This window comes from Nomascus leucogenys, chromosome 10, assembly GCF_006542625.1.
Source record: "Nomascus leucogenys isolate Asia chromosome 10, Asia_NLE_v1, whole genome shotgun sequence".
NCBI classification, from domain to species: Eukaryota; Metazoa; Chordata; class Mammalia; order Primates; family Hylobatidae; genus Nomascus; species Nomascus leucogenys.
In genome coordinates, this window is record NC_044390.1 from 74,899,253 (window position 1) to 74,971,341 (window position 72,089).

General features: G+C 43.5%; 2 protein-coding genes across 3 annotated transcripts; one reads left to right on the forward strand and one right to left on the reverse strand.

The window, feature by feature from the left end:
- Positions 1 to 3,810: 3,810 nt before the first annotated feature.
- Positions 3,811 to 32,156, reverse strand: PRDM4 (PR/SET domain 4). Of its 2 annotated transcripts, none has more exons than XM_030821316.1 (12): positions 32,042 to 32,156; positions 31,404 to 31,670; positions 27,710 to 27,843; positions 24,879 to 25,064; positions 22,188 to 22,982; positions 17,199 to 17,348; positions 15,456 to 15,574; positions 14,104 to 14,189; positions 13,110 to 13,237; positions 11,824 to 12,138; positions 10,244 to 10,412; positions 3,811 to 5,435 (listed from the first exon to the last, which is right to left on the reverse strand). In XM_030821316.1, exons 2-12 carry the CDS (start codon positions 31,412 to 31,414, stop codon positions 5,123 to 5,125), a joined length of 2,406 nt encoding a protein of 801 aa, XP_030677176.1. In that variant the 5' UTR covers positions 31,415 to 31,670; positions 32,042 to 32,156; the 3' UTR covers positions 3,811 to 5,122. The 2 variants fall into 2 exon arrangements, with proteins under 2 accessions (XP_030677176.1, XP_030677175.1); XM_030821315.1 differs by having other exon boundaries at positions 31,868 to 32,068.
- Positions 32,157 to 45,797: 13,641 nt separating this feature from the next.
- Positions 45,798 to 48,050, forward strand: ASCL4 (achaete-scute family bHLH transcription factor 4). The gene has a single exon (XM_030821936.1). The coding sequence runs from the start codon at positions 46,629 to 46,631 to the stop codon at positions 47,148 to 47,150; it is 522 nt and encodes a 173-aa protein (XP_030677796.1). The 5' UTR covers positions 45,798 to 46,628; the 3' UTR covers positions 47,151 to 48,050.
- The last annotated feature ends 24,039 nt before the right edge of the window (positions 48,051 to 72,089 follow it).

Below are 72,089 nucleotides of genomic sequence, written 5' to 3' on the forward strand. Positions count from 1 at the left end.
ACATTCTGTGGCCTCAGTAAAACAAGGATATTAAAACCTACCCTACAAGGTTATTGTGAAGTTAAAGGACTTAACATATAATAAACTTAAGTAAGTTACTCGAGTTCTGTTCCCTTCTTTCGAATGGTTACTTCTCAGCTTAAAATTGAATTTCCTGGTCACAAGCCATTGCTTCTCCTTAAATACACACCTCTCCAGCCCTTAAAGTCTAACATGTTCCTTTCCCAAAGAAAACAAACAATGCTGGATGAATAGACCATCCTGCTTTTCTCTTGCTATGAAACATACTATTTGCCCACTGGCACAGTGGGAATTTTAGATGCAAAGTAGCCTGGCTCCCTTTCTTTTTGCTACAGCACATCTGGGTCAGGCATCTTGAATAAGTCCCTTAACAGAATATTATGTCATCTCATATGCTTTTGAATAATTCACTTGTCATAACTGAGTGGTAGTTGGCTCTAATCAACTAAGAGCAATGACCCACAAAGGTGTTCCTTGCTTATAAAAAATAGATTTCACAACCCCAGTGCAAATATGCAACTAAGTGTAAGCAGCAGTGTGATGCATCCTGAAATGAGGTGTCAGAACAACAGCAGCGTCTAAATAATGTTTCATGTAGATTAACATGGAAGAGAGCCCTGGAAGAGAAATATAGGCATTTTTAAAAAGTGCTCCCAGGCAGCAAATCACTGAATATGAAATGCAACAAACTGTATTTTTTTTTTTTTTTTTTTTTTGAGATAGAGCCTCGCTCTGTTGCCCAGGCTGGAGTGCGGTGTCACAATCTTGGCTCACTGCAACCTCCACCTGCTGGGTTCAAGTGATTCTCCTGCCTCAGCCTCCTGAGTAGCTGGAATTTACAGGCACCCACCACCATGCCCAGCTAATTTTTGTATTTTTAGTAGAGACGGGTTTTTACCATGTTGGCCAAGCTGGTCTGGAACTCCTGACTTCAGGTGATCCACCTGCCTCCCAAAGTGCTGGGATTACAGGTGTGAAAAGTGTAATTTTTCTGAACTTCATTTTCAACATCTAGACAATTGAGGGTAAAGCCTACTTTTATAATGCCCAATGAGGAGTAAAACAGTAAACTAAAATGTACTACCTACCACTAGAAAGCATATTTGCAAGCAAATTTGTCACAAGGGCCTGGGCAGTGCTAGCTAAGAGGGGCCAGAAGTTGTGTCTATTGACCAATTAACAGATCATTCAAGAAGTAAAATTTCCCAAAGTAAGTGACTTTCACCTTAGGTGATTTTTCTTTCCCAAATCTGGCCCTAAACTGAACTTGATGCTTGCCCAACCCCAAAGCCCATGCCCAGCCTGAGCCTCAGCAAGTATGTAGCAGCATAAGATGTGCTGCAGGGTAAGGAGGCAGGTGCAGGGGGCAGAAAACACAAAGAACAAAGCATGCTCTCCATGTGCTCCCTAACTTGTAGATACAAATATGCGTTGTCTAAATGGAATAGTTTAGGGTTTATGTGATTTCCTTTAAAGACTTGTAGCCTGGGCCAGGCACAGTGGCGCATGCCTGTAATCCCAGCACTTTGGAAGGCCGAGGCGGGCAGATCACCTGTATCCAAAGGCAGGAGCAGGGCCCTAGTCATTTTTCTGTTCCCCCTACAATGCCTTAAAGTGTACCAGGACTTAATAAATGGTTTTTGAAAAGAACATTCTCCTTGTCTGAGGACTACACAGGCCTGAGTGCCTAATGATCCTCAATGTGCATATACAAGAAAAGCTAAGGAGCAAAAAAGCTGTTAAGGAGTGGTTTCATCCCTTTCAGTAGTAGGGAAATTTGCTGGTGGCAATATACACCACTAGAAATGGTGCCTGCCTTTATATTGCTCATGCTAACCTGTAAAGCTGGGGTTAAACTGAAGTCACTATACTGGAAGCTGCTCCTCTTTAAGCAATCATTATCAAGAGCGTGTACCTGGTTAGACTGTGTAGTTTGCCAGGGCTGCCACAACAAATTGCCATGGACTGGGTAGACTAAACAGAAATGTATCGTCTCCCAGTTCTGGAGGCTGGAAGTCTGAGATCAAAGCAATGGCAGGACCGTTCAGAGGGCTGTGAGGGAAGGACCTGTTCCAGGCCTCTTTCCTTGGGCTTGGAGATGTCTTCTCCCTGTCTCCACATCATCTTCCCTCTGTATAAGGCTTTGTCCAAATTTTCTTTTTCTAAGAACACCAGTCACATTGGGTTAGGTCCTAACTTAAGGACTTCATTTTAACTTAATTCCTTCTTTAAAAACCGTATCTCCAACTACAGTCACATTTTAAGATTACTGGAGGTTAGGACTTCATCATATGAATCTGGTGGTGTTGGCAGGAGGCAGTGTGTTCACCCGTAACAGACCATAATCACTTGTGTATATGGAGATATGTCATTCCTTAGTGTGTGCCTCCAAGTTTGGTGATCAGATCATCATGTTTACATACTTGATGAGGGGCTGACAGCTTCTGGCATGTTTATGCTTCTTGGGACACAGGTAAAGGAGTGTTTACTAGAAAGCAGGGACACAGGTCAAGCGTGAAAAGGCTGATGAAGACTCTAGTTCCTGTTACCTCTTTGCCCTCTGAGAATCTCAGCACAACAAAAATGCCAGGATTATGAGCAACTCACCTTTTTGAGAAGGAAATGCCAAGCATACAGTGAGCTACAAGAATACTCTGAACTAGTTTATAGGCTTTGGCCTTGAAAACTCAAATTATTCCAGTTTTATATTACTAAAATCAGGGCTTCTTGGGTATTCTATACGTCAATTTTTTTAGTGTAGAAACCTATGTTAAAATGAAACATGTAGACTAATGGGAAACTAAAGAATATCAGCTACTGTTTTACTCTATGTTGAGCACTGTGGGAGCCACTGACATGTATGAACTTAACATCTAAATAGTATAATGAAGTGGCACTCTTAATACTCTACAGTTAAGGGAAGAGGCATAGAGAGCTTACATAACTTGGCCAAGGTTACAAACCTTCATCACACAGCAAAGCCCACACTAGAGAACATTCTGCAGGGCTCCAGAGCCTACATACACATCCTGCCTCTCACCATGACCATTTACGTAACAGCAGCAAGGCCACCCAAAATGGGCAGAAAGGGCTGAAAACATTCGTGTCAAAGGGCACTTACTCATTTATTCATATTGTGAAAATGACTTAGAATTTAAAATTAAGATGTAAAAAAATGGAGACAGTTGTAAATACTAAATACTAACAGCTATATTTTCAATAAAAAGGTTTCCAAGCTTCCTCTGCTGTTTGTGTTCCTGTGACACTAGGCGTAACTATCTTGGGCATCATTTCAGTCTTGGGAATGAAGGAAATTAACCCAGTGTGTGCTACTGAGATAAAGGAAGAAAGGGAGCTTAGAGTCGCAGTACCGGTGGTTTCCTGGGAATGAGGTAGCCTGCTAGCTGGATGCCTTTGGCAAAAGGCTGTTTGAAGCTGCCCTAGGAACCAGAGCTGCCCTGAGGGAGGCATCACGACCCAGTGTCAGCAGCCACCCCTAACCATCCACAACACATCCCCCAACCCTCCACTGCAGACCTGCCACATTTCTCCAAGGAGGTAACAGAGTAAAGGCATACCTTAGGCAGGAAGAGGGCAGAAGAGGGTTGGAAGCACAGGAAGCAGTTTGTCTAAGCACTAACAGCAGAAACAATAAGAATATGATCTCGAAAGCTGAAATACTCTAGAAATGCTCTCTCCTTCTAACCTCAGAAAGATTCAAATTGTACTTGACTTTCCCTAGAAGATTCACTCATCTCCTTCCTCCATAAAACAAGACTACCAGAGGAATCCTGTATTTTAAAAAAGTTTAATTTTAATCCTTCCTAGAGGAATACAGATTTGAATGAAATACATTCATTCCATAAATATATTAGCAGCAAAACCTTCCAACCAGAGTCCTCTACTCCAGTCCAGAGGTTGTGCCTTGAGCAGGAGAGCATGTTCCATCAACCCTGTCAACTTAAGGGGGGGTCTGCTTCTGAAAAACGCTGGATGTGCATGGGTGACTTAACTAAGCTGGGACCCTGAAAACAGGCCCATGTGGTCACCATTTAGCCTTCTTTACCTTCCAAAAATCCTTTGGCATCTTCCATGCTTCTCTGATGAGGTTCCTCAGCACTGAGACAACTGGGAAGACCTAACTTTGCACATGCATTGAATAATTTGTTATTTTGAGTTGGCAATGTTTTAACACTTTTCATAAGGTAAATGAAATATAAAAGATTATTCCCTTCCTTCCCTTCCTCAGGTGAGTCCACATGTACTCGTCAGGAGACAATCCAGCAGGCATTATCTGGGCTCTCTGTATCTCCAGGCCCCCTTTGTCTGAATGGCTGGAAGTTTACTGGAGAGAGAGCCATGTCTAAACCTACAAAGATCTCCATGTCACAATAACCAGGTGACTTGCTCAGGCTTCCATCAAAGCTAATTTCTTGGGCAGAGGCCAGGCATCTCTCCTCTTGTTCTCTCCATCATTGACTACTGACTGACTGCCGTGCCCTCCAGGCACCTGCCGAAACTTTGGAAAGCAAGATCTACCCTAAACTCCCAAGTGGCCAGGAGCAGTTAAGGCAGGTCCTGCTTTAAACTTACTGGCTGCCAAGTAGCACACTTATGCCACTGTGTCCCAATCCATTCTGTGGTGAGTATAAGTCACAAGAGTCTGCATAAAACACAATCAGCAATAAGGATGGCTATGGGGCAAGGACCAAGTTTAGAATGTTACCAAGTCACAGGACCAGCAGGAAAATGGAATAATGGAAGAATGTGAAATAAATCTGATTTGTTTGAGCAGAAGGCAGCTTTGATTCAGGCATAAATGCATCTCCCAGATTATCATGTAAATAAAGACCTCAGAAGCTCACACTTCTCTCCTAGTCCACCACTTAAAATAGGACACATGCTCAGTTTTCCCAATCTGTTTTAAAGTGTTTTCATTAGGATACTCTTCTGTAAGTGCTTTATTCATTCCCAGTCTGTTTTGATTATTGGCTGAAAATAAATCAGGAACCATTTTATATAAAAACCATTATAGCAGATAACTCGTTATGTGTATTTTTCCATTTGCATTTTCATCCAAAATAGCTTGTTTCTTTTCCTTTTATTTATGTGCAGAAAGAGACTCATCCGCTGAATACACAGCACTGTTAATCCTACAGTCTTCTGTCCCCACAGAGTCTGCTAGATCTTCCTCTTCTGAGTCATCCTCTTCTTCCTCCTCTGGTGCTGATGAACTGGAGGTGGGCCCTTTGCAGGTTTTCAGGTGGCGGGTGAGATGGTATTTGGTTAGATAAGCCTTTGTACATTTTTCACAGACATAATCCCGTTTTCCTTCATGAGAATTGAGATGCTTCTTTAAGTGATTTGTTCTCAAGAACAGCTTATCACACTTGGGACACTTGATCTGGCGTTCTCTAAGAGGAACACAAGAAAACACATTTGATTTGGGGTTACAAATAACAACTGAGGCAACACTTATTCTTCATAGCCGCAGGCCTTTGTCAGAGCAGCTCTATCCTTCTGAATCAGGCTTTTGCATGGGCGATATACAGAAGACTCATAAAACGTGTACAGTTTAAAACAGTGGTAGGCTGATTTTGCCTGTTTTAGAATACAATGTAAATTCTCGAATTCTATGTAAATTCTATAGATATTTCTTTTGTCTTGCTGCATTCTCTCAGTATGATGCTTATAAAATTCATTCAAGCTGCTGTATCAGTTGTTTGTTCCCTTCCACTGCTGTATACTATTTACAAATATACAAATATACCACAACTTATCTATGGTACTGGATTTGTCTCTAGCTAATGAATATTTTGGTGGTTTCCAGTTTTTTATTATCACGAGCAAGAGTGCTATGAACGTTTTTATATTGTTATTATTATTTTTTAGAGACAGGGTCCCACTATGTTGCCCAGGCTGGAGTGCAATGGCTATTCACAGGTGTGATCATCATGCACTACAGCCTTGAACTTCTGGGCTCAAGTGATCTGTCCGCCTCAGCCTCCCAAGTACCTGGGACTATAGATGCATGCCACTGCACCTGGCATTTGAACATTTTTATACTTGTACGGTGCTCTCCAATACATGTTTCTCTAGGGCATATACCCAAGAACTATATAGCTAAATCAAAGGATATGCACATCTTCAACTTTACAAGATAATGACAAACGGTTTTCCAACGTAGTTGTTTCAATATACACATCCATCATTGACGGTTCTGGTTGTCCCATATTCTCAACTGGAAGACTCAAATTTGAAAATGTCTGCCAATGAGCCAGTACGTAATGGTATCTCATTACACTGTTATTTGTGTTCCCTGGATGCCACTTTTATGGAATTGCCATTTTTCTGTGCTTTTCTTAGACTAGTGGTTCTCAAGTAGGGGTGACTGCCTCTATGGGGGCATTTGGCAATGTCTGGAGGCCTTTCTGATTGTTATACTGGGGAGGGGTGGTATAATTAGTATCTAGCAGGAAAAGGGCAAGGATGCTGCTAACCATTCTACAATGCACAGGGCAGCCCCACAACAAAAAATTAACTCGGTCAAAATGTCAATAATGTCAAGGTTTGAGTAACCCTGGCCTAGACATTTCAGAGCTGAAAAGAACCTTAGAGATCACACAGACCAGGAATTTTTTAACTTTTTTTTGAGTAGCTGAACTCCATGTCTTTATGAAAGCCCAAAATGAAACAGTTAAAGCAAGTTATTAATAAAATCCTGGAAGGAGTGAGAGGGTGCACTCAGGCGTTCTGAAGCCTGGCTTCCTTAGCATTTCTCCCATCCTCTTCTAGCAACAGATGGCACTGAAGAATTCTTGGAATTCCCTGGAGCAGTTTTAAAACCACCAATCTAATCCAACCTCTTAATTCTGCAGATGGGAAACATCATGTGCATAAAAACTACTAAGCAACTTGCCCAAGGCCACAACAAAACCCTTATCAAGTGTCTGACTTTTCATCTTCTAGTCTTACGGTTTTTAGATGTTTATTCAACACATATTTACTGTGTCTAATTATGCCAGGCACTGTTCTAGATGCTAGGGCTATAGGATGTGGGTAAACTAAGTCCCTGCTTTCCTGAAGCTTACATTCTAAGTGGACAGATTATAGCATAAACAAATGTGTAACATGATATCAGATAGCAATAAAGACTATGAAAACACATAAAGCCAGGTAAAAGTGAAGGGGTCCCTATTTTAGATAAGATAGTCAAGGAAGGCCCTCCTGAGGAGATAACATTTGAGCAGAAACCTGAATGGAGGGAAGAAGACATGCAGGAATCTGGAGGGAGAAGTTTCTAAGGCAGAGGCCCTAAGACTGGATGTGCTTAGTATGCTCAAGGAGTAGCAAGGGGAGGGTCAGAGTGGCCAAAGCAGAATATGAAAAGTAATAAAAGGTGAACGGGAGAGGTAGCCAAGTACTATTACATCATAAAGGGCCTTCTGACTGTTGCAAAAAGCTTTTAACGTAAATACGATGGAAAGCCACCAGAGATGTACGAATGAAGACAGGCACAATCTGACTTATATTTGAAATGGATTGCTCTGGCACTGTGGACAGAAAACTGTGTATACGTGTGTTCATCTGTGTTGCGGAGTAGATGAGGAGAAATAGCAAGTAGTAGCAGGGAGATCAACTGGGAGGCTACTGAAGCCATCCATAGAAGAAAAGCTGGTGGTCTGGGAAAGGTGATAGTTGAATGAAGGAAGGAAGGAAAAACTGAGTTGAGAATTACTTCAAGGTGTTTGGCTTGACCATTGAGGTGAATAATGGTGGTGCCATTTAATGAGCTGCTCAGCACTGGAGGAAATCAAATTCGTGGGGTAATATTGGGTTGAGTTTTGGACACATTAAAGTTGCCTAGTGAACATCCAGCATCAGAGCTGCTGATGGTGAGGTGTATGAGGGTGGAGACATAAATCATAAGATGGTATCTAAAGCCATGAGACACAATGACCTGGGGAGTAAACATCACTGCTCTTCCACTCACTTCCTCTTTCTTACAGGAAGGGCAAAGCCAGGTTCTGTCACAACTCTTCCACTCTCGGGGGACACTAAGGGGGAACTCCTCTTGCATTTGGCATTAGGGCTGTAGCTGTTTTTTTTTTAAGTAGATAAATAAAAAGACTGCTAACACCACTATATCCACTTTGAAATGCCCCAAAGTAAAAATACAAGCATCTGAAAATTTTACCAACGATCTCCATAGGAAGCCTAAAGCCTCATTCAAAACCATTTTGAGGGAACAGTGCTTCTTATATGAATGACTTATACCAGCTTTGACAGTCCAAAACCTTCTTTCTATCCCATGAAAGTTTGGAAAGAGGCTTACCATATTTTCTCATCCTGAAAAGGAGTCCAGATCCACATTTGTTAAGCAAAAGTAAAATGAAAGGATAGAGGCTGATACCGACTTGATTCAAGCAAAACTTTTCCTCAAACTGTAATTGTGTGATCTTTAAGAAACAATATATCCACTTGCCAGAGACACTGTGGAAATCAGTCTTGCATGTGGATGAAGTCAGCAGTCCTTAACCCCGGCTGGGCACAAGAATCACTTGGGGAGCTTTTTAAAATACCAAGGCCAGAGCTCTAACACTGACCAATTAAATTAGAATTCCCCTAAGTGGGGTCCTAGCACCAATTGTTGTTTTTCACATTTTCCAGGCAATTATAATGGGCAGTCTTCTGGACAAATATTTGTCCCCCCTCACCCCAAATTCACATGTCGAGGCCCTAACACCCAGTGTGAGGTGGAGCCTTTGGAAGGCAATTAGGGTTAGATGAGGTCATGAGGGTGGGGCCTCCATGATGTAGGATTAGTGTCCTTATGAGAAGAGATTGGAGCTCTCATATTCTTTCTCTTTCATTCTCTCAACAGAAATGTATTTTCTCACAGTCCTGGAGGCTGGAGTCAGAGATCAGGGTGCCAGCCTGGCTGGGTTCTGGTGGGGGCCCTCTTCCAGGCTTGCTCATGACTGCCTTCTCTCACTGTGTCTCTCCCCTGTTGATTGAGCCACAAAATATGTGGTATTTTATTATCGCAACCTGAGCTGCCTAGACAGGATGTTAGACTAGACGATCCGGGGATCTCTTTTGGCTCCAATATTGCACAATTCAATGTAATATTTGATAATTTCTGTCTAATTTTGTAAAATTTCACACTAGCAATGAAACTAAAGAAGTCTTTGTTTTAGAATGTCCTTCTGAGAGTTAGGAATGTAGATCCAGGCTCCTTGGCTGTTTAGCATCTCAGGCTGCATTGTGATGAGGAAGCAGACAGAAGAACTGCTATCAAAGCCAAGTGTTTATCCAAATTCTACATTAAGAATATAACGTTTTCAGTGAAGATAAGATTTCTAAAGAGAATCTCCATAACATAAGCTGAAAACGTTTTCTTCCTCTTCTAACACTTGTTAAAAGCTAAGGACAACAAAATCCATCACTTCCTTCTATGACCACTGTGACTAATGCAGTCTAGACATTTAATTACACTTGGATTCATGCAATAAATTCCTGATTCGTCTTCTAATATTTAGGCTTCCCCACCCACAATCATCCTCTGTTCAGCTGCCTGAATAATCTTTGTATTAACAGAATGGGTATGTCACTATGAGAGTCCTTTCCTTAAAATCCTATAGTGCTTGCACAACAATGTGAATATAACTAACACTATGGAACTGGGCACTTACAGACGGTTAAGACGATAATTTCTTTTTTTTTTACTGCAATTCAGACACACACACCCCAACAGAACAGTTCCAAAATGGCAGGGGCTGGCAGATCCTTCAGTGTCTCGCCATTATTTCTAGAATGAAATTGAATTTTCTTAATAGGACCAAAGGCTCTTCATAGTGTGGCTGCTGACCCTTACTCTTCTCACTCCATCACTCTCTTACATGCACACTATCGTCTAACTATAAGCAACCACTTGTAGTCCATAGTCCTTTTTGTCTCTAGGTTTTTGTAGATGTGAAAAAAGAGTACATGTTAAAAGTAAGAAAAAGAAAGCCAACAACTGAAATCTTCCAGGATAACACCAAAAAGAGTGTTCCAACCTTGGCTTGGCTACATGGAACACAGAAGGCATCTACCATGGTACCAAGGCAGGAAACAGATGATGAGCCAGGACTTCCCAGCCCTTCAATCAGCAGGCGGGCTGCAGCCACACAAAGGCTCACCACCTGAGGAACAACATCTTGGCTGCAGGGTAACTTACTGAGTGTGGATGAGCACATGCTGCTTGAGGTCCTGCCTCCGCATAAACAACTTGTCACAGTAATCACACTTAAGATTCTTCTCCCCAGTGTGGATAACCATGTGGGACTCCAGGTGAGCCTTCTGGGTGAAAGACTTGTCACACAAGGTACACCTGTAGTTCTTCTGACCTGCAATCAGCCCAAAGTATTACACCATGAAGAAAACAACTGCTGGCATCCCCAAGACACACAGGCATACATATGTGCATGCAGCAGAGGCAGGAATGAAACAGAGCTGACTGATAAGCGGCACTTTACTTTCTAGGGTTGTCTATGCAAGACCACTCAGAGCCCCTGAGTTTATATTCTGCAACTAAAGCTAGTAAATTAATTTGATCTCCTTTAGGATCTCTGCCCTAAATATGTATTTTTAAAAAATGTATAGGTGATACATAAAACTTGAAAAAAAATGACTTATAAGCCTAATGCCCTAACACAAACATTAAGCAAAAAAAAAAAAAAAACAAAAACAAAACAAAACAAAAAAACTCATGAATTCTAGGATTTGTCTATAGGGAAACATATTTTCACAAGATAGATTTTATAGTTTTGTATCTTTTTAAAACATATAATATTGCCTCAAAACCAGGGATGAAACAAAATCCTTCCAAGAATGCAAAAATAAGATTCCTCTAAGTCAGGGGTCAGCAAACCTTCTCTTAAAGGATAGATAGAATTTTAGGCTTTGTGGGCCATAAGGTCTCTGTTGCAAAAGGATGAGGAAGAAACTTTTGAAGATTTGGAGAAAAGATGATCCAAACAAGGAAGCTAAAACCATCAGTTATTTTGTAGTATTTATTTTAAAAAGTTAGTGGCCAGGCACGGTGGCTCAGGCCTATAATCCTAGCATTTTGGGAGGCTGAGGTAGGCAGACTGCTTGAGCCCAGGAGTTCAAGACCAGCCTTGGCAACATGGCAAAACCCCATCTATATTAAAAATACAAAAATTAGTCAGGTGTGGTGGCGCACGTCTGCAGTCCATGCTACTCAGGAGGCTGAGATGGGAGGATCACCTGAGTCCTGGAGGCAGAAGTTGTAGTGAACCAAGATGGTGTCATGGTACTCCAGCCTGGGCAACAGAGTGAGGCCCTATCTCAAAAAAATTTTTTTTCTTAAAAAGTACTAAAAGAAAGGTGTTGGTTTGCATGGGATTTAGAAAATGGAAGCTCAAAAAATAAATTGTGGCAATATTTATTGAGCAATAATGTTAAAGGAGAGAAACTGGCTCTGGCTGGTGACTAGGGGGTAAGCGCTAATGAGAGGCTCAGACTCAGATGCTTCTTAAGACCAAACACACTGATCAACTTCCTGATTATTAAGTGCATTTTCCCAGGCACCTTCCAACTATGGTGGGGAGACCTGGAAAGCAGAACATCCTAATAATTGGAAGTGACAGCCTCCAAGGAATCCCAGTTAAACCACGAAGGTTTCTTTCTCTGACATCAAATCTCAACTCCACCTACAATCCCTCTACAAAGCCTTTACTACCGCATTTTCTAATTGTTGCAAAAATTCCATTCTGATGGGCCAACACAACTTACCTGTATGTATCTTGAGGTGGGTCCGCAGGTTGCTGGGATCACTAAAAGCCTTGCTACAGAAATCACACTTGTGGGGCTTCATACCCATGTGACCCATAAAGTGGACATGAAGTTTGGAAGGAGAGATAAAAGCTTGGGGACACATTGAGCACTTCCACTTCCTTTCTTTGCTGTGACTTGGCCCATGGCTGCCACTATGTCCCTGGGTAGGAAGATGGTTATGGATGTGGCTGGTCAGATGGGCTTTGAACTCTGTGTAAGAATTGCACTCCTTGCCACAGTTACAGAGATGCACATCCGGGTGTTCAGGAACACCTTTTAAAAAAAAATTACTCATTATCTCCCAATACTTGAATCTTAAAACTTGTTCTTGATATTAACAATCATCGCTTACAGTTTTCCTTTCTCCCCAAATTTCCAATTTGCCCACTTCCTATAAAACTAAAATGTCTTATTCAGTGCTTTATCCCCAGCATCTAAAATAATGTACTAAGGGCCAGGCACAGTGGCTCAGGCCTGCAATCTTAGCGCTTTGAGAGCCCAAAGTGGGATGATCACTTGAGGCCAGGAGTTTAAGATCAGCCTGGGCAACACAGCAAGATCCCATCTCCATAAAAAAAACTTAAAAATCATTGGCTGGGCATGGTGATGTACACCCATAGTCCTAGCTAATCAGGAGGCTGAGGCAGGAAGACTACTTGAGCCCAGGAGTTGAAGGTTATAGTTGGCTATGACTGCACCACTACACTCCAGCCTGCCAGAGTGAGACCTTATCTCTAAATACAAACATACATACATAAAATAGTGTACCAGGCACAAAGAAAGCACTTGGTAAATACTGGATTATAAGGCCTCTTTTATAAGCAAAATATTTAGGTTTTATAGCATACCCAAACTCTTAAACATCAGCTGTCATCATGAAACAACACAGCAAAGAGAAAGCCTATGCAGGTTAAATCAAACCAAGGGACTTCGCTGTCCTTCGTGAATTTATATCTCAATGGTGCTAGCTCGAAAAGTAGCCTTAGGAACTTCAATGCCCCAAACCAAAGTCCTACCATAAAAGACCATATCATATGAATTATTGCTTGGTCAATAACATTCAGCTTGTGAAGAACCTCACAGATTTTAACACCTCAAATACAGAAGTAATAGTTTGCATTCATACAAACAAAGGTATATGATTTGCTTCAGCTAACATGTAAATCATTACCAAAACTTTAATCCTGGTCTTTGGTATTTTTACTATGCCAGATTCATTATAAGCACATCTTATATTAACTTACCAATCTGCTGAGCATAATCTCGGCTATAATAAAAAAGCAGTTCATTTTCAGGAGGGATATCTTGTGAAGTGCAGAAAAAGATTTTTCCATCATGAGGATAAGCCACCAAATTCTGCTCTTCCCGGTTCCTGAGTTATCACATTTAATAGATCAAGCACATTAATTTTGAAATGCATACTAAGCACAACATTCCCCCATTGCAAAATCCTATATGAAAGCTTAGGCAGAACTATTTACTATTTCCTCCGGAATGTGTTTGTAATTTCCCGTCCTATCTATGAGAAGGCAGTTGTAGAGAAACAGAATTCTTACTTCAACATATTAGCTGATGACCTTTTGTAGTCAAAAACACTAGAGTCTGTTACTGGAAGCAAACAAGGTAAATAAAATGAAGTCTTTAAAAAACAGTATGACAAAGACATAGAGATAGCTAGCTAAACAAGAATCAACTCCAGTAACTCAGGGGTGGACTAACAGCCAATGTAAAGAAAAGACACCCACTTGCAAATTCAGTGGTAACTATATTGTTCCTTGGTAAGTGTTTTTTTTTTTTTTTTTTTTTTTTTTTTTGAGACAGAATCTCACTTTGTCACCCAGACTGGATTGCAACAGCACCACAGCTTGAACACCACTGATCACAGCTTGAACTCTTCAGCTCAAATGATCCTCCCACCTCAGCCTCCCAAGAGCTGGGACTACACACATATACCACAACACCCAGCTAATTTGAAAAAAACTTTTTTAGAGATGAGGATCTTGCTATGTTTCCCAGGAGGCTGGTCTCGAACTCCTGGCCTCAAGAGGTTCTTCCACCTCAGCCACCCCAAGTGCTGGGATTAAAGGTGTGAGCCACCATGCCTGGCTGCCTTGGGCTTTACGTATGTCCAGGTGTTGGTGTAATTTGGATTCTTAACTCTTCCCTCTTTTATGCAAAGCTTCCTATTGAAAAACATCTAAATGGTAACTATTTTTTCTCATCCAAGACTACTCATACCTGGCTTTGCGCACAAACATCATCCAATTACATTCGTTTTCATCAGTTGTAATGATGCAGAATTCTAGGACACCACTGTGGTATATCTGCCAACAGAAAGCAAGCACACATGTCAAATGCACTGACATGCAATAAAGTACTACATTACACTTAGGCCAGCAATCACCTCATTTACTCATTTGCAGTAGGTCCCAGCTTTCTTAGTGTGAAAATATATTCCTACCTTCTCCAACATGCTATCATTTCAACATTCTCCCTATTTCCAGCAATATAGTAAAGACCATCAGAGACCTACAGTTAGTGCTCAGTGAAGAGACTGACTTTGTTTTTGATTATTCAACCTTTGCCTGGAAAAGACAAAAAACCAGTCTACCTGTCCACCTGTCTTCATCACCTATCACACAGTAGGCACTGAATGACTGAATGTCCATTAAGGGCAGAGGATCATTCCTTCTCATGATTTTCCCACTTGGACCTAGCATTCCAAATTTAAAGTTCCCAATGACAGTGGTACCTTACCTTTCCAAAGATCACAAGACCCATTTTCCCCTTACTTCAATTTTGCAAGCATCATTCCCAATAGATATCTATGTGAAAATCTTGCATTTCTAACCCCTCTCATTAGAAAACTAGAAAAATAGGCCAGGTGCGGTGGCTCACGCCTGTAATCCCGGCACTTTGGGAGGCTGAGGCGGGCGGATCACTTGAGGTCAGGAGTTCAAGACCAGTCTGGCCAACATGGGGAAACCCTGTCTCCACAAAAATACAAAAATTAGCTGGGCATGATGGCAAGTGCCTGTAAACTCAGCTACTTGGGAGGCTGAGGTAGGAGAGTCACTTGAGCCCAGGAGGCAGAGGTGGCAGTAAGCCAAGATTGCACCATAACACTCCAGCCTGGCCAACAGAGCAAGACTCCATCTCAAGAAAAAAAAAAAAAAGAAAACTAGAAAAATAATCTTAGCTTCTTATTCCAGAATTATTTCCTAAGATAAATATTTGAGGAATGTTTTAATTACAAAGTAAGACTTTTATCATATAAACAAACTCCATGGCCTCAGCTGTCACAAGTAATTCAAATGCATTAAATGGTTAAAATAATTGGGTTAACTCACAAAACAGAGACAAAAACAGTTTGTCCTCTATTTCCAGTAGCTGGTGTTTTGCTGTATGTTATAACTTGGCTACCAAGAATGATGAATGTAACATTTTAAAAAAATGTACATGAAATAAATGACTGACCAGTGAATGGCACTGTATCAGTTCTGGCTGATTTTGACTTTATCATAACTTTTTAACTACCTCTTACTAAGAAAAACAGCCAAAAGCCACAGAAAAGTTTCATCAGGACTGACCTTCCAGATATGGTTAACTGCCTTGTCTGTCCATTCCGCTACTTCCATGGAGTGACTCTGCTGGCCAATTAGAGGTCCAAAGCAAGTCCGCACAGGAATGGTTTCTCCAGTCCATACACCTATCAGTGGAAGGACACCAACTACACAATCAATGATTTAAACAGCAGGATACAGAAGAAAGAGGTGCTTCACCCATGCAAAGAATCTTATTTTCAGTGAACTTAACCAATATGTAGGCTGGGCGTGGTGGCTCACGCCTGTAATCCCAGCACTTTGGGAGGCCAAGGTGGGCAGATCACCTGAGGTCAGGAGTCCAAGATCAGCTTGGCCAACAGGGTGAAACCCTGTCTCTACTAAAAATACAAAAATTAGCTGGGCGTGGTGGTGCACACCTGTAGTCCCAGCTACTTGGGAGGCTGAGGCAGAAGAATTGCTTGAACCCAGGAGGTGGAGGTTGCAGTGAGCAGAGATAGGGCCAATGCATTCCAGCCTGGGTGACAAAGCGAGACTCCGTCTCAAAAAAAATAAATAAATAAAAAATAAATAAAAAAAACAATATGCTAGCATTCCTCAGAGGTGACTAAGCCTTGTGGGTCCTAGCCTGTAAATATATAAAATGTAATGAACAGATAACATAGGGCTCACAATAAATGCTGAGTAAGAAGAAATATCAGAAATTCCTGAACCTAGTTTTATCCAAAGGGAATCTTATCATGTCTCTCCAAATACATTATTTTGGAGTTACATATAAAAAAGTTTGTAGCTCACACATATAATGAGCCAACACTCTGGGAGGCCAAGGCAGGACTGCTTGAGGCCAGGAGTTTGAAACCAGCCTCGGCAACATAGTGAGATGCTGTCTCTACAAAAAAAAATTTTTTTTTAAATTAGCTGGGCATGATTGCACATGCCTGTAGTCCCAGCTACTTGGAAGGCGGAGGCAGGAAGACTGCTTGAGCCCAGAAGGTCAAGACTGCACTTGAGTTACTGCATTCCATATGTTGGGCCAGCACACTCCAGCCTGGGCAACAGAGTGAGACCCAGTCTCTTAAAAATAAATAAATAAAAAAAAACAGAAAATATTATTCTATTGTAAAAATATAAAGCAATTACTATAGAAATAAATCAAACTTCTAAAATCTTTTGTGCTTAAAGCACTGCTCTATTTTACCTAAACTGTTTGATGCTTTCAAATGACTCACACCCAAACTGCAGCTAAAAGAATAATGAACCTAATTTTATATTTCCAAAGAAATGTCACAGTAACTCAGAAGCCATGCTAAATTCAAATATGGGTAAGTAAAGTCTGGCAATCTACATTCTTTATTCCTTTCTTCTAAGAAGCATTATACGATTTACAAACATTTGATCTAAATTTGTGTCATAAGGTGAATTTTCCATGTTTCTATAAAAGAAACTAAGTTTTAAGAAATGTGTTTTTAGAATAATTGCTAGTGGATGAGACAGCTGAGAATACAAGTCAAATCTTCAAAGACTCAGTCTAGGATTTTTTGCTTTACTCAATACTGGTTCTAACAAAGGAGAGGTTTCCCAATAAAGTTTTTGACTTGATTTATTGCTGTCATCAGTGGACAAGACTAATATTCCATAAAGGCATAAATCTTAAGCCATAAATTGACTTTTGGTCCAAATCATTACTAAATTATACACATCCACTTTTACAACTCTACCCTACAAAGGAAGAAGAGATGTAATAGTGTTTTACAGTTCCAAGGTTCTTACCAACTTCTGCTCCCACAATTGACTGACGGAGAACAAGCTGCTTTGGGAGAGAAAGCCTTGCTCTGCTCTCTATTGGAGTGTCAGGAACAAAAGTCACCGGTCCATGTTCGGGACAGTCTGAGGGATAGGCGCGGTCACACAGAGTACACCCTACAGATGACAAATTTGAGCAATACAAATGGGTTTAGTTCAAGCAGGCTAAATTACCACCAGGGTTTTTTTTTTGTTTGTTTGTTTTTGAGACGAAGTCTTGCTCTGCACCCAGGCTGGAGTGCAATGGCGCGATTTTGGCTCACTGCAACCTCTGCCTCCCGGGTATAAGCAGTTCTCCTGTGTGCCACCATACCCAGCTAATTTTTGTATTTTTAATAGAGACAAGGTTTCCTCATGTTGGCCAGGCTCATCTGGAACTCCTGACCTCAGATGATGCACCCGCCTCAGCCTCCCAAAGTGCTGGGATTACAGGTGTAAACCACCATGCCCAGCCCCAGGTTTTAATTTAAATGCTAATTACTAAAATGTATCCAGTAAGAAGCATGGTTCTAAGAGAGATATTCTGATCAAAGACTCACTTCCTTACACTAACATATATATCTACTCTTACATCACTCTTCAGACTTCAATAAGATCTGATTTTTTTTCTTTTGATCCAACAGGACAAGTTTCCTATTCAGCGCATAAGAGAAACACTGATGAAAAAATTGGCTGGGTATGGTGGTTCACGCCTGTAAACCCAGCAGTTTGGGAGGCTGAGGCTGGAGGATCACTTGAGTCCAGGAGTTCAAGACCAGCCTGGGGTAACACAGTGAGATCCTGTTTAAAAAAAAGTAGAAATAATAATAAAAGAAAAATATAGCACCATATTACTTCAACAATCAAGAACATTATCCCTTACATTAAGTAGTACATTTAGGTATGATGCCCTAAAGTCCAAAAGATTCCAATTCTGAACTGTAACAGGAAACTGAGTTGAAATGCTGTTAGTTATGCAGAGCCAAAATATGGCCACGGTGGTACAGCTGGCTCTGACCCCAGTGACCTACGCTATGAACATAGGACACTGGGGTCAGAGCCAGCTGCACCACTGTACTCTTTTGCTTCACTATAAACAAGATGGTCAACCAAGTTTTGATGACACATTCTTAAGACAAAAACAATTTGCAGCCTGCTCTTTGAAAGGGCAGAAGAATTGCATTCTTGCAGACATTATTCGCTTAAAATTCTTAATTTCTTATTTTTCATATGGTCTTTCTTTCTGCATTGACAGAGGGGATGCTGCTTTTATATATTGTTCTCTATTCTTACTACAACTTCACTTTCACAAGCTTATGAGTGTCCTCCTCCATAAATCTTCTGCTCTATTCTTTATACTTTCCACTCTGCTAAGGAACAGTATTTACGATACTATTATGCAATAATAACGTTCAAACTCCAAAATCATTCACAATAATAGTTGGAATACATAAACCTTAGAACCACAGTCATCTATCTGTATTCTTTTCTTTTTTTTTTTTTTTAAGACGGGGTCCTGATCTGTCACCAAGGCTGGAGTGCAGTGACGTTCGTGCTTTAGCCTCCTGGGTAGCTGGGACCACAGGCATGCACCACCACGTCTGGCTGATTTTTTAATACTTTTAGTAGAGACAGGGTTTCGCCATGTTGCCTAGGCTGGTCTCGAACGCATGAGACCAGGTAGCAACATGGCAAATCGTCTCTACCAAAAATACAAAAAATCAGCCAGGCATGGTGGCGAGCACTTGTAGTCCCAGCTACTGGGGAGGCTAAGGTGGAAGGATGGCTTGAACCCGGGAGGTGGAGGTTGCAGTGAGGCTGAGATTGCGCTACTGCACACCAGCCTGGGTGACAGAGCCAGACTCTGTCTCAAAAACAAAAATAAATAAATAAATGAAAATAAAAAATTAACTGTTAGCAAAAATGTGGAGAAATTAGAACCCTCATCCACTGCTGCTAGGACGGTAACATGGTACAGCCACTTTGGAAAGCAGTTCCTCAAAAAGTTAAACATACAGCAACTCTACTCCTAAATATCCAAGAACATATGTTCATACAAAAACTTGTACATGAGAGTTCATGGCAGCATTATTCATAGTAGCCAAAAAGCAGAAACAACCCAAATGTCCCTCAACTGATAAACGGATAAACAAAATGTGGTATATCCATATTACAGATTATTCAGCTCTAAAAAGAAATGAAGTACAAATACATGCTACAACATGGATAAGACACAACAGTATTATGCGAGGAGAAAGAAACTAGATCCAGAAGGCCAAATATCGCATGATTCCATTTATATGAAATATCCGGAAAAGGCAAATCCATAGAGACAGAAAGTAGATTAGTGGTTGCTGAGAATAGGCGGAAGGAGGGAATGGGAAGTGACTAACGGTTATGAAGTTTCTTTACAGGGTGACTAAAATGTTTTGGAAGGAGACAGTGGTGGTGGTTGCACAGCCTTGTAAATATACCAAAAAAACCACTAAATTGCACATTTAAAATGTATAAATTTTATCTCATTATAACCCACACACACTTAGAAGAGGTTCCATTTGCCCTCTTAAGAAAAAAAATCAATAGGCCACCTCTTAACTTCTGCTAAATTAATGAGCCTTATATTCATTACATTCTTCGATTAAAACATTTTAAAATTCTAAATTTGAGACTTTAAAAGGTTAAAACTAGTCTCCCCATGGCCTGGATTTTGTGGCACTGAATGGTTCTGGGTTTCCTCCTACTTTTGGGGCTCCCATTGAGTCTATTTGGAAGCTCCTCTTCTGCTATATCTTGACATCCCTAGCCCTCTTCTCATTCCACACTCTTACTAGATGATTTCATTCCACTTCTACAGCCACAAATAACATCTTAATGTTGATGATTCTTAAATATTTCCAGACAGATCTCTCTCAGCTCCACACACAACTTTTCATTAGACATCTCTACTAGGTGTCTTACAAACCCTGAAATCAACATGTCTAAAACTTGACTCGTCACTCCTCCCAAAATAATAAAAATCAAAATCGTATTCTCCTCTGCCTTTCACTACTACCCTACCTACTTAGTTTCTGTTTGCTTTTTTTTCCGGAGACAAGGTCTCACTATGTTGCCCAGGCTGATCTTGAACTCCTGGTCTCAAATGATCTTTCTGCCTCAGCCTCCCAAAGTGCTGGGATTACAGGCGTGAGCCAACACATGGCCTTCTCTACTTACCGAGTTTCTATCTACCTAGTTTCAGAAGCCAGAAACCAGGGTTTTCTCCTTAATCCTTCCCTCCTCCAACTTTATCCAATCAATAAGCTCAACTGGGTTCTCTGCAAATGTCCTCCACTCTTCTGCATCCTAATTACCTCTACTCTAGATTGGAGAATCATCACCTTTCCCATAAATTATGATATCTTCCACACCTCCTTGCCTCTTAACAAATTTATTCTCACATTGCAGCAAAGCCCTACCCCAACCTTCACTCCCTAAAACTCTTGACCGGTCTTAAAAGAGCCTTGGTGTTCTGACTCCTACTTCTCTCTTACCACATGACCCCTCTCCTCACCCTCATTTTAGGCTTCAGCAATTCTGAAACACTCATGATTCTTTGGTTCTAGGCACTTACAGGTGCCAGCCTGTCTTCCTGACTCTCAACTGCCCACATCTTTCTTGTCCTTAAGGTCTGTGCTAACATGTATGTTACTTCTGTTGGTTAAATCTTCCTCGACCCTTCCATGGCCTGGCTAGTTGCTCCCCTTCAGGCTACTTTAGTACCATGCACTTCATCCCGTCTTCACACTTATTATTATACTGTAACAGTCTCCTATGCTTCCTACCAGACTGTAAGCTCCTTAAAGGTATGTACACATACTGCCTCTTGGTAGATCGTTCTATCCCTCGCATCTAGCAGAGGCTGCCACATAGTAAGCACTAAAGAGCCTGGCATGATGGCTCACACCTGTAATCCTAGGACTCTGGGAGGCTGAGGCAGGAAGACCGAGTCGAGTTCAAGACCAGCCAAGGCAACACAGTGAGACCCCCATCTCTACAAAAAAATTTAAAAATTAGCCAGGTGTGGTGGTACGCACTTGGGGTCCCAGTTACTCGGGAGGCTAAAGTGGGAGGATTGCTTGAGCCCAGGAGGTCAAGGCTGCAGTGAGCCGTGATCACACCACTGCACCCTAGCCTGGGCGACAGAGATATTGTTTTTTGTTGTTGTTGCCCAATAAGAAAAACTTTTACATGCCCAAGAATAATTTATATGCACTCTGAGCAAAGAAAAAAAATTGATTTATATCCCCCTACATTTTTCCAGAGGGTTATAAAAGTGACCTAATAATTTTCACAAGGCATGTCACAAACAACTTTACTAGAATTTACCCCTATAACTTTCTATTGTGAAACCTTGGGAAATACCTTAACTATTACTGGGCTAAACTTACCTTTTTAAAAAAAATATTGTATTATCGCTATGATTGTTTTTTAGAGACAGGGTCTCACTTTGTTGCCCAGGCTGGACTGCAGTACTATTCACAGGTGTGATCGTAGCATACTATAGCCTGAAGCTCCTGGACTCAAGTAACCCTCCTTCCTCAGCCTCCAGAATAGCTGGGACTATTCACAGGTGGCATCATAGCACGTTATAGCCTGAAACTCCTGGGCTCAAACAACCTCCTGCCTCTGCCTCCAGAATAGCTGGGACTACAGGCACACACTACCGCATGTGCTAGGCTTATCTGCAAAATACAAAAATGACTACTTCACATTTCATTTCTTCAGGAGGATGCTTTAAGAACCAACTAAATGTATGTATATCATTTGGCTTACTGGAAGAAAAGGCACCACATTAATATAAAGGACAATACCAAGGCAAAGAAAAGTTCCAAGGTCTAATTGCTTTCTATACTCCCTTAATGCCAAACTTTATGACTTGTTAGGGATGGTGGCCCTTTTTACAAGTATTTCCAAAAAAGAAAGGCTAAGCACACTCACAAATTGTAAACAAGGTTGCCATGTTTTCCTTGTTTGAATTGGAGTCTTCCATTTGCAGTGAAGGTGGTACAAAAGAAAGACTGTCTGAAGATACATCTACATGACCTGTCCCCATAGCAACCTCCTGGGTGATGGAGGAGACAGCCACAGGTTCTAGGCTGAGGCCAACTTCATGGAGGGAAACAGATTCTAGGGAAGCAAGGTTGTGTGAGGTAGAGAGTGCCACGCTGACAGAGTTGGTGCTCATGGCCACAGTGTGAATGGAGTCACTGAGGGCACTGTCAGACATGCCATTGACCCGACTTGCAATGTGGTCTGTCTCCATGACCACAGGGAGCTCCAGGCCATTCCCATGCATGGGTATCACACCACCATGTCCTACAGCGTCTGCTGCAAGGTTGTTGCTCACAGAATCCACAGACAGAGGTTCATGACTTCTGGAGCCATTTGGGATTTGGGAATGCTCGCCTGCAACACCGTCCATTGTAAGCTCCTCTGCCATTCCATCTGTCGAAATTGGGCTGGTAACCCTAGAAACGTTCTCCATAGTGATTGCTGTGTCCAAGGCCACCTCATGGCCATCACTGGGATGAAGACTTTGGGCACCATGTGTGTTCACAGAGCGAGAGTCTATTGAAACAATGCCTGGTTCTAATCCAACATTTCCATTGGACTGATAGGGATCTAGTGCTGAAGGGTTATTGGTGATAGATAATGCTGTATTACCATCAACATTTATAGAGTTGGGGTGGATGTACTGAGGAGGTGGTCTGTCAGCTAAATAAGATAAAATGCCTGAGAAAAGGAAAAGATGAGATATCAGAGACTTTTAGTACATTATTAAAGAATTCCAAGCACTAGACGCTATTTCCTTACAAATATAACTAAGTTCAAATAATCTCCTGCTTCTTTAATTTAATCGATACACATTATTTTATAAATAGCAACATACATATACCATAATTGAGTTTTTCCTGTAAAACTCAAAAATCCTTAAAAAGTTAACTATGTTCCTTTGAAGCTAACTGGGAATCACTAACGAAAACACTGCCTTTAATATACATACGGTTGCAATTCCTGAGTCCTAAGGCGTAAAATTTGCTTTACTAATTATTAAAAGGTAAAATGATTTAAAAACAGATCTTCCATGTGAAAAATAAAACTTAATTAAATATAATTTAATTAAACTATCATAACACAAACCAATACAAGTCACAGTTGTACCTGTTTTATTAAAACAAAAAAATTAACACTTGTGCTTGGGAGGATGTGGTGAAATTATATTACTAAACTGCCAGAGGGAATGTAGACTGCTAAAACTTCCTCGTGAAGTATATATATTAGGAGCCTCAAAAATGTCAATACTCTCTTGCACAAGAAATTCCACTTATGGTACTCTTCTCTAAATCCATTTTGTAAATATTATACATAAAGACGTTCATAAGAGCATTAGTTACAATGGTAATAAAAACTGGAAAAACCAAACTGTCCAACAATAAAGATAATAAACCATCAAATACCCATTCAGTAGAAAGTAATGCATCATTAAAAAGGATAATTATGAAAACCATGTAGCAGCAAAGGAAAACACCCATGTTAACAGCAGAGAAAAAGATACAGTGAAAAAAGTAGAGACAATTGTATAGAAAGTATGGTCTTGGGCAGGGCACAGTGGCTCATGCCTGTAATCCCGGCACTTTGGGATGCTGACGTGGGCAGATGGCTTCAGCGCAGGAGCTCGAGAGCAGCCTGGGCAACATGCCAAAACCCCGTCTCTTTTTTTAAAAAAGTTATTCATAAAAAAGAAAGGAAATACGGTATGGTCTCAAGGCAGGCATGTGCCTGTATTCCCAGCTACTCAAGAGTCTGAGGTGAGAGGATCACTTGAGTCCAGGAGTTCCAGTCCAGCCTGGGCAGCATAGTTGAGACTCTGTCTCCATTTAAAAAAAAAAAAAAAAAAAAAAAAAAAAAGAGAGCGAGCAAGAGAAGAAACCATGGTCTTAATTATGAAAATTGGTAAAAACCTATACACCAAAACAAATGGCAGGAAGGAAGTACACCAAAAATATGGATGATGGGACTGAGTGGTTCCTTCCCTTATTTGCTAAATTTTCTGCAATAAGTATATTATAATTATATATGATATATAATAAATATATAATATATATTACATATAATATACTTATTGCAGAAAATTACAATTATATATATTTATTATATACTAAATTATATATTTATATTATATATTTATAATATAAATATATAAATTATATATTATATTGTAATATAAATATTACAATATAAATATTACATATTATATATTATATATATAACAGAATAAAAATTCAATGAACTTTAAAAAACAATGACACTGTAGCAAGACACTGTAGTGCTTGACTGAAATTATAGCTGCAGAATTATAAACACCGAACGAAAGAGATACTGGAGGAGAAAGAAGAAAAATTATGTGCAATTAAGAAATTCAGCTTAGTCAAACTGTATTACTAATGTGTTATGTGCCACATTCTAAGAGGAAAAGTACATAAATATAAACAAAGATATTTTTCCTGCCTAGAGATTAATATCTAATAGTGACAAACAGAAAAAAGTGTTATTCATATTTTCAGGAACTAAGGTTAAAAGTTGGCGCCATTCTTTTTTTCTAACATCTCAAGTAACTGTAACACTTACCAGGTAGAATGGTTCTGAAATAACTGCTCTCCAGGTGAGGGTAAGGTGGTGGAGGTAGGGTGTAGTTTCTTTCAGGTAACCCACACATCACCCCTCGATCCCCAATACCCATTGGTAGCATTAAAGACAGAGCAGAAGGCAGAGAGCTCAGGGAGGGACCCAGGTTTGGAATTGCCACTGGGAGGCCTACAAAACAAAATTTTTTTTCTCAGTTAAAAGAAAATAGGTAATTAAAAATTCTCACTACAACCACTGGCTAAACTCTTAAAAAGGTTTTTACACATGGGCAAAAATCTCACCTAGTAGCCCTTTTCATCCTTAGACAGATGATGTGCAAATATCCACAAATAGGCCTAAAGAAAGTAATCTTAGTCCCAAAGATAGTTTTTAAGTTAGTTCTAAACTGGCAAGTTGATACTCCAATTGTCTGTATTGTGCTTAAATACCAAAATATTTAATTAATTAATTTATCAATTGATTTGAGACGGAGTCTTGCTTTGTTGCCCAGGCTGGAGTGCAGTGGTGTGATCTCGGCTCGCCGCAATCTCAGCCTCCTGGGTTCAAGCAATTCTCCTACCTCAGCCTCCTGAGTAGCTAGGATTACAGGCACACACCACCACATCCAGCTAATTTTTGTATTTTTGCTAGAGACAGGGTTTCACTATGTTGGCCAGGCTGGTCTCGAACTCTTGGCCTCAAGTGATCCGCCTACCTCAGCCTCCCAAAGTGCAGGGATTGCCACCATGCCCAGCCAAAATATTTAATTTAGAATTAAAAACCGAGTTTAAATACAACAAAACAAATTATATAGAGAAAAAAACAATGGAAACATAAAATGTTCATAGGAGTAGTCCCTAGGTAGTGACAGTATGAAATTTTTTTGGTATTTTTAAACTTTACCATTTTATATGGTGAGAATATTTCATTTCTACTTGGAAAATAACATAGTTTACATGTAAAACTGTACATGTACACTTTCAATCTTTTGTATATATGCTACACTTTGTGATTAATAAAAGCTTTAAACGTGAGATTATATCTACTTTGAGTTATATGTACTTGCAAAGTGAAGTGACTTTCACTGTGCCTAAGTATCATAATAAATACCCACCAACTTGGTCAGTGCTGATTTGCGTATTTTTGCCAGGGGCAATATATTTGAGACAAGGTTTTGCTATGCTGCCCAGGCTGGAGCATAGTAGCATGATCACGGCTCAGGCAGCCCCAGCTTTCCTGGCTCAAGCGGCCCTCCCTTCTCAGCCTCCTATGTAGCTCCTATGTAGCTAGGACTACGGGCATGTGCTACCATGCCTGGCTAATTTTTTTTTTTTTCTTTGTAGAGATGGGGTCTCCTTATGTTACCTAGGCTGATCTTGAACTCCTGGGCTCAAGTGATCCTCCTGCCTTGGCCTCTCGAAGTGCTGGGATTATAGGCGTGAGCCACTGTGTCTGGCTGGCAATATTTTTTAATAGGCTTTTCCACCTTAACAAGAGTGTCCACTAAAGGGAATGCCTACAAAACAATCAAATGGGTTAACCATTAATAATTTTTTAAAATTTCTTTTGTGGACACTTAAATAAATGTGAAGAGACCCTGCTGCATTTTATTAATTAAGCAAGTAATTCTCTTTAGACAACTATTTAAACAATATATAGATTTATTTACACTAACTCCTACTTTGACAAAGAACGTCCAATACATTACAATGTCATTGATCCTAAAGAACTGACAGCTTATCATTGTAATAATCAATAGAATATTTATTCCATTTATATTCCATTTCAATAGAATAAGAAAATGAAGCTAGGCAGAAAAAAGGTTTTAAAAGTACAGTGATGGCTGGCGCGGTGGCTCAGGCCTATAATCCCAGCACTTTGGGAGGCCGAGAAGGGTGGATCACCAGAGGGCAGGAGGTCGAGACCAGCCTGGCTAATATGGTGAAACCCCATTTCTACTAAAAATACAAAAAATTAGTTGAGTGTGGTGGCGTGTGCCTATAGTCCCAGCTACTCGGGATGCCGAGGCAGGAGAATTGCTTGAACCTGGGAGGCAGGCGGAGGATGCAGTGAGCCGAGATTGTGCCATTGCACTCCACCTTGGTCAACAAGAGCGAAACTCCGTCTAAAAAAACAGAAAATAAGTCAAGTGTAGGGGCGCGTGCCTATAATCCTAGCTACTCGGGAGGCTGAAGCAGGAGAATCACTTGAACCCAGGAGGCGGAGGTTGCAGTGAGCCGAGATGGTGCCCCTGCACTCTAGCCTGGATGACAGAGTGAGACTCCATTTCAAAAAAAAAGATAGGAAGAATGAATTTTTCCTATACTATTTTGCTGTGTATGGAGGCTCATGAGGCGTTCCATGTAAAAGCCCCAGGTAAAAGTACCACACTTCTTTCCACATTAATTCTAGACCTGGTACACTTGCCATTTAATTTCAAACCTGGTGGAATATAAAGCCCAATTCCCCATGCTCTCTGGGAATAATTATTAGAGTAATTTTAACTGACTCTCTTCTATTAACCCAGGGACAGGGTACTAAAGTGTGAACCAGATGAGTGGGCAACCCTAAATAAAATGCCAAGTTAATTACAGCTCTGGACAAAAAGCTACCAACTCAGAAGAGGACTATCAGAAAAATTGCTACTACTATACTCTACCTCTACAAAAACCTTATTTTCCATTACCTATCACATGTCGAACCACCATTCAGGCCTGCTTACCTTCTCCCTTCTACCTTCTACCCTTCAGGGGGCTCTGATCTCTTCTAGACTCCATTTAGAATTGATAACACAGTTAAGTGCTGAAATGCAGTAGGTGTCCCTTACCACTCACCTGGGGCAGGGATGGCACTGTGAGTGGGTGAGGCAGCCAATCCCAGGTGACTTCCTGAGACTGGCAAGGTATTGCTCACAGAGGATGAAGTCAGCTGCTCCATCCCCACTGGGCTCAGGTTCATTTCATTCATCCTAGAAAAGAGCACACACAACTAGTTATGCAAAAATTTACTCCAATGACTCTGTATTAAGATACTGAAGAAACTGAAACAGTGGGGATGGGGAAATGGGACTTGGCCAACTATTACTTCACTTTTACGCTCAACAATTCTCTTAGCTAGTGCCATATTCTTTCTACTGGTAAGAAAACTGAGATTGAGACATTAAAAAACTCAATTCAATGTCACATAGCAGAAATAGTGATTTGAATTCTGCCTTGTTCGAAAAAGAAACTCTAGGCACACCATCTAAAGCAAAGTTTGCAATCCTTAGAACACAATGGCAATAACAGTTTGTTTTTTTTAAATCACTCAAGCTTCATCTTTTACAATATTTATTTTTCTCCAAATGGCTTATTATTTCAAACCAGTAGTGTTTTAGGAAGTGCATTTTAACCTACTCAAGTAAATTTTACTAATCATTTTTAGTAGGAGTTAAAGATTCTGATTATCGATGAAGTGAAAAGCACCGTATTTTCCCCATTCAGCAACAGTTTACTAAGATTCTGTATCAGTATATTAATGTCCTAATATTAATGTCCTCCATATATTGAGGGTCACTATGTAAGCTTTGCTACCACTTCATTTAAAATGACTTAAAATCCTCATACCAATACTGCAACGTAAGACAGATGAGGGAACTATGGTTCAAATAGGCCATGTCATATGCCCCAAATCACATAGCTATTAAGTGAAAGATCACAGATCAAACTGCAGAACACTGCCAAAAAGTTTTTTATTGCACCAAACTTTTTTTTAACTACAGACTATTTTTGGCAAGGTGAAGAATCTAGGCATCACCTTTTCTATGTAAACCATCTTGCACTGCCATTACAAATGTCTTTTGAATAAGATAATACTGATTTGAATAAAACAGCACTGAAGGCTGTTATCAAAAAGCATTAGTTCTTATATCAGAATTTACAGACTGCCATACTATAAACATTATAGAACCACTAGGCTAGCCAACAGGTTATCCAAAAGGGGCTCTCTAATGACCTCCAGTCCTTACACTGGGCTTCATAATAATGAATTATTCTCTGCATATGTGAGGGGTTGAAGCAGAGAAGAGGAAACAAATGAGGTTACAATTCCTTAGCAGTGAAATCAAATCTAAATAGGTTTTTAATTCTGAAAAGTGGCAACACCATTTTATCAATCAACCTGAAAATAATAATAGCTAAAATTTATGGCTCCCTTACCATGTGCTATGTATTGGGCTAAGTGATTTATATGTAACTATCTCTCTTAATCCTCTTTTTTGTTTTTGTTTTTGAGACAGGGTCTTGCTCAGTAGCTGCAGGCTGGAGTGCAGTGGCGTGATCATAGCTGACTGTAGCCTCTACCTCCTAGGCTCATGAGATCCTCCCACCTCAGCCCCCCAAGCAGCTGGGACCACAGGCATGTGCCACCATGCCTAGCTAATTTGTTTTTATTTTGCAGAGATGGGGTCTCCCTATGTTGCCCAGGCTGGAGGTAGGTTATTATTTCCCACTTTAAAGATGAGGAAACTTAAGATTCAATGATGCTAAGAAACTTAACCCAGAATCACATAACCAGGAAGGAGAGTTGGGATTTAAATTCAGATCTAATTTAAGAAACCAAAGCTCTTAACTATAGTAAGAAAAAGACAATTACAATAAAAGAACTATATTGCCTTTTACACAGTTGCAATACATTAGGGCCTATCTACTTATATTGTGGCGTATATTTAAAGTTCCACATAGACCTGTTTCTTGCATTATTAGGTTTCACCCTTATCCCTGGCCATGTATCCCATAAAACTAAGCTCTAAGACATCAATAAAATGTAAAAGGCCAACCTAGTACCTTGTATAGAACAGACATTCTGAATTTTTTTTTTTTTTTATCGGTTGGAGCAATGCAAACTCATCACCCTTACCAGAAAGACAGCTAGAAGCACCTGGCAAATGAGGTACACCTTATGAAGAACAGCATGCTAATAAGTTTTTATTATGCAATAAAATAAAGCAGCCCAGGTGTGGTGATTTACACCTGTAATCCCACACTTTGGGAGGCCAAGGCAGAAGGATCGCTTGAGCCCAGGAGTTGGAGACGTCCCTAGGCAATACACTGAGACCCCTGTCTCTATTAAACATTTTTTTTTAACTTAGCCAGGCGTGGTTGTTCGTGCTTGTGGTTCCAGCTACAGGGGAGGCTGAAGTGGGGAGGTCGGGGCTACAGTGAGCTCTGCCTGCACCTCTACACTCCAGCTGGGGTGACAGAGTGAGGCTGTGTCTTAAAAACAAAAATAAGCAAAAAATCCCTGTAGCCTAAAGAAAACATATCTATCTTAATTTTGAAAGTTGCTGGGCTTGAGGTGGTTTAAAACAGACTTTTCCCCAACTCTTTATAGCTACAACCATAATTAAAACACTACAATCACTACAGCCGTTAACAGCCTACTTAACAAATTGGTTACAATATTTTTTTAAAAGTACAACTACAAGTCTGCACCTTCAACTCTCATTCTGAAAATTCCTGAATATTTATTTAATCTCAAGATAAAAATCAGCATGGTGTTTCTAGGTTGACTCCTAGGCCTTCTGAAACCAGTTCAAACCAGAGTTTAATGCGAGAGGCTCAGCAGATTTCTGCTTTGTTGTGAGTCACTAAAACGTGATGACCTCAGCAGCCATAAACCAAAGGTAATGAGTATCCCACAGAGAGAAGGCAGATGAAGGGAATGTACAGTATGATGATCCTCATAAGACTTTCTCATTCTAAAATGCAATTCTATTCTCATTTTCTTTCTCCTATGAGATTCTAAGAAGCAATCCCGGAAGAAGGCAAGAATTAAGATACTAAGCTCTATCTTCCCTACTCATTTAAGGTAAAATAATTTCCTACACAGTTCTACAGTTTGTGTGTGTGTTTCTAACTGACCTATGCAACCATCTGCCAGTTGCTGATTTTACACCTTTTTCTTCGCATAAAATATAAGAAACTAACTGAAATGCAGCCGCTTTGAAAAATGCAGTGGGGCTTCAATCATTTCAATGAATTTGTGCCTTATCTTCCTCATTCTAAACATACGGCCTTTGAAAGGCCTTGAAAAAACAGCCAAATACAACAATTTCTGTGGCCTGCTTCTGTACTTAAAAGTACTTTAAACATCAGCATGAAGCTTGCAAAATTAAGAACTTAATTACCTCACTCTATCGTCCCTGCCATACCAGCAAAACTCAAGGTGAAGCATAGTAAGCTAACAATACACGTTGGAATCCGGAAAAATATATTAAACGCTCAAATAACTGAAAGACACAGGAAAAAGGTGTCAACAAGCCAACAATAAATGTGTGGGTACTGGGAACAACTTTCCACATGTGGAGTAAATTAGCATGCATGAGATTACATTCCACCCAACACTAGTTTCTGGATTTCTTGTTCCCTTTGCAAATCACACCTGTAACCTTCTCAATGGCACCAAAAACAACGGCACTGACCCTGGACACTCACTTGCCAGACAGTTTCCAACGATGTCACCAGTGCTGAAGCCCACCTCCCTACTCACCTGTGATGCATCGGCTTGGGGCCAAATGTCAGAGAAAGGAGCGCTCGGGTGATGGGGAACAGGCATCAGGGTTTGCGTTCCAGGGTCACGTGCTACCGCATCTTGCTCACAACCGCTGCACCGACGCGGCCACTCGTCCCCGGGGTCGCCCGGGGCCGCCCAACTTCTCCCGAGGGCCGGTGGCCGTGCACCCCGCCACGGGTTGGGACATCTCGGGGAACACCTGGGGCCTTCCGTCCAGCAGCTTCGGGAGGGGGCCTGCCCAACCTGGGGGAGTGGGGACAAGAGCGGTTACCAAAACCACAACGAGGTCGCAGCCCCCATCTTCTAACTACCTGTGAGCCCCAGGCGCTGCCGACACCGCCTCCCAAGGGCGGTGGATGAGCCCGCCCGGGGCCCGCAGGCCGGGCCGCCGCGCCGCGCCGCGCGTCGCCCCGTTCCGGCCGGGCCCTCGCGCAGCCCACCTGCCAGCTGCGCTGGGGGCGCACGCGCCTGCCCCACTGCTTTGTTCCTCATCCGGGCAGAGTTCGCCTCGGGTCCCTGCCCGTCCGCTCGGCCCCCTCACCCCGGGGGCCGCTGCCCTAACGTTTCCCGCCCCGCTCGGCCCTTCCCGGCCCGTGGCCTCCTCTGGGCCGCACCCTCCGCGGCGCGTTTCCGGCTCCTCAGCCACTCTCGGCGCCCGCCGCTCCGCCCCCCCGTGCGTGCGCCCTCCCCGCCGCGGCCCGCAGGCGGCGCCCGCGTACCGCCTCGCCCTTCTCCCAGCCCAGGCCCCTCCGCGCGTGCGCACGGCAGAGGCACTGGCCGCGAGACGCTGGGCCGGGAGCTCAGCGTCTCCATCCGGCCGGGTAGAATCGAGCGCCGAGCGATCGACCCATGGTTGCTAGGCGACCAGGGCTGCTGTTCCTGCAGGGAGTGAGTTTTGAATCCCCTAAATCCCGCAGACTCAAGATTTCAGTCTTCATGACATTCCGCTACTAGAGAAGCATGGGTCCACACAAAGCCCCCAAAATTCGAAGTACGAAATTTGGCCCCGAGAGTTGCCTCTGCTGCCCAGGAGGAATTGGGATTCTATCCTGAATATTTTTCGCTGTCTGCTACACCTGAAGGCTGCCCAGTTTCCCTGCTTCCCGTCGTAAATGCTGGGGTTTGGGATTTTAAACAAATTTCCTTCCCCTTTTCTCTGCCCTCAGTTCTCTACTGCGCGCCATGCACTGTGCCTAACGCTAGGAGTACCGAGATGGCTTTAAAGGAAGATGGTCCCAAGCTCCTGAGCGGTGGACGTTGAAACTACAGCACACTGCCTGGTGGCTGGCTCCCTTACACCAGCAGAACAGCAGACCCAGGAATTCTTCCTCTCATTCACAAAGCGCTGTTGAATTACATCTCAAACCTAGGGATACAGAGCCAGGCACAAGCCCTGACCTTCACCTGCCTGCAGTCTAGTGGGAACTGATGAATTTTGAAAATTCAATCTAATGTGAAAGGGTAGAGGCACATGCAACATTTTGGACGAGAGCTGGGAGGGGTGTCAACCCCCATAATGTTTCCCTTCCTTTACTTCTCATGGGGAGAAAGCACATTCCAGATGAGGGAACTTCACTGAACATTGGCAGGCAGGTCACATTGGTTTTGCTCTCTGTTGACAACAAATAGAAATCTAAATCAAGAAGGTCATCATCTCAACTGAGAGACAGTATTCCCTGAAATGCCACTTCAAATCTGGAGCCTAGAGAATGATGATGTATCTTATTATCAGCTGAATGCTTTCACTAGGTTTGGGTTTGGATGTCTATTCTTTTGGAACAATTTTATTAAGTTGAGAGGTGAACATAAAAATCAGGTCACATAAATGTAAGAGCTAAAACCATAATACTTACAGAAGAAAATAAAGGCAAAAATCTTTGTGACCTTGATAGGACAAAAAAAGTCACAAACTATTAAAAAATTGGAGCAAGTGCAGTGGCTTTCGGCTCAGCGCTTTGGGAAGCTGAGGTAGGAGGATGGCTTGAGCCCAGGAGTTTGAGACCATCCTGGGCAAGAAAGTGAGACCCTGTATGTACAAAAAATAAAAAAAAAATTAGCTGGGCATGGTGGTATGCAGGTGTAGCCCCAGCTACTTGGGAGGCTGAGACAGGAGGATAGCTTGTGCCCAGGAGTATGAGGTTGCAATGAGCTAAGATTGTGCCACTGCACTCCAGCTCAGGTGACAGAGAGAGACCCTATCTCAAAAAAAAAATGACAAATCGAACTTCATCAAAATTAAAATGGTTGATCTTGAAAAGATACTGTCAACAAAATGAGTCAAGCGAGAGACTGGGAGAAAATATTTTCAAAACAAATATCTGACAAAGGATTTGTATCTTGACTATATAAAGAACCCTTTAAATGCAATAATAAGAAGACAATTAAATTTAAAAACTTAGGCAAAAATTTCAACAGCCATCTCACCAAAGAAGCTATATGGATGGCGATTAAGCACACAATAAGATGTGCAGCATCATTAGGTATCAAAGAAATGCAAATCAAAGCACAATGAAGTGATATTACACACTTACTAGAATGGCTAAAATTAAAAAGACCAACTATAACAAGTGTTGGCCCAGATATGGAGCAACTGGAACCCTCACATTTTGTTGGTGGGAATGCAAAAAAAAAATGCCACAGCCATTTTAGAATTTCTTTCTTTTTTCTTTCTCTTTTTTGTTTTTAGACAGAGTCTCACTGTCACCCAGGCTGGATGCTGTGCTGTGATCTCAGCTCACTGCAGCCTCTGCCTGCTGGGTTCAAGTGATTCTCCTGCCTCAGCTTCCCCAGTAGCTGGAATTCCAGGTGCTCACCAGCACGCCTGGTGAATTTTTGTATTTTTAGTAAAGATGGGGTTTCGCCATGTTGGCCAAGCTGGTTGCGAACTCCTGACCTCAAGTGATCCACTCGCCTTAGCCTCCCAAAGTGCTGGGATTACAGGCATGAGCCACCATGCCTGGCCGGCAATTTCTTATACCTCTTACACCAAAGAATTCTCCACACTCCTTAGGTATTTACCAAAGAAAAATAAAAACATATGTACAAAGACTTGTACGCCAATCTCCATAGCTGCTTTATCTGTCATAGGCCAGAATAGGAAATGACCCAAATGTCCATCAACTGACAAATGAATAATGATAGTGTACAGTATCTATACAGTGGAATTCTCAGAAATAAAAAGGAACAAGCTGTTGATACATGGATGGATCTCAAAGCCATATTATGCTAAGTGAAAGAAACCAGACGCAATAGACTATATATTATAAGTCCAGGTATAAGAAATTCTAGAAAAGGCAAAACTATAGTAATAGAAAGCAGAGAAGTGATTGTCAGAAGTTGGGAATGGATTGGGGGATGAGATTGCCTACAGCGGGGGCATAAGAGAACTTTTAGGAGTGATGAAAATGGTCTTGATTGTGGTGGAGGTTACACAACTGTATACATCTGTCCAAATTAATCAAATAGTAAACTTGACATTGGTGAATTTTGTTGTATATAAAAATACCTCAAAAATTCAATTAAAAAATTATGTCAAGATTAACAAAAATTGAAGTGTTCTGACTCTACTCCCCAGACTAGGCCCACTGTATGCTCTCTTATAGTACCTATCTTTATTGTAATTAATTGTTTAGTTTTCTATTTTGCCAGATAGATTTTAAATTTTGGGGAGAAGATTCATGTCTATCTTATTTAATGCTATATAACATAGCACTATCCCTGGCATATATTACATATTCAATGAATTTCTGATGCCTGAGGGAAAGTCGAACAGGCATAATTTGAAGCCACACATATTGACTCATATATCTATTTACTTGGAGATATACAGCAAATGGTTGCTCAAAGATTGCCTTAACTGCTGATTTAGGGTGACTTACCCCTTTAAGGAGACTCCACGGTGCTGTTAAGACAATAAAGACAATGGAAAGGCCAGACACAGTGGCTCACACCAGTAATCCTAGCACTTTGGGAAGCCAAGGCTGGTGGATTGCTTGAGCCCAGGAGTTCAAGATCAGCCTGAGCAACATGGTGAAACTTGTCTTTACAAAAATCAGCCTGGTGTGATGGTACATGCCTGTGGTCCCAGCTACTTGGGAGGCTGAGGTAGGAGGATCCTTTGAGCCTGGGAGGTTGATGCTGCAGTGAGCTGTGATCAGGCCACAGCCACTGCACTCTGGTCTGGGCGACAGGGCAAGACACTGCCTCAAACAACAACAACAAAAATGGGAGAAACTGGCCAATCACACAAGTAGAAATGAAGAGTGTTGGCGTGGCAGAACAATGAGGATACGTTCTGAGGAATGCAACCTTAGGCAATTCTGTGGTTGTGCAAACATCATAGAGTGCCCTTACACATACCTAGATGGTCTAGCCTACTACACCCCTATGCTAGATGGTATGGCCTATAGCTCCTAGGCTACAAACCTGCGCAGCATGTTACTGTACTGAATACTCCAGACAATTGTAACATCGTGACATTTGTGTATCTAAACATATCTAAACATAGAAAAAGTACAGTAAAAATACGGATGAAAGATTAAAAAATGGTATGCCTGTATGGGGCAGCTTCATTATAATCTTATGGGACCTCTCTTGTATATCCAATCTGTCGTTGACCAAAACATCATTGTATGGCACAGGACTGTATTAGTATGACTGTGAAATAATGATGGGGAGTATAGTCAAGGGTAGACCTTAAAGATAATATCAATGAAGACAACCAGGTAACAACCACTAAGATTTTTCCTGGACATCAGGGATAGACACAGAGAGCAAATTACCTTTAAACATTATTTCCTAGCACTAAAGACAAGAACAGTAATGGGTAAACTTTGCCCCAGATTTAGCTGATCAGGATATCTTACTTTTAACTGACCCTAATTAAGGTTTCAAATCTTGCTTCCTATTCCTTATGGTAAGGAGGATCTGGAAATAAAGACCTTTTATGTAGGTAAACCTGTTCTTTGGCATTCTTGGGATTCCTGCCCATAAGTTTGATACAATTATAATGTATCATGTGAGGACTGACCTCCTTCTTTATTTAATATTTGCAGAGAGGCATAGAGTTTATTCTACAAATGTTTGTTGAGTGTCGACTATGTGCCAGGCACTGCTCTAGGAACTGGGGGTATATAGTAAACAAAAAAGGCAAAAAATACCAGTTCCTCTGGAGCTTACATTATAATGGAAGAAGATAGATAATAAAGAAATAAATAATTAAAATACACAGCATTCCAGATAGCAATAAATAACATAAAAAAAGAATGGCTGGGAAAATGGACAGAAAATGCCTGGGGATGGGCCTGCGATTTTAATAGGGTAGACAGAGGACTCATCACTCAAAAGGTGACATTTGAACCAAAGGAGAGGAGAGAGTGATCCATGCAGACATCTAGAGGAAGAATGTCTCAATCAGAAAGAAGGTTAAGAGCAAAGGCCATGAGGCAGGAGATTGCCTGGCGGATTTGAGAAATTGCAAGGACACCAGTGACTCTAGAACTGTATTACCTAGTGTGGTAGCTGCTACCCACCTGTGGCTATGGAGCCCCTGACATGGGCCTAGTTTACATTGTGCAATTATTTTAGAGTGGGGAGTAAAATAGAGAGATTTTGTCAATAGCCCCAATTCTTTACTCCTCTCGGTAGCCAGCCTTTTTTCTCTTGGGAAGAAGTGGAGTCTATTTTTTGCCCCTTGATTCTGAGTTTGCCACGTGGGACATATGCTTGCACTGAGCCGAGGTCAGGCCAAATCACTGATCCTCAGGCTCAAGAGCTAAACAAGTGCTTAGCATTTTATTGATGTCCATTCTGAGGAGGCTGCCCCCCTTATCTTGGCTACCTCTGAGTCTCTGCTCTGATCTTAGGAAACTGATACATGGGTATAGGGGATTAAGCACTAGTACTTAGAACAATATTTCTCTTAGATTAATGTCCCAAGTACTTGTTCAGCTCCTCTAAAAGCTGTAGAATTACTTGTTTTCTAAATGCAGTGTATGTGGCAGTAGAACTGGGGTGATCTTGTGTGTTCTGTTAACTCTTAGGAATTTTTTTTTTTTTTTTTGAGACAGAGTCTTGCTCTGTCACCCAGGCTGGAGTACAGATGGTATGATCTTGGCTCACTGCAACCTCTGCCTCCTAGGCTCAAGCAGTCTTCCCACCTCAGCCTCCCGAGTAGCTGGGATTACAGGCACACACCACCACAGCCAGCTAATTTTTGTATGTTTTGTAGAGATGGGGTTTTACCATGTTGCCCAGGCTGGTCTTGAGTGATCCTTTTGCCTTGGCCTCCCAAAGTGCTGGGATTACAGGCATGAACCACCATACCCGGCCAAGTCTTGGGACTTTAAAGGGTAAACACATATGGTTTCAAACTAATTCAGTTTCTCAGATCTGAAGGAACTGTACTAATTTCTGTGAGGGTCATGCAGAATGAATGAATCTACACTCTACTCAGTCTTTTGAACAACACCCCTCTAACTAGACTGAGCAGAATAAGAAATAAAGAGTGAGCAGAAAAAAACACAACATCATCAACACCACAACACAGAGGACTTCTGTGACCAAATGTGGGGTGGTTTTCCCCACACACCAAGCAAGCAATCAATTCTGCAACACACACCAACTGGGCACCCTCCAATTTAATTTCAACACTATCTACCTGGAGATAGCGTCAGATCCCACAGGTTGAGGGCTCAGTCCCATCAGACTTCCCCCCGACCCTTCCTCATCAGACACCAGTCACAAGTCCAGGCTTCTGGAACTTCTGACCAACCGGCTTCAAATTGGGGTTTCCATGGCCCCCTATTTGGGTCCCATTAATTTGCTAGAGTGGCTTACATAACTCAAGGAGACACTTAACTTACATTTACTGGTTTATTACAAAGGATATTACAAAGGATACAGATGAAGAGATGCACAGAGCATGGCACAGGGAAGGGGTGCAGAGCTTCCATGCCCTCCCTAGCATGCCACCCTCCAGGAACCCCTAGGGGTTCAGCTATCCAGAAGCTCTCCAAACCCTGTCCTCTTGGGCCTTTAACGGAGACATTATTGGATAGGCATGACTGACTACCATGTAGAAATGTAATTGGCCGGAAAAGTGTGTGATCGAATACTAATAAACTGAGTGCAGAAACCCAGCAAGGCCTGTCTGTTCACATTCTTCCTAGTCTCTTCCATGCAGCACTCCTTCCTCCAGTGGATAGGGCAGGACTCCTGAATTGAGGGTCTCATGACCCACAATTATAAAGGTGGTGGAAGATAAGAGTTGTGCTGTGGGCTGGTGAAAGAAGGGCAGGGGAAGTTCAGAGAGAGAGAGAGAGAGAGATTCTGTTTTCTGAGGCCTGCTTCTGAGTGCCCCAACATTATAACAAAAGATTGTAACCAGAGCTAAGGGAGTTATAAGCCAGGAACTGTGGACAAAACCCAATATATCATAATATCACAAAGGGGAAATGATTCGTAGGAGTTTAGCCAAAGAAGTTTTAATATTGATATCTCTGAATTTCAACCTAAAAAGATAAGGTTATTTAAGCTTTGGGTTTTAATTTATGCCTAGCGATTTGGTAATGAGGATTTTTTTTTTTTAATTCGGAGGATTATTCTGTGGGTAATTTATTTGACTGCATAACCTCAGGCCAGCTATACTGGAATGGACTTCATTAGAAATAGCAAATAAAATCAGGAATGAGTTTTTGGCATGGGGTCCACCATATTTTGGGGTTAATTTAACTGATGTACTGTCTGATTCATTTTAGAAGTTTAAGGGACAAAAACTAAACTGCCTATCTGTGAGTCTAAGATAATAAACAAAGGAGCAGTAGTTGCCACTGAAGGAAGCTGGAAATTCAAGAGAGAAAGACAAGATCGTTGTCTTTGTTAATGGCCTCCTAAAATGCCAACAGCAATGATAAAAGAAAAGAAAAAGTAACTGAAAATTTACCTCCAAAGAAGGTCCATAGCCGGGCACAGTGGCTCACGCCTGTCATCCCAACACTTGGGAGGCTGTGGCAGGTGGATTACCTGAGCTCAGGAGCTCGAGACTAACCTGAGCAACACGTTGAAACCTCATCTCTACAAAAAATATAAAAATTAGTCGGGTGTGGTGGTACATGGCTGTGGTCCCAGCTACTCGGGAGGCTGATCGATTGAGCCCAGGAGGCTGGGGCTTCGGTGAGCCAGGATTGTGCCACTGCACTCCAGCCTGGGCGACACAGCAAGACTCTGTCTCAAAACAACAACAAAAAGTCCATATGCCATATGTTTTTTGTTTTAGCAACTCTCCAAGGAACAGATAATTTTCATCTTTTACAAATGGTTCCAACACCTAGAAACAGATGGAAAACCATTAGAACTAATAAGAGAGCTTAGTGAAATGACTAGATTGAAGATTAACATGAAATAAATCAGTAGCTTTGAATAACAGAAAAAAAATCTTATTCACTATAGCAACAAAACCTATAGAACACCTTGAAATAAGCATAATATGTTCAAGACCTACATGGAAAAATCTTTTTTAAGAGTTTGAAATAATGTTGATACCAAAAAAGGAGAGCACAAGAAAATAAAACTATGAGCCAATATAACTTTGGACTATAAGAAAAAAATTTCTAAATAAAATATTAACAAATTGAATCCAGCAGTGTATAAAAGAATTATGACTTCATAGGATTTTATTCTAAGAATGCAAGGTGGCTCAATGTTAGAAAATCTATTATAGCAATTCACTACAATAACAAATAAAAAAAATACATGATTATAGATGTTAAAAAGCATTTGATAAAATTTAATAGCTCTTCCTGAAAATAACAAACAAATTTCCTTAGCTTGGTAAAGAATATCTACTAGATAGGGAAACATTAGAAGCTTTCTTATTAAAATACCAGGATGGGCTGGGTGTGATGGCTCACACCTGTAATCCCAGCACTTTGGGAGACCCAGGCGGGTGGATCATGAGGTCAAGAGATCAGAGATCGAGACCTTCCTGGCCAACATGCTGAAACCCTGTCTCTACTAAAAATACAAAAAATTAACTGGGCATGGTGGTGCACACCTGTAGTACCAGCTACTCAGGAGGCTGAGCTGGGAGGATGGCTCGAGCCTGGGAGGCGGAGGGTGCAGTGAGCCGAGATTCTGTCAGTGCATTCCAGCCTGGGTGTCAGAGTGAGACCCCATCTCTCAAAAAAAAAAAAAACCATCATGAATGGGTGTTATTTCACAAGTGTATACATGTATTCAAAGCTTTCAAAGCTCATTAAGTTGTATATTTAACATCTGTGCATTTAATTGTATGTAGATCTTATCATGATTAAAAATCATTAGAACTAATAAGAGAGCTTAGTGAAATGACTAGATTAAAGATTAACATGAAATAAATCAGTAGCTTTGAATAACAGAAAAAAAATCTTATTTGCTATAACAACAAAACCTATAGAACATCTTGAAATAAGCATAATATCTTCAAGACCTACATGGAAAAATCTTTGAAATTAATTAATTAATTTTTATTTTTTGAGATGGAGTCTTGCTCTGTCACCAGGCTGGAGTGCAGCGGCACAATCTTGGCTCACTGCAACCTCCGCCTCCTGGGTTGAAGTCATTCTCCTGCCTCAGCCTCCCGAGTAGCTGGGACTACAGGCGCGCGCCACCATGGCCAGCTAATTTTTGTATTTTTAGTAGAGATGGGCTTTTACCATGTTGGCCAGGATGGTCTCAATCTCTTGACCTAGTGATCTGCCTGCCTTAGCCTCCCAAAGTGCTGGGATTACAGGCGTGAGCCATGGCACCTGGCCAGAATTTACTAAAGAACAAAAAAGAAGACCTGAAGAAGTGAGTTCTGTTATGTGCATATATGGAGATATGCAATTTTTTTTTTAAAAAGGTAATTCTCTCCAAATTAATCTTTTTAATGGAGACAGGGTCTTGCTCTGTTGCCCAGGCTGGAGTGCTGTGGCATGATCACAGTTCACTGCAGCCTCGCTCTCCTGGGCTCAATCAATCCACCCGCCTTAGCCTCCTGAGTAGTTGCGACCTCAGGTGCATGCCACCATGCCTGACTACTTTTTGTATTTTTTTGTATTAATGGGGTCTCCCCATGTTGCTCAGGCTGGTCTCAAACTCCTGGGCTCAAGTGATCTGCCTGTCTAAGCTTCCCAAAGTGTTGGAATTACAGGTGTGGGCCACTGCGCCTGGCCCAATTTCTTTCTATTTAACACAGCCTCAATTAGAATCTCAAGTGGTGGTTTCTTCCTCATGGATATTAAAAGTGCACGTTGTGTTCTTTGGTCTTCTTTTCCAAATTTGGGCAATTCTTGCCCAAAAGTTCTTCCAGATTAATTTTAGAGTCAGCCATTCATTCTCCAAGCCTTGAGTTTGGTGCCTCTTCATAATTCACATCAAGGTGTTATACAGACAAGGGGAGGCCTTGTAAAACTCGCGGTAGGGGAAAGTAGCCTTAAACAAGGGAGAAAAGACAAAAGCCAGAAGGAAAGGATTAAAATATACCTGCCCATCTGCCCCCTTTCATGAGCAGACCCAAATAGGACTACACAAACCCAGCCCCAGTTGCTCTTGGCAGATTACCATATATGTTACATGATCTAGCCAGCCTTAGGACAGCTTTAGGTTGGAGAGAATGTTTATCTGGGTCAAAACTGACTGGAGAGTAATCAGGAGTCAAAACTTCTTCTTTTGATCTCTTATGTAAAGAAGGTAACCCCCACCCCATACCCTGCACATCATGTGAGTAAAACAGTCCTATTCCTACTGGAAAAGCCACTTATTTTCAATGCTTTTGTTCTTTAGGAAAGGCTGTCAGCATTCTTTGTGACCATGCAGTTAGGTCATTATATTACTTGGATCCTATAAAAAGACCATTGTAGGATCAGGATTTGACCAGTTTTTTGTTGTTTTTTTTTTTTTTTTTTGACAGAGTTTCGCTCTTGTTCCCCAGGCTGGAGTGCAATGGCGCAATCTCAGCTCACCACAAACTCCACCTCCTGGGTTCAAGTGATTCTCCTCCTGCCTCAGCCTCCTGAGTAGCTGGGATTATAGGCATGCACCACCACGCCCAGCTAATTTTGTATTTTTAGTAGAAACGGGGTTTCTCCATGTTGGTCAGGCTGGTCTTGAACTCCTGACCTCAGGTGATCCGCCTGCCCTGGCCTCCCAAAGCGCTAGGATTACAGGCATGAGCCACCGCGCCTGGCCTTGACCAATTTTGATTGTGGTATTAGGGGAGAGGGAGAGAGAGAGAGAGAGAGAAAGTCTTATAGATACTTCTTCCTCAGAGACAGAATTTACAGGGAGCCAGAAAACCTGGTCCGAGAGTTCTAATTTCTAATGATAAATCTGTTGGTTTGGGCCAGATCAGGGGGTGTCATTTGAACTTTCTACACATTTTCTCTTACTAAGTTTCACTGAGTTATAAAAATAAGAAAGTAATAGTGTTGGTATTAACAAGTTAAACAGTGGAAAGATTTATAAAGAAAAATGAACATCCCCCCCTTCCTCCCCAATGCCACCCTTTCTTTTCAGGCAACCAATGCAAAAAGCTATTTAGTGTGTGTCTTTCTATTTCATTCTCCATGCTCACAGAAACACATATAAAGGACATTCACATCATGTAGAATTGTTTTTATGTTCCCGCTGCATATGTTACTCTGCAATTTGCTTTTTTCACTTATGACATTGTGGATATGTCTGCAAGTTCTTACATACAGATTTTACTCATTATTTTTAATAATGGCACAATATTCTAAGATTTTTAACTCTTTTCCTACTGATGGAGATTCAGGCTGTTCAGCCTGTTCCCTTTTTCTTCTTCTTTTCTTATTTATTTATTTTTTGAGACCGAGTCTCGCTCTGTCGCCCAGGCTATCTCAGCTCACTTCAACCTCTGCCTGCCAGGTTGAAGCAATTCTCCTGCCTCAGCCTCCCAAGTAGCTGGGACTACAGGCAAGTGCCACCAGGCCCAGCTAATTTTTTTGATTTTTAGTAGAGATGGGGTTTCACCATGCTGGTCAGGCGGGTCTTGAACTCCTGGCCTCGTGATCCTCCCACCTTGGCTTCCCAAAGTGCTGAGATTACAGGCATGAGCTACTGCACCCGGCCTCGCCTTTTTTTTTTTTTTTTTTTTTTTTTGAGATTGGGTCTTGCTCTGTCATCCAGGCTGGAGTGCAGTGGTGTGATCTTGGCTCACTACAACCTCCGCCTCCAGGATTCAAGTGAGTCTCCTGTCTCAGCCTCCCAAGTAGCTGGGATTACAGGCACCTGCTACAACCCCGACTAATTTTTTGTATTTTTAGTAGAGACAAGGTTTTGCCATGTTGGCTAAGCTGGTCTTGAACTCCTGACCTCAAGTGATCCGCCCACTTTGGCCTCCCAAAGTGCTGGGATTACAGGCATGAGCCACCTCGCCTGGACTCTTCGTTTTTCAAATCGCTACAAATGTTGCAATAAACATTATTGTACACATAAATAGGTATTGCTACATTTATTTTGGTAGGACAAAACGGGACAGCTATCTGAATCAAAGGATGTGATGTGCACTATTAATTTTAACAATTTCTTTAGCTGGGACGTGGAGGCACAAGCCTGCAGTCCCAGCTACTCAGGAGGCTGAGATAGGAGGATCCCTTGAGCCTGGGAGGCAGAGGTTGCAGTGAGCCGAGATCGCATCACTGCACCCCAGCCTGGGTGACAGAGTGAGACCTATCTTAAAATAATAATAATAATAATAATAATAATAAAATTTTAATAGTTTCTTGAAGCAATCTGTGCTCCCACCCTTTCCTCAAATCCTTGCCTGCCCTGAATCTTAGCAATCTTTTAAATTTTTGCCAATCTGAGAAGGAGAAATGGCATCTCAACTGTTCTTCCTTTTGCTCTCTTCCAATCTAGTCCCCAATCTGCAGATACAGTTATCTTTTTTTTTTTTTTTTTTTTGAGATGGAGTCTCGCTCTGTCGCCCAGGCTGGAGTGCAGTGGTGTGATCTCGGCTCACTGTAAGTTCCACCTCCTGGGTTCACGCCATTCTCTTGCCTCAGCCTCCCGAGTAGCTGGGACTACAGGTGCCTGCCACCACACCTGGCTAATTTTTTTGTATTTTTAGTAGAGACAGGGTTTCACCGTGTTAGCCAGGATGGTCTTGATCTCCTGACCTCGTGATCCGCCTGCCTTGGCCTCCCAAAGTGCTGGGATTACAGGCGTGAGCCACTGTGCCCAGCCCAGTTATCTTTTTTGAAACACAAATCTTCAAATATCACCTCCCTGCTTAAAATATTTCATTATCTTCCTGTCACTCTTAAAAGTTAAAATCTTCGACATGGCCAAAAGCACCTTGTGGTATAACAGCTTACCTGCCTGAGTGGTGGACTTTTCTCCTAACAGAAAGGGCTTTCTCAATTCTACTGAGAAATTGTGATGATATATTAGGCTGTTTGCCAGTACAAACCTCATCGGGAGCTACAACTTTTAATTTTTCTTTCTTCTTTTTAAAAGATGGGGGTCTTGCTATATTGGCCAGGTTGATCTTGAACTCTCGGCCTCAAGCAATCCACTCGCCTTGGCCTCCCAAAGTGCTGGGATTACAACCTTGAGCCACTGCACCCAGCCAAGCTACACCTTTAAAAATGTGACTAACTTATACCCGAAAGGAATAATTATTTCTATTTTATTTGCCTTGCTTTTTGAGTTGCTTCGGGCAGATCATTTAGAACAAACAGGGAAGCACAGGACTTGCCAAACTAAAAAGAAAAACATGTTAGGGCAGCACCTTGTCTGCTGAGGAATAGGCAGAAGGTCTCATCATAAATGTAGGGGGTTTTTGCTTCTCTTGTTTTTAAGTCGGACCTTTAAAGTAGAAGACGCCTTTAATGTACTGGTTTGCAGAAGAGGAAATCTGATTTTCAGTGTGATAACATATTCTTTGACATTAACCAGTACGGTTGGATTTTTAATGACACTTTCATCTTCAAAGGATTTACCATCACGGATGGATTAATTACTCATTTTGGAGGGGTTGTGTGTTAAAAAGACAAGTCTTCAAAGTCATCATCCTTTCTCCTTGGAACTGGGAGTCTCCACCTTTCAAATGTTGCTTTCCTGCCCCCAAGAAAGCAAATAAATGGCATTTTTTAAAGAAGAAGAATCCAATGGAAAAACATTCTTTGCACTACGGAAAGATGATGTCCTTATATCCTGGGTGAGATTAGAAGAGGAGGGTGGGAAGCAGTATTTAAGCTGTGTTTACAGTAAGCACTGTGAGAAATAACCGGCTAAGCGCGTTTGTTATTGTTCAGTCTTTTGATGTGCTCTTAAAAAGTCGCATATCCATAAAACATCCTAAACAACCATAAAACAACGTAAGTTGGAACATAATATGCAGGCCATTATATTCTTTGCTACAGTCTGTATTTTTCCTGTACCCTTCAAATATGCCTCATTGAGTTTTTAAAAGATTCGGTTTGGAAGAAGAAAAACCTCAAGCCTTGCCCCAGGTCTTCCTTGACTTAACACATTTTATAACCGCAAGGGAGCAGTTTTTCCTTTGATGAGGCTCAGACCCCAGAAATGAAAGAGCAAGTTTAAGTTTGCAAACACTCTAAAAGCTCCTTCCATTAGACCTGGTCGCGGGAAACCACAAAGGACAGTCAAGTGATTTTCAAGGAGAAAGCCTCTGGTCCACTTTCCCTCCGCCGCCAGGAGATCTACTGGTTCCTGGGAGGAGCTCTTCTCAAATCCTGAAGATTGCTAGGCTCTTGGCGAACGACTCATCTCTTGAAGACCTAGAGTGGTGGATTACAGGCATTGAAAAGCTTTTGGTGGCTTTGGAAGATGACTCTGGTGTGAGCTCACCTTTCCAGGCTGGGGGACCAGGCAGAGGAACCCCCTTTGTTATCTTTTGAAAGAAGATCAGCGGGGAAGACGGGGTTTGAAGTGTGGATTAGGAGGTCCTACGTCTTTGCCTACCACCTCTGCCTAAATCTTCATAAAAAGATCGAGGAGTGCAATGAACTTCAGGAATCATGCACCGTTTCCTTGAAGCCTGTCCAGGAACTTAACTTCCGGACCCAGAAACTTCTCCAAAGACAGACCCACTGGGCCAAGCAGTCTGCACCAGCACCTCTGCTTCTAGGATTCTGTTTCGTCGTCTTCTACTGAGAGATTGACCTGTTGAGTGATTTGTGTGCTTTCCAGTAAATGATGGAGACGCGTAAACCGGCGGAACTGCTGGCCTTGCCATACTCGCTGCGCACTGCGCCCCTGGGCGTGCCGAGGACCCTGCACGGACTCCCGCGGAGGGACCCCCTCAGGGTCGCCCTGCGTCTGGACGCCGCGTGCTGGGAGTGGGCACGCAGCGGCTGCGCACGGAGACGGCAGTACCTGCCCCTGCCGCTGGACGGCGCCTTCGAGCCCGCCTTCCTCCGCAAGCGCAACGAGCGCGAGCGGCAGCGGGTGCGCTGCGTGAACGAGGGCTATGCGCGCCTCCGAGACCACCTGCCCCGGGACCTGGCAGACAAGCGCCTCAGCAAAGTGGAGACGCTCCGCGCTGCCATCGGCTACATCAAGCACCTGCAGGAGCTGTTGGAGCGCCAGGCCCGGGGGCCCGAGGGCGCGGCCGGCGCCGTCCCCCAGCGCAGGGCGGAATGCAACAGCGACGGGGAGTCCAAGGCCTCTTCGGCGCCTTCGCCCAGCAGCGAGCCCGAGGAGGTGGGCAGCTAGCGAGCGCCCGGACCGGCCAGGACCCCGCGCCCGCCGCACAGCGCGCAGCCGGGCGCTCAGCCTAAGGTCTCTTCGAAGGTGGTTTGCATTGTTAATCTGGTATCTTCTCCAGGACTAAATCTTAAGAAAAAGAAATGGGTGCTGGGGTTTGGAGGATGGGGGAGTTGTTTTGACATTTGGGAATTTCTCCCCTGCCCTTATTGGTTACGTGCCTGCAACTTATAGGTGCTTATTAAGGAGACTCTTTTCCTATACTTCTAAAATGCAAACTGTTCCAGATTCTGAGCGCCTCATTGTAAATACGATTATTCTAAAAACTCAAAGGGCAAGAACAACTGGAATTTCCCACCTTCCGTGGTGTGGGTAAATGGTGTACATAAATATTAAGCCTTAACCAAAGAGGAACTTTACTGCCACCAAAACAGAAACAACCCCAAACAGCCAAAAGCAGTCCTTAAAAATGAGAGGAACATTTTCTTGCATTCCTTCCTTTGGGAATCGTATTCGAAATGTAATTGAAAGTAATTGTTGACCTCTTGCTTTGGGTGAAGGAGACTGTAAGCTGATACTTGAGAACGAATTTGCCAGCATGTGCTGTTGACTGTGTGAATGATGGTGCCGGGGAATCCATGACTTGGTACATACTGTTTCATCTAGTGGCCAAGTGGAAGCTTTGTAGCATTGAGCAGATAGTAAAATATCTTAGAATTAATAATCTCTTTGGAAGAGAGCCCAGATTTGTATGAAAACTTGTTTTTTCTCTCAATTGTTTTGTCCACTGTTTTCTTCATTTTCCTTTTCTCTGCATACCACCTCCCGCCCCGCCAACCTGTAGCTCTCCATCTAAGTTTTGGATAAACTGAAGTGGCACTGTGACTTTAAAAATAAAAAAGAAATCTACCTGGAAGTCCTTTTTGCGGGTTGAGCCAGATGGGGGAAAGATATGGGACAAGAGGGATGGATCGAAGTTGGTACATTCTCAAATATTTTTATCACCATGAGGGCTTCCAGATACAGTATATGGAAGTGATGTAGTGACTTTGGCCATGTTAAAAGCCTTTTTTAAAATATTGAATTTGGGTCTTTTCTGAGGAACAATTTTGAGTTCAGTAGATAAGTTAAATGCTTGCTGATGTATGAAGATCAACTTCCCTAAGATTGTTTTCTAATATGCCGAATTATCCTTTTCATGGAGGCAGTTTTGGTTTGTGGGGGAAGAAGGAGGGGAAATGGAAGTGGACAAAGAGAACTAACAGTGGAAGTGCATCCTCCAGGTAGATTTCACTTAGATTTTATTACCTCCTTTTACAGTTGTAGCAACTAAGGCAGGCTATATGTTCAGTGGACATCTTTTATGTGCTAGGAATTTTGTTGTGGCTTTTTACATTTCGTCCTATTTAATTGTCATAAATTTGTGGGGTGGGTATGACAAATATTTTGTGATTAAAAAAAATATGAAGCTCAAAGAGGTTACATACCTTGACCAGTTTAGTGTTGCTAGGATTCCTTGAGCTGAGATCAAGTCCCGAGCCTGAACCCAAAGCCAAGGATTTCTTTCTCCCTTACCGTGCTGTCTCTTGCTCTGTCATTGGCTAGCAGAGCAAATGTTGCTGCAACTCAGTTTTCTCACCTGTACAGAAATGTTTACAGAAGTGTATGTGGAAGACCTTGGTAATCTGCAAGGCACTAACCATTGATAAATTAGTAGTTTTATTATTTTGGGGAAAATAGTATTTCTCAGTTTATGGAGAATAAAGCCTGGTTAAGAATAAAATCTCTAGGTGGAGTTGGTGTGATTTCTTCAGTGTTTCAATAGAGGGACAGAGTGACCACACTCTCTTACCTCCTCTGGTAAGGTTCTAGGATACATGCTTTGAACGCTGAATCCGTGTTAAAACATGGAATTGGCTGGGTGCAGTGGCTCACCCTGTAATCCCAGCACATTGGGAGGCAAAGGTAGATGGATTGCTTGAGCTCAGGAGTTTGAGACCAGCCCAGGTACTGGAAACCTTAATGTGGTTTTATTTGAAGCCCTGTTCAGAATAAGGCAATGATTTTGAGAAATCTTTTGGAAAAATAAAAATAAAACCCTCTCTCAGCTGGGTGTGGTGGCTCATGCCTGTAGTCCCAGCACTTTGGGAGGCCAAGGTAGGAGGATCACTTGAGGCCAGGAGCACGAGACCAGCCCTTGGCAACATATAGAAACCTTGTACCTACAAAAATTAAAAAAATTTATCCAGGCTTGGTGGCACGCCCCTGTAGTCCCAACTACTCAGGAGGCCGAGGTTGGAGGTTTGCTTGCACTCAGGTGTTCGAGGCCGCCGTAAGCCATGATTGTGCCTCTGCCTGCCCTCCAGCCTGGGCGACAGAGTAAGACTCCTATTTAAAAAAATAATAATAATTAAATGAACTCCTTTCGCAATCATATAACTTTTTAAAAGAAAAAATCATGCAGTTTTTCTGGGACCTTCCTCATGACTTACAGGAAGAGCACCAATCCGGGAATGAGACCTTTAAAAAGGTTCGACCTCTTTTCCTGCGAATGATCACTTCATTAACCCTAGAACAATTTAGCTTTCAAACAGAACAAAATAAATTTCCAGTGAATTTTGTGGAAGCAAGAGTGCAGGGGAGTTTTTTGGCAATGAAGCATTCATAAAAGGAGAAAGATTTTCATGTCCTTCAACATCTTCCCTTTTTTTATTTTTCCCACTCAGCCCAGACATACCCCTTGATTGCACTTGATTGCTTTTAGAATACTCCCTGTGGTTGGCAACCTGAGTAATTGCTGCGACACCCACCCCACCCCACCCCACCCCACCCCGAGCGTGCAAAGCAGGAGGGCCTGTGTTGGGATGTGGCAGAGCGTGCCCTGGCCCTGAGGCTGGAGCCAGCTCTTGCCACTCACAGACTCGGTGACTTTGAGCAAGTCCCTAACTGTTGTGCTCTTGTTTCCTATGCTAGGACACATGAAGAGTGGATCACATTATCTTTTAGACCCTTCTGGCTGGAAAATATCATGCATCCGACCTGTGCAAAGTCCCAGCTGGGGGAAGCAAATGCAATAAGGCATGCCCACTTCCTGCCACACAGCAGGGTGCTTTCTGTTCCTGTATTTCCCTCTTCCCACTAGAATGATCCAGCCCTGCGGCTGCGGCCTACATTTTTTTTTTTTTTTTTGACTCCTAGTTGCTGTTACCATGCCCAGTTAAAACAAAACAACACAAAAAATCACTGAAAGCTTTATAATTTTTTTATGGAATGGAACTTGAAGACTCTTTACAAGTTGGTGAGGAAATAGACCCATTTTACCTCAATATGAGGAAAAAGGTGTAAATGGTGTAACTGATATCCAAAATGGAAGATATGCTATGAGGAGCCAAAGAAAAGAGGGATTTGGTCCAGCCTCAAGTTAGAAGGGAACAAGAAGGAAAGGCTTTGGTGGATGCAGCGTTTAGTAGGTAAGAATGGAATGAGAACTCCAGGCAGAGGGAACAAGAAGAACAAAGTTGCTGAAAAGACAGGAACTGTTTGGAGAGCACAGAGAGGCTGAGTAATAGGAGACTGCACACGATGGCTGAGGCAAGGCTCTAGGGACATTGAACGCCAGGCTAAAACAGCTTGGAGTTGATTTTTTTTTTTTTTTTTGAGATGGAGTCTCACTCTGTTGCCCAGGCTGGAGTGCAGTGGCGTGATCTTGGCTCATCGCAAGCTCTGCCTACCAGGTTCACGCCATTCTCCTGTCTCAGCCTCCCGTAGCTGGGATTACAGGTGCCTGCCACCATGCCCGGCTAATTTTTTGTATTTTTATTAGAGATGGGGTTTCACCGTGTTAGCCAGGATGGTCTCGATCTCCTGACCTCGTGATCTGCCCACCTCGGCCTCCCAAAGTGCTGGGATTACAGGCGTGAGCCATCACGCCCGGCCCTGGAGTTGAGTTTTTAACCAATGGGGAACTATTGAAAAAAAATTGAGGGAGGGTGTTGGAGAAGGTATGTGGTTAAGGATCATGGTACTCCAGTGGTAGGAAGCAGCTGACCAATAGGGTATTGCCATAATTAAGGGAGAGGAAATGAAGTGGGAGCCTGAACTCTGATAGTGTTATTGGGAACGGGAAGGGAGGGATGGATTAACAAGTGGAAGTGATAGGTCTTGGCAACTCAGAGGAGGGGGAGGGGATGAGGAAGAGGGAGAAGTTAAAGACAACTGTGGTTGAAATTGAGAACACAGAAAGAGAAGTGGATTTAAAATGTAAGAGTCTTATTTTGGAGATGCTGAATGTAAAATACTGGTAGGCTACTCCTGCCCACAAACAACTGAAAATGCTGATGTTGAGGTCAAGAGAAAAGTCAAGCATAGCTGTTTCTTTAAGAGCCACACACTTATGGGGAGTAATAGAAGTAGGTGTGATCTCCACAGGAGAATGTTGATGAGAAAAAGAGAAGAGTTGGGCGTGGTGGCTCACACCTGTAATGCTAGCACTTTGGGAGGCCGAGGTAGGAGGATCGCTTGAGCCAGGAGTTCAAGACCAGCCTATGAAACATAGGGAGACTCCCCGCTGTCTACAAAAAAATTTAAAATCATCCAGGCAGGGTGGTGCATGCCTGTGGTGCTGGCTACTCGGGAGGCTGAGGTGGGAGGATCACCTGAGCCCAGGAGGTCGAGGCTGCAATAAGCCATGATCGCACCACTGCATTCCAGCCTGGGCAACAGAGTGACACTGTGTCTCAAAAAATATATATAAATAAATAAATAAAGAGAAGAAAGCAGGGAAAGGCCTGCATTGAAGGTGTGTCAGAAGAAGAAATGTCTTTGAAGAGAGCTGAGAAATAGGAGCCAGAGAAGTTGGAAAGAGCATCAAGCTGGTATGAAATTGTGGCAGTTAAATGAGGATATAATTGTATAAGAAAGAGGGAGTGGGTGACAGCATCCTGTGAATCAGAGGTGTCAGGTGGTTGAAGTATGAGGGGAACTCATTGGATTGAGCCCTTCACTCTGGCCCCAGTTTCTCTGCAATGTGCTGCATGAGGCAGGGCCTGGATTGCTGTCCTGACTTTAGCACTCTGTATTGCTAGAGACCTCTGTAAGAGCAGGAATAGCACAGTGGACTGAAGGAATGAGAAGTAGAAGTCAACTTGAAGACTGCCCTTTCTATATACTTCACAGTGAAGGGAGAATGAGAGCTGGGCTGGTGTGACCCAAGTGGAGGAAAGGATGGGATGCCAAAGATAGTTCTGAGCCTGAGGTCTTACAGGTAAACAGGTCTAGCTGGTTCAGAGGCTCAGAGGTGACAAGGCTTCAAGGAGTCTGAAATTAGGTGGAGGTGAAGGTCCTAGGAATTGGAGAGATTAAATAACTGGGAGGGCAGAGAGTTGGAAGGTAATGCACTAAAACTAAGGTAGGTTTTTAAGTCATTGAAGAAGATGGAGCTGGTTCTGCCATTTGCAGACAGTGGAGATGAAAATGAGATGAAGGTTGTATGAAAATTATACCTGTGTGGGTTTAATATTGTTCCTTGGGTGCTAACTAGTTTCAAAAGCATTAAGTTATCAGTTTTTAATGACCTGGTTAAAAAAATGACACAGATCTTCTTCATAATGACACATTTTAAATGATATTCATATTTATTTAGTAGTGTAAGTTTTTGTAACTATAAATATCTCCAGAAAGTTCTGCAGTGTTTATTTGTTTATTTATTTATTTATTTATTTATTTATTTATTTATTTATTTTTGAGACAGAGTTTCACTCTGTCACCCAGGCTAGAGTGCAGTGGCACGATCTCGGCTCACTGCAACTTCCGCCTCCTGGATTCAAGCATTTCTCCCACCTCAGCCTCCTGAGTAGCTGGGACTACAGGCGCCCACCACCACACCCAGCTAATTTTTGTATTTTGGTAGAGATGGGGGTTTCGCTGTGTTAGCCAGGCTAGTCTCGACCTCCTGATCTCAAGTGATCCGCCTCCCTCGGCCTTCCAAAGTGCTGGGATTACAGGTATGAGCCACCATACCTGGCCTAGTGTTTATTATATGAGACAGTGATAATATATGCCACACACCTTGCCCAAAAATCTGGCAGCAAATAATAGGTGCTCAATAATTCATTAATTTCCTTTTGTCTGTGGCTTCTGGGGTAAAAAAAATACACTGCTTATGTACAAAAACATCAACAAAGAAACCAATACGGAGTAAATGCAATAGATTAAGGGCTAGAGAGAAATAAATAGTACCTTACTTTCTTTCCTTTGTGGAATTTCTGGGGACGGGGGAAGAAGAATAAAAACCTTTCAAAGAAGAACAGGGTTTGGAGGAGAGTAGAATTGAGATGGCCTTCAGTCATCTAGATCTGAAGATACGGGGTCTGTGCCTTTTCACAGAGCAGTTTTGGATCTGTGGGCAACAGAACGTCAATCCTGGACCCTGGGACTTAATTCCTGTCCTCCTGACTCCAGGTGCTATAAGCCTGCAATGGACGGTATGCTTGTCCCCCTCCACTGCAAATTCATATGTTGAAATCCTAACCCCCAATGTGATGGGGCCTTTGGGAGGTGATTAGGTCATGAGGTCATGGGGCTGGAGCCCTCATGAGTGAGATTAGTGCCCTTAAAAGGGACCCCTAGAGAGTTCTCTCATCCTCTTTGTGACATCTAAGGATACAACGAAAAGTCAGCAGTCTGCAACCCAGAGGAGGCCCCTTACCGGAACCCAGCCATCATCTTGGCATCCTAATCTTGGACTTCCAGGTTCCAGAAGTGTGAGAAATAAATGGCTGTTTAAGCTGCCCAGTCTACAGTACTTTGCTATAGCAGTCCAAAGGGACTGTCACAAAGCCTTAAACTGAACTTGACAGCCAAGTCGAATCAGGCTGGGGAAAGCATCTCTAGGCTGTGTCAGCATTCTCCAGCTATAATCAGTCAAGAGGTTTCAGATGGATGTGCATACCAAAAGCTTTCTGAGCTGTTTCTGTCTAGACAAAGGTTTTCTTCAAAGCTTCAAAGTTATCGCCATCATCTCCAAAAATGGTTAACAATCCCATTTTTCACCCTAGGAATGAAACTTTTGATAGCAATGTTGACCCGCGGAATCCTTCTCACAGTGATCACTATAAAGGCAGACTGTACCCCTAGGCGAGCTCTTTTGACCCTTCTGTCAACCATTGCCAGCTCTTTCATCTCCACGTCAAGACCGACAGGCTGCTGGGAGAGGGCAGACAGCCTGAAGGGGCTTTATATTTTCTTTATTGGACCATGAAACCATAGCACTGTCTCTAGCTCTTTGATTATTGTCGCTAAGTTGTGTATGTGTGTTTTACTCACAGGCTGTCTGGGTGGTGAGATTGGTTTTTTAATCCTTTCATAGCTATTTAGCTTTGTCCTTTGGTGAAGAACTGCCAGTGGCCTTTTCATGTTGGGTTACTCACTGTCATGAACCATGGCTGAAATGAAACCTCAGATGCTTCAGAGGGAAGTGTGTCCGGATGAGAAAACTCTCCAAACCGGTTTCTGCCCAGAGAGTGGGCCTTGAGGGGGCCATTTCTGAAGTTGTTTCTCATTTCCCTGACCATGAAAAAAAAAATATCTGAAAGAGGAATCCTATGTCAGAGTCATAGGACTAGAGAGGGCCTTGGGAAATGACCTCCTCTGATCCTGGGAATTTTAGAGAAATAAGGGTTAAACTGTGCGGACAGAAGCATATCTGTTCTTTCTTAAAAGACCACCAAACACAGATTCTCCCATCAGGTAACATTTCCTGAGGGCCTATTATAAGGCAGACTAGTCTTTTATTGTTTTTAATTTTTTTATTTTTGAGACAGGGTCTCATTCTGTCGCTTGGGCTGGAGTGCAGTGCCGCAATCATGCTCACTGCCGCCTTAATTTCCCAGGCTCAAGCACTTCTCCCACCTCAGCCTCCCAAGTAGCTGGGACTACAGGTGCATGCCACCATGCCTGGTGAATTTTTTTATATTTTTGTGTAGGGTCTTGTTATGTTGCCCAGGCTGGTCTCAAACTCCTGGGCCTGAACTCCTGGGCTCAAGTGATCCTTCCATCATGGCTTCCCAAAGTGTTGGGATTACAGGTGAGAGCCACTGTGCCCCATTCCCCCCAACTTTTTTTTGAAAGTTACTCTGTTACTCAGGCTGTAGTGTAGGTGGCATGGTCACAGCTCACTGCAGCCTCCACCTCCTGGCCTTAAGTGATCCTCCGCCTCAGCTTCCTGAGTAGCTGGGACCACAGGCATGCACCACCATGTCCGGCTAATTTTTAAGATTTCTGTTTTTTGTAGAGACAAGCTCTCCCTGTGTTGTCCAGGCTGGTCTCAAGCTCCTGAGCTCAAGTGATCCTCCCACCTTGGGTTTTCAAAGTGCTGGGATTATGGGCATGAGCCACTGCACCAAGCCTAGTCCTTGTAAATACTATTCCCGTCTGATCTTCACAACCATCCTACAAGCCATGTATTCTATTTCACTTCCATTTTAAAGTTGAGGAAACTGACGCTTAGAGAGGTTGAGACACATCACACAGGTAAGTGGTAGTAAACCACGTCTTGTTGCAAAACCTGTGCCCTGAGCCTCTATTATGTCATTCATCTGGACTTCCTCCATCTGTCTGTCCATTCATCAATCAGCAAGTAGTTACTGATTGCTTACAGGAAGCTTAATGATAATGGCTAAAAAGAAAAATAGAGGATTTTTGTTGTTCAATGACTTTTAATCTTTACTTTCCACCATCTGTTTCCTGTCTCTGTTCTGAGGCTCAGTGCTGACCACATTCAAATGACTAGACAACCTTCAGTCATAATCAAGCATATTTTAAGATTGACGTTAAGTCTCACTGTGAGCTCTTCTTATTTTAGACCTATAGTTGTCATACAGCTCAGTATCCACACAGTAAAATGAGGTACAGGTGGAATAAAGTGCATTTGGGGTCCTGGTTGCTTGGGGAATTCTTGTTAACCCCCATTCATATTCACAGCAACTGAGGTTGATTCAGAACATTTCCTGATATTTTTCTGGTTTGACATCTGAAGGGAGGGCAAAGTGTTCTCTCCAGAAAGCTCATGACTATAGTTAACCTTGACAAAGTAGAAAGGACCTGGGTTCCAATCCTGATATTACCCTCTTCAGGGCTATGTTTCCTTGGCAAGTGACATGACCTCTCTGAACCTATTTCCCCATTCGTCAAGTTAAGTAGAACACCTATTCCATCTCATAGGGTTGTGGTAAAAGTGAAATTAGGTTACATAAATAAAAGAGCTCTATAAAGAGCTGTTATCACTGTGAACTCATGTGCAAACAAATTCTCTAATGGAAGTTTGAGATAGCTTTGCAGAGAAAACCAACTCCAGTACTCTGGTACGTAGAAAAATTCAAAGCAATGTGGTCAGTCATGTTGATTAAATCTTTAATTATAGCAACATAGAAGATTATTTAATGTTGTGTAACAAGCTACCCCAAAACTTACAACAATGATTTATTATTCCTCCCAAGTCTGTGTGTTAACTGCCGGTCCATTGGCTTGTGTCCCCTGGGCTCATGTCTCTAGTGGCAGAATGCAGCTGAAATGGCTGCATGGTCCAAGATGGCCTATCTTACATGGCTTATGGTTGGCTTTCTCTCTGTATGTGGTCATTCATCCTCAAGGAGTTCTGAGCTTCTTTCCACAATGATCTCAGAGTAGCAGGAGGGCAAGAAGGAAGGCTGCGAGGCCTTTGAAGACCAAGGCTCAGCTGGGCGCAGTGGCTCACGCCTATAATCCCAGCACTTTGGGAGGCCGAGGCAGGCAGATCATGAGCAGGAGATCGAGACCATCCCGGCTAACATGGTGAAACCCCGTCTCTACTAAAATACAAAAAATTAGCCGGGCATGGTGGCAGGTGCCTGTAGTCTCAGCTACTGGGGAGGCTGAGGTAAGAGAATGGCATGAACCCAGGAGGTAGAGCTTTCAGTGAGCCAAGATCGCACCACTGCACTCCAGCCTGGGCGACAGTGCGAGATTCCGTCACAAAAAAAAAAAAGACCAAGGCTCAGGAGTCACATAATGTCTGCCTTCTTTTGGTCAAAGCAAGGGACAAAGCTACCTAAATTCAAAAGGCAGGACAATAGACTCTCCCTCTTGATAGGAAAGGCCACAAAGTAACATTGCAAAGAAGCATCCAAAATAGAAGAAAATGTGGCCCCATTGGCAAATGATCTACCATAAGTCCTTTGTGTGTGAGGTATCATTCTTTGTTTCAAAAATAATATATTTTTAAATAATTCCAAACTTACACTAAAGTTGCCAGAACAGTACAGAGAACTATCTCCCATTTACCCACATTCCCTAATTGTTCATTTTACTTCTTTTCTCCTTTGTCCTCTCTCTATAAATAAGTACTAATTATCATAAGTTGTTTGGGAATTTTTATCTTTTTTAAAAATTACAATTAAATATTAGAGACAGGGAGTCTCACTATGTTGCCCAGACTGGTCTCGAACTCCTGGCCTCCCAAAGTGCTGGGATTATAGGCATGAGCCACCATGCTCGGCCTGTTTCTGAATTTTTATTTATTTATTTTTATTTTTTGAGACGTAGTCTCACTCTGTTGTCCAGGGAGGAGTCCAGTGGTGTGATCTCAGGTCCTCCATCTCCCAGGTTCAAGCAATTTTCATGTCTCTGCCTCCCGACAGCTGGGATTATAGGCGAGCACTACCATGCCTGGCTAATTTTTGTATTTTTAGTAGAGACGGGGTTTCGTCATGTTGCCCAGGCTGGTCTTGAACTCCTGGCCTCAAGTGATCCTCCCGCCTTGTCCTCCCAAAGTGCTGGGATTACAGGTGTGAGCCACTGTGCCCAGCCTGTCATGTCTTTTCAAACTTCTTCAATCTGAAACAGTTTGTCATCATCCTTTCCCTATCTTTCATTTCCTTGACAGTTTTTAGCGTGCAGGCCTTACGTTCTGTAGGACAGCCCTCAACTCAGGTCCATCTGATATTTGCTCATTCATGGCAGGAACATCACAGAGATGGCGATGTGCTCCTCTCAGTGCTTCACACCAGGGACGGGCTCGTTCTACCATTGGTGATGTTGACCTTAATCATCTAGTCATGTTGGTGACTGCTGGGTTTCTCTACCTTAATTTCACCATTTCACCTTTGTAATTGATTAGTATTGGTGGTGGGGGGAGGTATTCCAATATTATGCCAATATCCTGTTCTTTGTCACACTTCCACCAACTGGTTAGTATTCATCGATAGCTCCCACATGAATCAGTCACCTCCATAGTGGTTGTCCAATGTTGATTACTTCCGTGAGTTCCTCCATATTTGTTAATTGGCATTCTCTTGTAAGGAAAAACTTTTCCTACTCTCCCATTGATTCATTTATTCACACCAGCATGACTTCATTTAGTGAGTTGTACTTGATTAATATTTATTTTTTGAGATAGGATCTTGCTCTGTTGCCCAGGCTGGAGTTCAGTGGCCCTATCCTAGCTCCCTGCTACAGCCTTGAACTCCTGGGCTCAAGTGATCCTCCCACCTCAGCCGCTCGAGGGACTATAGGCATGTGCCACTGTTTCTGGCTAATTTTTAAAGTTTTCGTACAGATGGATACTCACTATGTTGCCCACACAGGCCTTGAACTCCTGGCCTCAAGTGATCCTCCTGCCTTGGCATTGATTGATTGATTGATTGACTGAGACAGGGTCCTGCTCCGCTGCCCAGGCTGGAGTGCAGTAGCACAGTCTCAGCTCACTGCAGCCTCAACCTCCTGGGATTAAGTGATCCTCCACCTCAGCCTCCTGAGTAGCTGGGACCATAGACACGCCAAACACACGTGGCTAATTTTTAAATTTTTTTGTAGAGATGGGGTGTTGCCATGTTGCCCAGGCTGGTCTTGAATTCCTGGGCTCAAGCAATCCTCCTGCCTTGGCCTCCGAAAGTGCTAGGATTACAGGCATGAGCCACCATACCTGGCCCTTGGCCACTGTTTATTTTTGATGTTCAAATTGTTCTTCTTTTGACCATGAGAGTCCCTTCAAGCTGCTTCCTTTTGACAAGTCTTCATCATTCATTGAACACTTCCTTATTTTCTGCCAAGAAAATAATGTTTCAGCCACCCCGACCCCCATCTCTAACACACACACCACACACACACACACACACACACACACACACACACACACACACACACACACGCTGACTTAACAAGGATGATTTCAGGGAGCCCCATGTATTATATGCAAACTTTTGTGTGCATTATTCTGGGAAACAGTTTAGCCTAGCTATGCACAGATTCTTAGGGAAAATCCCTGACCTCAAAACACTTAAGGACCATTGATTAACATCTCAAGGGACTCCTGGCCATTCTTTCAGATCTCCTGTTTATCAGGTTAATTATTGGGTAGCCTGGAGGGGCTTTAGCCTTCTTACTATCTTAATTACCTCCAACCTAAAACAACCTCTAGCTTACAGGAAATGCTCAGTATATGTTAGTTATTAAGATTATTAGGGAAGATTCTCCTGCTCTGTTGCTAGATGCCTCAGGTTCTGAGTCCTGAATATCCTAGTGGAATTTCCAGTTCCGCTGGCTATAGAACTAATCAAAATAAAAAAAAAAAAAGGAGAAAAAGGATAATTCTTTTTGGATCGTGAGAAGGCAAGTGTTAATTCCTGCAGTGCCCCAGGTGGAAGTTTATTGAGTCTTATGAAGTAAGCAGCCCTGGGATGGGAGATGTCCAACAGCCACCTGGATGGCCTCAGCTGCCTTGCTCTCTCTCTACCACCCACATGGTTGACAGTGGTTAGTTTCTTTCAGGAAAGATGGGAAAAAATACGCTGGTCCCAGAACCCTCACACCTGAAGTGATCTTGTTCTCTCACAACTGAAGTGATCTTGTTCTCTCACACCTGAAGTGATCTTGTTCTCTCACACCTGAAGTGATCTTGTTCTCTCCTGAAACCAAAGCATGCATTCTTACCTCTTCAGTGAGTTATGGATTGCCTTGTGGCATTCATTTCACTTCACTGAATATTTCTGAATGCCTTCTAATGGCAGAACCAGGGCTTGCTTTTTATTTTGTCAATTGTAAGACACAGTCACCCAGCTTCTCAGCAATGTGCTGAGCGAGGCTGGCAAGTTCCTTGGGGTCACTGGGCCTCATTTCCTTGTGGGTCCTGGGGAGATGGATTATGGGCCATCTAGCTTCCTTCAAGCTCAACATTAGGTAACTCTATCATTGTTAGCTCCTGCATTACTTGACTTTTCATATGTAAATAATGAAGGATTTTTGCTCCTTATTTCAGCTAAATCCGAGTTCTTGTGTCATGACCAGGAAAAATTAAGCACATGGACACATTGAAGGGTGAGGACAGCAGAATTTATTGGGTGAAAAGGAAAACAAAAACCTTAGCAAAGTGAAAAGGGGTCCCCCAGTAGGCTCCCACCTCACAGATTGAATATCAGGCCACCACACACAAAGTGAAGAGGCCAAGGCTGCTCCCTGCTGCACAAGGCCCAAATTTCCCCATTCTCCCAGGCACGTCCCCAGTCCATTGCAGGCATGCGCAGACAAGACCCTGGGCAGGTTTCTCTCATCTGCACAAAAGCATTTGATGTGAACACTTGTTGGGCAGGTTGGACGAGGTTTTGCCATGTTGGCCAGGCTGGTCTTCATCTCCTGAACTCAAGTGATCCACCCACCTCGGCCTCCCGAAGTGCTGGGATTACAGGCATGAGCCACTGTGCCTGGCCCCATACACGGAATTTCTTTTGCAAGATTAATTTTTATAATCCCTCCACAACTTGTTTGAACTTTTAGCTTTATCTTATCTAATTCAAAACAATCCTTTAACCCTAGGCAAAAATTTTCATTTTTTTTTTCAAGTATCTCACTCTGTCACCCAGGCTGGAGTGCAGTGGTACAATCTTGGCTCACTACAACTTCTGCCTCCCCAGTTCAAGTGATTCTTGTGCCTCAGCCTCCCAAGTAGCTGGGACTACAGGCATGCACCACCATGCCCAGCTAATTTTTTATATTTTTAGCAGAGATGGGTTTCACCGTGTTGCCTAGGCTGGTCTCAAACTCCTGAGCTCAGGCAGTCCACCTGCCTCAGCCTTGCAAAGTGCTAGGATTACAGGTGTGAGCCACCATGTCCAGCCAAAAATTTACATTTTACCAATAATCTTTAAGGCTGTTTTTGTTGTTGTTGCTGAGATGGAGAGTCACTCATCACCCAGGCTGGAGTGCAATGGTGTGATCTCGGCTCACTGCCACTTCCGCAGGGAGGAAAAGTGAATATTCTCCTCTTTTTTTTCCTTTTTCTTTTCTTTCTTTCTTTTTGATGGAACACAAAAATCACTGCTAGCAAACGCAAATACAAACACGTGGGGACTACACAAAATTTTAGAGCTTCTACATGGTGAAGAAAAACAATGAGTTGTAAAAGAAGGCATCCTACAGATTGAAAGAAGGTTTGGCAAAATCATATCTGTGAAAGGGGTTGTTATCTAACATGCACAAGAATATACGACTATATAGTAGAATGTACTACTATAACTGGGAAAATGAACAAAACCTAATACCCTATCCAACACTGGGCAAAAAACCTGAAAAGGTGTATCTGAAAAGAAAGCTTGAAATTGCCTAACAAGTCAAAGACAAGTTGCTCAACTTCACTAATCCTCACACAAATGTATAAGTGCAAACCACACTCAGACACCTCTCACTCTACTTAGAAGGAAACTTACCAAAACCAACAAAAAATCCCCATATGTTCACAGGCAATGGCTAATGTATATTTGGAGAAAAAGAAACTTTTTTTTTTTTTTTTTTTGAGACGGAGTCTTGCTCTGTCACCCAGGCTGGAGTGTAGTGGCACGATCTTGGCTCACTGCAACCTCCGCCTCCCAGATTCAAGTGATTCTCCTGCCTCAGTCTCCCAAGTAGCTGGGACTACAGGCGTGCACCCCCACGCCTGGCTAATTTTTGTATTTTTAGTAAAGATGGGCTTTTGCCATGTTGGCCAGGCTGGTCTCGAACTGCTGACCTTAGATGATCTGCCCACCTTGGCTTCCCAATGTGCTGGGATTACAGACATGAGCCACCACACCCAGCCAAAAGAAACTTTTATACACTATTGATGGGAATGTACATTACTGTACACATGATGCAAAACAGTTGACGTTACCTCAAAAATTTAAAATTACAACTACCCTTTCATATAGCAATCCCACCACTGGTTATGCACTGAAAGCACATGAAATCTGTTATGTTGAAGAGATATCAGGCTTCCTATGATGACTGAAGCACTGTTCACAAAGCAAAGATATGGAATCAATCTACCTGTTCATCCACAGATGAAGCAATACAGAAACCAGAGTACACAATGGAATTCTCTTCAGCCATAGAAATTCATGAAATCACGTCATCTGCATCAACGTGCAGAAACCTGGGGGACGTGACATTAAAGGAAATGAACCAGGTAGAGAAAGACAAACACTGCATGATTTCATGCATGTAAGAATGAGGTCAACTTTATCTCTAAACAACTTTATCTCCTAGAAGTAGAAAGTTCAATAGTGGGCTGCACACAGTGGCTCGCACTTGTAATCCCAGCACTTTGGGAGGCAAGGCGGGCAGATCACTTGAGGTCAGGAGTTCCAGACCAGCCTGGCCAACATAATAAAACCCTGTCTCTACTCAAAATACAAAAATTAGCTGGGAGTGGTGGTTGGTGCCTGTAGTCCCAGCTACTTGGGAGGCTGAGGCAGGAGAATAGCTTGAACTCAGGAAGCGGAGGTTTCAGTGAGCCAAGATCACGCCACTTTACTCCAGCCTGGGTGACAGAGCGAGACTCCGTCTCAAAAAAACCCAAAAAACAAAAACAATAACTTGGCGAATGTAACTAATCACACATACACACAAACTCAAAACCACCATTCATAGTCCGTCTCACTCTAGATGGACTGGATACTACAAAAAAGTTGAAAACTATTAAAAGACAAAACAATGATGGTGTGGGTTTTCCACGAAGGGGGAGCTTGTCTCCACAGTTTGTGGAAACATAAACTAGTATACATACTAAAAAAACCACTTGGAGATTTCTCCAAACCTTAAAACGACAACTACCATTTCATCCAGCAATTCGACTACTAGGTATATATACACAGCACATGAAATCAAGACATAGAAGAGATTATCTGCATTCGCAGGTGGAATCCAGCACTATGCAGAATAGCCAAGAGAAGAAATCAGCCTACCTGTCCATCTGCAGATGAAGGGATAGAGAAGCTGTCCCACATGCAGACACTGGAATACTCTTCAGCCAGAAGAACACAGTGAAATCCCATCATGGGAGCCACACGGTTACACCTGGAGGACATGAAGGTAAATGAAATGAGCCAGGCGGAAAGATAAACTTTGCATCCTCTCACTCATGCAGAAGCTGAGAAACTGTATCTCAAAGACCTGGAAAGCATAGCAGTGGTTATGAGAGGTTGGAGGGAAGAGAGGGAATGAGTAGGGATTAGAAAAGGGTACAAAGTTCCACACAGATGAGAGGAAAGAAATCTTGTTCTTCTATTCCACAGCAGGGTAACCAGGGTTACCCAGTATGGTTGCATCTTCAAAACAGCTTGAAAGGAGGATACTGAAGCTTCTTGCCACAAAAGAATAAACAATGGTACAAAATAACAGAGACACTAAATACCCTGGTTTCATCATTCTACAATGTAAGGAAAGACCAAAACATTGCACTCTACCCTCTCATTGTATTCCTTTGCTATTCAGCAAATTTGCTTAAAGAAACTTAAATACATGATGCTAAAATTCACACGGAACCATGAAACACCCTGAATTTCTTCCAAAGCAATCCTGAGACATCCAGACTATGTCAGATGCATCTCACCCACCGATTTCAAATTTTATGGAAAAGTTAGGGACCTGCTTCCACACAGAGCAGTGGAACACGAGAGAGGACCAAGAAGTAAACTCACACACCAAAACCCTACTGATCCTCTACAGAATCCAAAAGGGGGAAAAGATGCCCTATTCAATCAATGGTGGTGGGATAAGCGGCTAGCGATGGGCGGAAGAGAAACACTGGGTCCCAACCTCTCGCCAGACACAAAAAGGAACTCCAGATGAATAAAAGATCTAAATGGAAGACCTCAAACGATTAAAATCCTGCAAGAAAACATACAAAATACCTTTCTTCACATAGGCTTTGGCAAAGAATCTATGTGGCTACATCCCCAAAAGCAATGGCAACAAAAATTGACAAGTCAGACCTAATACTGTAAAGAGCTTCCACACAGCAAAAGAAATTAGCAACAGAGTAAACAGACAGCCTACAGAGTGGGAGAACGTGTTCCCAAACTGCATCTGACCAACGTCTAACATCCAGAATCTTTAAGGACCTTTGCAAATCATTCAGCAAGAACAAACAAAGAAACCCATTAATAAATGGGCAAGGGACATGAACACACACTTCTCAAAAGACAATGTGCAAGTAACCAACAAAGAGGAAAACATGCTGAAACTCACTGGCTAAAATTGAAACCCCATCTCTACTAAAAATATAAAAATTAGCCGGGCTTGTTGGCCAGCGCCTGTAATCCCAGCTACTCCGGAGACTGAGGCAAGAGAATCTCTTGAACCCCTGAGGCAGAGGTTGCAGTGAGCCGAGATGCGCCACTGCACTCCAGCCCAGGCTACAGAGTGAGACTCCGTCTCAAAATAATCATACTAATAAAATCCTTTATATACTTGTCAGTGAAATCACTAAACTTGTCTATAATATGCTCTACACGGAACAGTATGAGTAAGAGGATAGGAAACCAGCTAACGTTTTGTTTTGGTTTTGCTGCTCACGGCGATCCCCAGCGCCCCCTCCAAGGGGTCCCTGTCCAGGGGCTGCGGGGCCTGCACGGAAGGACAGGGGCACCTCCTAGATCCGCCCTTCCCGCCGCAACCCTCGGCTGGGAGCTCCCATCTCCTTTTCCTGTTGTCCCCCTCCTTCAATGCAGGGCTCTTGAGCAGAAGGCACTGCTGCACTGTGGCCGTGTCTCCCTTGCTGGCCGCCTTGTGGATCCTGCCGAGCTCTCAATCTCTGCGGTGCTACCAGGGATCCGAGTAGACGTGGTCAGGGATGGAGCCCAGGGCCACCTGGTCCTTCTTCCTCCTAGAGCCTCAGCCACCCTGCAGCTCCCCTTCGCCTTTTCGGGGACTCCGAAGTCCAGTCACAATTAGCCAAGCCCGGGGCACCAAAGCCTTTAGCAGCGAAACCGCCGCTTCCGACCTCTCTGACCGAGTGAGCCAGGCAGAGCCGTTAGGCCCGCGCCTGGGCACCACAGCCAGCCCGAGGCCCAGGAAACCGCTCCCAGGCTGAGCGCTGCTGGCGCTGGGCTTCCAGGGCCGGACTGCCCGAACAGGCTGGGAACGCTGGGGCCTTGGAGCTCTGCAGCCACCAGAGATAGGGCCGAGTGGGTCTGGTTACCCCCACCCCCGTGCCGCCACTGCCCGGCAGATCGCCTGGCTTGGCTGCCCCAGCTGCAACATCTGGCCCCCTGTCCGCGTCGCTGGGAGCTCCGCGGGGTGGGAGGTTGCTGGCTGTTGCTGTCCACTCCGGATTCTGAGGCCGCCCAGGGCACGCCTACCCCACCTGCCTCGGTGCCCTTGAGCTGCAATCGTCACCGGCACTCCGGGCGGGCAGCAGCAGCCAGGACATCCCGCCCGGCCAGGCTCCCAGCATCAGAGACGCTGGGTGGACAACGTGGTGGCGGCCAATCCAGGCGGTCCGCCAGACCGCGGCAGAGACAGCGCAGGGGCTGCGGGTTAGGACTGCCCAGCGTTAGCGGCCCCCAGCTCTGTGCGCCCGCCGAGGAGCAGACAGCCAGCAGCGGGGTCAGGCAGGCTCTCGCGCTGCGGGGGCGGCGCACTCAGGATACTGAGGCCGCCCAGAGCACGCCCCGCCAGCCCACCTAGGCGCCTGAGCTGCAGCCTCTGCGCCGTCTCTGCCGCGGTCCGGCAGGCCGCCTGGATTGGCCGCCGCTGCTGCTGCCACCACGGTGTCCACCCAGCGACTCTGATGTGGGGAGTCTGGCGGTGGAGGGTGTCGCGTGCTCTCCGGCAGACCTGTAGCTGGTGGTGGAGCCAAGGGCCCTGGGGCATGGCAGGCAGGGACTTGAGGCCCGCAGGAGGAGGGGGCCGTGCGGATGCTGGCTGTGCCGGGGCTGCCTGAGAACCCGCGGAGGCTGGGGGGCGAAGGCGCGCGGCACCGGTGCGCAGGAACGCGGTGGTGGCAGGATCCCAGACTGCCCAGCCTAGGACGGGCGGGATACCGGACTGCAGAGCCGACGAAGGGCGGGGTCTCGGCTACGGAGCTATGGACCCAAGGGTGGGCGTGCACACGCCGCGCTGCCTGACCAGTCTGCGGGTCGGTTGTGCCTGCCCGGGGACAAGCGCTCCAGGAGCGGTCAAGGGATTCTTCTGCCTCAGTCTCCTGAGTAGCTGGACTAGAGGCGCCCGCCACCCGCGCCATCACGCCCAGCAAATTTTTTGGTATATTTAGTAGAGATGGGGGTTTCGCCATGGTTGGCCAGGCTGCTCTCGAACTCCTGTCCTCAAGTGATCCGCCCACCTCGGCTTTCCAAAGTGCTGAGATTACATGCGTAAGCCACTGCGTCCGGCCCTTTGTCAGGTCCGGGATGGAAATCGAGGCAGCCCAGCCCCTGGCCGAAGGACCCGTGGGCGCTGCGCTCACCGCCCAGGGAGCAGAGGCATTGGTGTCTGCTGGGGACACCATACCTGGGGAGTCGAGGGGCCTCCTGGTGGTCCCTCACGAGAAGGGGCGGGCACAGGGGGAGGAGGAGCGCGTCCCGGTGTAGCGGTGGCTGGAGTGGGCCCCTCGAGCTGGGGTGGTCTCCCGAGAGGCGCGGCTGTTTGGAGTAAGCAGGATCTGTGGGATTTTCCTCCCACCCTAGGAGCAGCGAGGCTGGGAACAGGGAGGTGGGTTTGAGAACTGGCTTCCCATGAACTTGGAAACCGGTCACCCACCGCCGGGAGAAAAGGGAGGGACTGGGCACGAGCCCAGCACTCCGAGTGGGATTCTTCCAGGATCCTCCCGCGGCCCCGCACATCCAGGGGACCCGGGAGACTGGCAGGACGCCCCACCCAGCTGCTCGCCCAGCTCACTCTGCGACCGGAGGGAACCCTGGGGGACAAGCCATGACAGGGGTCCTGGGTCACAGCCCCGGAGCTGACAGAGGGAGGGACGGGCCCTCCACAGCCGCTTCCCGCGAGATCCACCAGCCCATGCTCAGTCTGGGGACGCCTGCCCCTTTCACTCACCATTCTCGGCTTCGGGGCTGTCCTGGCGCCCTCCCTATGGCTCCCGGAGAGTGCAGATCTCAGCGAACAGCAGGGACGCCAAACCCAGCGCAGCGGGCTCGAGAAGCAGGACCCTGCCAGAAGCAGGAACGAAGCCCACCACCTGCGGGCAACAGCTTCACACCTGACTGAACAGTGTGCACGGTCCCCAACCCCCCTGATTGGACACTGACTCAGGTTCCCCGCCATGGCTCGAGGCTGAATGGAGTGGGAATGACAGGTTCATGGCCACAGGGCCCGCATCCTCCCTGTGCCAGGACGTCTTGCGGAAGCAGGGACGTGATATTTGCATTTATACAGGACTTTCTTCAGGCTTTGTCAAGCAGACACTGGCATCTGCCTGTACGCAGTGGGCCCTTCCTGATTTTTCCTCCTGGACAGGGTGGGTCACAAGTAGGAGAAGGAAACTCCACACTCAGTGCCTAACGGAGCGAGTGATCCCTGGGCCTCAGAGCAGCAAGGGTGCCCAGGCCTGGAAAGGCAAGACTAAAGCAGGAGGGAGTCATGCCTGTAATCCCAGCAGTTTGAGAGGCCGAGGTGGATGGATCATTTGAGGTCAGGGGTTCGAGACAAGACTGGCCAACATGGTGAAACCCTGCGTCTACTAAAAATACGAAAATTAGCCTGGCTTGGTGGCAGATGCCTGTAGTCCCAGCTACTGGGAAGACTGAGGCAAGAGAATCACTTGAACCTGGGAGGCAGAGGTTGCAGTGAGCCAAGATCATGCCACTATAGTCCAGCCTGGGGAACAGAGCAAGACTCGAAAGAAAGAAAAAAAAGAAGAAGAAAGAAAGAAAAGAAAGAAAGAAAGAAAGAAAAAGAAAGAAAGAGAAAGGGAGAAAGAGAGGAAAGCAAGCAAGCAAACAAGCAGGAGGGAGGACCACTGGGAGGAGGCTGCTGTGGGGCAAGGCCAAGGCTTTCTCATATCCTATCTTTCAATCTATTCATTCGCAGCCAAGAAGATAGACACACCAACAAGAACGTCATTATTAAATGCATGGAAAAACTGGAGTTATATGACAGCAATATTCGATAAAGGAACTAAAAGAGAAGAAAAGCAAACATTTAAACTAGATCAGAGAAGCAGCCCCCTACACCCACAGTTCACAAGGAAAACCCGCATTCGGGAGGATAAGAGTATTCCAAGCTTGGGAGTCAGACTCTGACCCCTCGCGTGGAGCCTAGGGTGGAACAGACCAGGAACCTAAGGATTGAACTGTGAGCTCACCATGCTTCCCTGACCATCCTCAGTGTGGCAATGCTCCCTCCTTCAGTGCTTTAATGTCCACCAGCAGGAAGCTCTCACATGGCATCAGTTTAGGATTCTGACCAGAATAAACTGTCAAATTCATAAACCCTTTCTCCAGTCTGAAGCTGTACGAGTGACCTTCACAGATTTTCTTCACATATATATCAACCTAATGGCGGAAGCTGGGGCAAAATTAATAGAGAATTGATTTGGCCTGAGGTTAAGGACAGCTTCCCAGGATACACTTCCAATTGGCCTTGGGGAGTGCTCTGGAGAATAAAGCAGAGGCCTGAGTTTTTAAGAAAAAAAGACAAATCACAAAGAAATTACAAAAGTTGTTCAGGAATTCTCATTGGTTCATACAAACATTGGTTAGTGACTCATTACATTGTTGAGCTATTGGGTAAAATTTCTGCTTAGCATTAATTTAGAGCCCACAGAACAAGTGGCTTCAAGATGTAATTAGCTCAAGTGGAGAGTGAGATATGACTCCTGTTACATTTTAAATGCCTCTCTGGGCCTGATTTAAAGGAACTTTAATTTTTTTTTTTTCTTTTTCATTACAAACTACAGTCTGACTCCAGCAATTCTAATACCAAAATGAAAACATTGTCCAGGAAATGGTCCCAGACACTGGAGGTGAAACCTCAGAAAGGACAGAACTCAACCTGCTCTCTTGCCCCATTCTCAGCCCCACAACCACATCTGCATGCAGGTCTCCAGCTTTCCAGGCCTCTGTAGCTTCCAGAATCCACACCCCTTAGCTGTTCCAAATAGCTGGAGGCTATGTGCAGGGGAGGGCAGGCTGCCCAGGAAACACCAAGGGAATCTCCATTTCCTTCCCTATATTCGCAGGCTCAAGGCTGGCCTCAGCTTGGAGTCCCTGGCTTCAGGCTGTGCTACCCACTGCAGGCTCCTCCGTATTCCCATCCCACTGCATCTGCTCCTCATCCATCCGAACCCTCCGCCCTGGTGGTCCCTCCTGCCCCAAATTCTGCAGCCCCAAACCCTGTTCCTCCTTCTTCTCCATCTGTTACCTGTTCAAAAACTGCTCAAACCACCCATGCTATTCTCCCCGTCCTGAAAGTGGCCAGGGCTGAAGGCATTGCTCACATTCATGTCCCTTTCTCCATGTCTGATTTGTTGCAGATGAAACAGTGCTGAGGATCTTTCTCTAAAAATCCCTTTCATTATTGCAGGGAATTCCTGCACATAACCCAATCATAGAGAGCGCTCAGCTGAATTAAAATGAATATCCAAGCTACAAGTATATTCAAAAAGGCCTTTATGTTTTTCTCTTTAAGAAATCTTGTTTTTCTGGAAAGGGTTTTTTTTTTTTTGAGACAGGGTCTTTCTCTGTCACCCAGGCTTGAGTGCAATGGCATGATCTTGGCTCACCACAACCTCCGCCTCCTGGGTTCAAGCAATTCTCCTGCCTCAGCCTCCTGAGTAGCTGGGATTACAGGCATGCACCACCATACCTGGCTAATTTTGTATTTTTAGTAGAGACAGGGTTTCTCCATGTTGGTCAGGCTGCTCTTGAACTCCTGACCTCAGGTAATCTGCCTGACTTGGACTCCCAAAGTGCTGGGATTACAGGTGTGAGCCACCGCACCCAGCTGGAAAAGGATTTTTTCTAGTCAGGTGAATTACTCTTCTCCACTCTGTCTTGCCACTCTTGGTGCATGTATGAAAAACCCTAAAATAACTTCTGGTGACCTGAGACTCCTTGGGAAAACAGAAAAGGTGTCACAAATCCCATTTTGGGAAAAATCTCTGTTTTCCTTATGGAACCACTGGAATTAGAGGTAAATAAGTACCTTTCAAAATGTCTTTGTCTTCCAGCTATGCTTATTTATTAGGCCCTGGAAACTATTTTCCTGGCCCTGCTCTTAAAGGGTCTCACCCAAAGGCCAATAATCCAATTAGGAAATTAGCAGAAAAAAATATTAGAACTACTATATCTTCTTCTGGTTGTCTATGTGGCTATACATGTGTTTTTATGTGTTATGCATGTAATGTCTATTAAAAAAGCTCTAATTAATTGGCCTAAAAAATAAGCATTTAAATCAAATATTTTTAAGGAAAAAGTAAAAGCTGTGGGACTTTTCAGTTTATGTAACTTTAATCTTTAAAGTTTACTGATACAGTAAGATTAAAAACATTTTAAGAGTTGCCAGCGTACATTTTTGTTTGCATTTACTAATCAAGCAATTTCATACCCATCTGTGCCAAATGCTATAAGGTGTCAAAATTTGGCATAGAGGCTACAAAACTGTAACTCAGCCCAAACAGAATAATGTTTGCTTATGTAATTTTTAGATAAATGGAACAGCCCTTTCATGGACTTTGCAGGAACATGGATGAATCTGGAAGCCATCATTCTCAGCAAACTAACACAAGAATAGAAAACCAAACAATGCTTGTTGTCATAAGTGGGAGTTGAACAATGAGAACACATGGACACAGGGAGTGGAACATCACACACCAGGGCCTGTCAGGGGGGTTGGGGGCAAGAGGAGGGAGAGCATTAGGGCAAATATCTAATGCATGCAAGACTTAAAACCTAGGTAATGAGTTGATGGGTGCAAGAAACCAACATGGCACATGTATACTTATGTAACAAACCTGCATGTTCTGCACCTGTATCCCAGAACTTAAAGTAAAATAAAAAAAAGAAAAAGAAAACTGTTCAAATCAAAACCTGTTGAATTCTGTGAAAGAAAACATCACACCATACCATATATGTGTGCCATATCTTATTTTTAGCATTTACAGCTGGTTATGTCTATGTGCCTGGAAAGGCTAACCTAGCTCAGAAGTGTTTGCTCTGAGCTTGTACAAAACATTGCTTTGAAAACTGTTCAAAGGCGGCTGGGCATGGTGGCTCACACCTGTAAACCCAGCACTTTGGGAGGCCGAGGTGGGTGGATCACGAGGTCAGGAGATCGAGACCATCCTGGCTAAAACGGTGAAACCCTGTCTCTACTAAAAATACAAAAAATTAGGTGGGCGTGGTGGCGGGCGCCTGTAGTCCCAGCTACTCAGGAGGCTGAGGCAGGAGAATGGCGTGAACCTGGGAGGCGGAGCTTGCAGTGAGCCGAGATCACGCCACTGCACTCCAGCCTGGGCGACAGAGCGAGACTCCGTCTCAAAAAAAAAAAAAAAAGAAAAGAGAAGAAAAAAAGAAAAGAAAACTGTTCAAAGGCAAAACATGGAATTCAGTGAAAGAATACTGCATATGATATGTGATTTTGGCACAAAGCTTCCTTTTGTTACTAGAGCTGGACTTCAGCTCTTTTAATGAGGGCTGCCTGGGATAAAGT

Bases quoted from the DNA above. Each gene is read 5' to 3' on its own strand.
- PRDM4 (XM_030821316.1), bottom strand. The intron at 25,065-27,709 runs GTGAGTGGTAAG...TTTGTTTTGTAG, and splicing joins CAGTGCCATCCCTGCCCCAG to GCCTCCCAGTGGCAATTCCA. The intron at 10,413-11,823 runs GTAAGTTGTGTT...GGCTGATTGCAG, and splicing joins CCACCTCAAGATACATACAG to GTCAGAAGAACTACAGGTGT.
- ASCL4 (XM_030821936.1), top strand. From the start codon at position 46,629: ATGATGGAGACGCGTAAACCGGCGGAACTGCTGGCCTTGCCATACTCG.